This window comes from Suncus etruscus, chromosome 20 (assembly GCF_024139225.1).
Source record: "Suncus etruscus isolate mSunEtr1 chromosome 20, mSunEtr1.pri.cur, whole genome shotgun sequence".
Lineage (NCBI taxonomy): Eukaryota > Metazoa > Chordata > Mammalia > Eulipotyphla > Soricidae > Suncus > Suncus etruscus.
In genome coordinates this window covers 14,429,988-14,502,076 of record NC_064867.1, presented here as the reverse complement: position 1 = coordinate 14,502,076, position 72,089 = coordinate 14,429,988, and positions in this window count along the sequence as shown.

Below are 72,089 nucleotides of genomic sequence, written 5' to 3'. Positions count from 1 at the left end.
GTGATTTGGGGTAATTAAAGCAGTAAGTCTGGCTTCAGCAGGGCCCACCATCTCCCCCTGGGGTGGCCATCTTTGTGCTGTGTGGGCCAGTAGATTCATAATCTTTTTCACAGCTCAATTAACCTCTCTTTGAGAAAAAAGTGAGTTGCTGGTGCTGCTGAGGTTTGAACATGGAGACTTTGTGGGTGTCACTGTTTGCTTTCCAAACTCTTCCAAAAAGACCCCTCAATGCTTCTACATGTTATTGACCTAAGAGCACATGATGCTATTTAATTATAAGACTAGTTTGAAAATGGGATCTTTTACCTGCCCACAAGTTGCCTTAAGTAAGTCAAAGAGATTGATTCTTTTGAAAAACAAAAGACTAGATCATGGGTAAGAGCATGGTCAGCTTTTGTACAAATGAATGAACTGTTATGATCAATGTGATATAGCCAGGACACTCCCAATTGGCAAACCTCAGAATTTTATTTTACTTTTATTAATATCTTTATTTAAACACCTTGATTACAAAGATGATTATAGTTGGGTTTCAGTCATGAAAAAAACACTGCCTTCACCAGGGCAACATTCTCATCATCAATATCCCAAATCTCCCTCCTCCCCACTCTAAACCTGCCTGTACTCTAGACAGGCTTTTTACTTCCCTCATTCATTCACATTGTTATGATAGTTCTCAATGTACTTATTTCTCTAAATGAACTCATCACTCTGTGGTGAGCTTCATGTAGTGAGCTGGAACTTGCAGCCCTCCTCTCTTTTGTCTCTGAGAATTATTGCAAAAATGTCTTTTATTTTTCTTAAAACCCATAGATGAGTGAGACTATTCTGCATCTATCTCTTTCTAACTTATTTCACTCAGAACAATAGATTCCATGTACATCCATGTATAGGAAAATTTCATGACTTCATCTCTCCTGATGGCTGCATAATATTCAATTGTGTATATGTACCACAGTTTCTTTATCCATTCATCTGTTGAAGGGCATCTTGGTTGTTTCCAGAGTCTTGCTATTGTAAATAGCACTGCAATGAATATAGGTGTGAGGAAGGGATTATTGTATTGTATTTTGTGTTCCTCAGGTTTATCCCTGGGAGTGGTATAGCTGGATCGTATGGGAGCTCAATTTCCAATTTTTGGAAAAATCTCCATGTCACTTTCCATAAAGGTTGGACTAGACGGCATTCCCACCAGCAGTGGATAAGAGTTCCTTTCTCTCTACATCCTCACCAGCACTGCTTGTTCTCCTTCTTTGTGATGTGCACCAGTCTCTGTGGCATGAGATGGTTTAGTTGTTTTGATTTGGATCTCCCTGATGATTAGTGATGTGGAACATTTTTTCATGTGCCTTTTGACCATTTGTATTTCTTCTTTGTCAAAATGTCTGTCCATTTCTTCTTCCCATTTTTGATGGGCTTAGATGTTCTTTTCTTGTACAGTTCCATCAATGCCTGTATATTTTGGATATTAGCTCCTTGTCAGGGTATTGAAGGAAAACCCCATAATTTTAGTGTTAAAATGAACTTGAACTTTACCAAACTAGAGGCACATCATTAAAACACTAATTTTCTAGTTTCTGCAGTGAAAATGATGCCTTTTTTTTTTTTAAATGAGAGTACAGGGACCGGAGCAATAGCTCCACAGTAGGGCTTGCCTTGTATGCAACTGACCCCAGGACAAACCTCGGTTTGATTCCCAGCGTCCCATATGGTCCCCTGAGCCAGGAATGACTTCTGAGTGCAGGGCCAGGAGAGAGGAGGGGAGAGAGAGGAGAGAGAGAGAGAAAGAGAGAGAGAGAAAGAGAGAGAGAGAGAGAGAGAGAGAGAGAGAGAGAGAGAGAGAGAGAGAGAGAGAGAGAACAAGTATGAGGGGAAAATGTTGGTGCTACCTTCTTTTTTTTTTGTTTTGGATTTTGTTTTTTTGATTGTTCTGGTTTTTGGTTTTTGACCCACACCCTGTGACGCTCAGGGGTTACTCTTGGCTCTGCGCTCAGAAATCCCTCCTAGCTCAGGAACAATATGGGCTCCAGGGATCAAACCCTGTCCGTCCTGGGTCAGCTGCATGCAAACCAAATGCCTTACATCTGTGCAATCGCTCCAGTCCCTTTGATGCTACCTTCTAATTCCCCAAATGTTTTATGTCTTAATGCATAAGAAAGAAGAAGAAAACAAGATGCCCGAATTGTGTACAGAGCCTAAAGGAGCAAGTTATAATGGTCGGAGTAGGTCATTCAGCTTCCCCAGAACCCTGTAGCTTGGTTCAATCTTCCAGGGAAAATGAGTAGAAGTAGGAGTGCCTAAGAAGAAATTCCTGATACATTTTTTTCTCTCATCCTGCTTTAAAGACAAAGGTCATAGCGTTCTCATTAATGGGAATAAGTGGTGTTATCCTCGATCTTATTCAGGTGACATATTACCAAAGGGACCATTTCATGAAAAATGATATTTGCTTGGAAGAAGCAGAGATACAGAGATTGTCTGAGATATCTGAAATCTTATATTGAATAGTTGCAAAATCTTGCAATAGATTTGAATAGAAAATTGAAAGAAGAATTCCTAGAGGTAAGCATAATTAAAAAGTCTCTGTAAATAATCGTAAGTTGATGTTAATGTACATATAAAAAAGACCTAGAAAAGTGACAAATGTTGACATAGTTAGAAAATCAGCTGCATAACTATTTTTTTAAAATAAATTTAATTTGAAGATCATATAATCTGGGGGAAATTGCCAGCAATCCTAAAGAGTAAAACTGATATGCAGAAAAATTACATCTAGTGATAAATAGAAAGTTGAATTAAGCTTACCAGAAGCTGTAAGCAAACAACAAAGTATGTTGAATATTTTAAATTAAGATTGTTAAAACGTTAAAAAATTATCATTTAAAGAAATGATAAAAATCTACTCTGTTTTGTTCATCAGAAGCCCTCATTGTAAAATCTACTGCAGCAGCATAACTTTCAGCAGCCTCTCTTTCCCTAAATTAAAGAAATTTAGAGTGCAAAGTCACATATGCATTAGTTAACTTTTGATGAATTATGCTATTAGAAAGTGCTATACTGCTTGGTTGATGAAAACTACTGACCACATTTTTAAACAACCTCATTAAAACCATAGCAGAACATGACGGCAGAACCAGAGTTTTCTGACTTTTTTTTCCTAACTAGATCTATATCTATTTAAAAATTTTCAGAGACAGAAACTTAAATGTCTGTTACCTATTTCCTTATTTCACCCTATATCTTTTTCCTGCCAAGACCCTAAGAATTACTATCAATTCCTTTTTCTACTTATACACACATGTCAATTTTGTCACTTACCATCAATAAGCCACCTACAAAACTTCTGAATCCTTTTAGCGATATTTTTCAATTTTCTTTTATGTTCTTTTCTTACCTTTAACCTTTAACCTCTATTCAGGTTTGTATATCTTCACTGTTTTGAGTTATTGATTTTTACCTTTATCACTTATGTTCTCAAATATAATACTAACATTTCCTCATTAAATGTCCCTAGGAGTCCTTATTGTCTCCAAGGAGTACAAATCTTTTATAGGAAAGAAGTTTGAAATTTAATTATAGGAAACTTTTTGCCATATAGCATCCTGTCTGTTAATCTGAATTTGTGGGAAGGGAAGGGAAGGGAAGGGAAGGGAAGGGAAGGGAAGGGAAGGGAAGGGAAGGGAAGGGAAGGGAAGGGAAGGGAAGGGAAGGGAAGGGAAGGGAAGGGAAGGGAAGGGAATTTCTGCCTATCTCTCCTGGACGGGAAGAGTCTGTGATTGCTAATAAAGGGGTTGCCTCAGGGGTGTAAAGAGATTGAAAAGAAGATTCAGAGTTCAGAGATTCAGAGTGGCTGTTTAGCTAAGAAGCCACACATGGTGGCTAGGGCCTTTAATAAAGCTGCATGCCGGGTCCGGAGGGAGAGATAGAACAGCAGCGTTTGCCTTGCAAGCAGCCAATCCAGGACCAAAGGTGGTTGGTTTGAATCCTGGTGTCCCATATGGTCCCCCGTGCCTGCCAGGAGCTATTTCTGAGCAGACAGCCAGGAGTAACCCCTGAGCACCATCGGGTGCCCAAAAACCAAAAAAAAAAAAATAAATAAAGCTGCATGTCTCCTAATTTCAACTGACTGGCTGTGGGTCATTTCCTCACAGTTACCCTGAACCTCTGAGAATGACCAAGCCAAAGAAGCTGCAGGTGCCTGGGCAGGCCGAGAAAGGCCTCACCACTCCATCCACCACCATCTAGGACTCCTATTAATTTAATTAATTCCACATTTTTCCATCATTCATGCACAGACCCTATTCTCCTTACTGGATCATTTCTTAATTCCTTCATATTTGATGTTTGTATACCTGGGATGCCTGCTCCATGACACCCTTTCATACTTGATGTTTCCATTAATTTTTCACTGCATTCAACTCTTATCCTGCTTAAGCATACATTTGTTTGTATAGCATACATTTGTTTGTATACATTTCCTAGGTTCTACAAGCAAAGTTAGTCTCTCATTCTCTTTCATCTTAACTTAGAATATAGTACCTTTTAGATTCTATTTATTTTATTTTTGGTTTGGGGGCCACACCCGGTGACACTCAGGAATTACTCCTGGCAATGCCTTCAGAAATACCTCCAGGGTCAGGGGACCATATGGGACACAGGGGATCGAATGAGGTCCGTCCTGGATCAGCCCTGTGAAAGGCAAACACCATACTGCTGATCTATTGCTCCTGCCCCTACATTCTAATTATAAATAGACCTATCATATCAATATCTTGAGCATATTAGCACAGCAATTTATTTTAATTTGGCAGATTTTAGTAAAATGAATTGATATTCAGTGCTTTTAAATAGTAAAAGAGCATGTAGTGAATGTTATTTTCATTTTAGAGAACTTAATTATATTTTAAATTCTATAATTTAAGGTAAAGTGTTTCTGTGCTCTCTTTCTGTATTCTTAACTTTATGTTATCAAACTGAAGGACATGAACTGGTATCTGTGCTTCATCATTATGTGTCAGAATTAGTTAGAGATTTCACAGATTATTATCAAAAGTTGCTGTACCATTATTAATGCATAAATTATTAATTCTTCAGTATTAATGATCCATATGGTAAGGAAAATTATATTTAGCATGCCTTGAAAAGTCAAACTACAGTGCTGAAGTAGGTTAGAATGTTAGAATAAGTGAAGAGTATTAAAATATTTAGCATATCAGAGTTCATTTCCTAAAAGGAATCTTGAGACCTCAGATCTCATCAATTGATTCTAAATATAACTTCAAAATGATGTCATCTCTACTTTTTTAAGCAGTTGGAAGAAATTAAGAACTGCAAATGTTACATAGTGAAAAAAATTTAGGTGCTCATTTTACATGAACTAGATTCATTCCTGGAAATTTCTGCTGTACTAATGGCATATGAAAGAAATGTAGAACAAATTTGGAATGATTGCAAATATATTTGTTATAATATTGCATTTTAGAAATGTCTATAGTTTAAATAGGAATTGTACTTACAAGTTTATGTTCAAGAACTTCAGAACATTTTGGTGGAGCGATTTTCTTCTCAGTCTAGTATATTTTTATGCTTTTTCTGATCATGACCTTGTTTTTAATATTTTATTAAGATGATAGTTGGTTGAAAGTATGTACAGGTGGCTGGATCATTTATGATGCTTTAAATGGAATTTTTCTATTTTCTAATGTCTTGTTAAAGTGAAGAATATTCATGAAGGTTATTCACAATTAGTTTATATATAATTTAGACTAAATTATTAATATTAAATATTTTCTCTTCAAAATATATATTTGCTTATAATGAAATGATATATTTTAATACTTCAATGTAAATTATACGGTTTCTTCCCCCAATATCTCCCTTATCTGACTTTCTAATATAATGACTATTTTTAAAGACAGGAGGGTAGTATATATTAAGTGAAACCAAAAAGAAAACACAAAGTGTATATAAATATGTTCTAATACTTTATGGAGAAGTGTTTTTCACTTCTCCTGATATTCCAATCCAATGTTCATATTTTGATGTTGAATATTTGTAATTTTTTATATTTCTTGGATCAGATGCATGATATGTATAAATTTTCTCCATTTTAGTTATATGTATTTTTTGTTTCAATGTTTCATTCACTTTGTAAAAGTTGTTTAGTGTTTATTGTTTAGTTGATATAAACTCATTGCATTTTTTGCTTTTATTATTTGCCAGTGTAGTAAAATTCAAGAAGACACACCTGAAACTAATATCATGGAGAGAAACTTGATAACCCGTATTAGAAATGAAATCACTACATAATGGAGATCACTACATATATTGCAGAGGTTTAAAGGGTAATCAGAGACTACTTTGAGTAACTCTATGCCAACAAATATGAGAATCCAGAAGAAATGTATAAATTCTTGGACTCCTAATCATCCACGCTTGAATAAGAAGGATGTAGCATATATAAACACCCCCATCACCATTGAGGAAATTAAAACGGTAATCAATATACATAGGGGAGGGGTTTCCCTCCTCTGCCCGCCCCCCAGGGCCCGAGTTGCCAGGGCCAGCCATGAAGACCCGCCTGGCGTGGGGGGGGGTCCCAGTCTCCTGGACCAAGTGTTCAGTCCAGGAGATCTGTGGCCCGCTGTCCGACCAGCGACCCTAACATACCAGAAAAAAAGAGGAATGGCTTTCCTGGCATGTGCACTCTGCTGGGTCCAACTGCGAGCTCCCTCTCCAGTTTGAAAATTGAAAGGGAGGGGTTTCCCTCCTCCACCAGACCTTCTGTTTTGTTTGCTAGTAATACTATTTTTCAAAATTTACTTTTTAAGCATTATCCAAAATAAATTTCCTGATCCTAGACTGTTCCTAGGAATAGAATCAGGATGCCCAAGATTCTGATAAAACACTCAAATTGACCTTTATTGTCTAGGCTTTTATGTATTGCCTCTCCCCTCACCCCTTTGACTCTCCTACCTCCTCATACCCAAACCCTGAACCATTATCTTTCCCTTATTCAACCCTCCTTATCCTCAGTTCCTAATTGGGTAGACACCAAGACTGACCTTCTGCCCCAACACCACCATCCAGCTCCTGATTGAATGACACCCTCTCGGTCCCCAGCTCATGCCTATACAAACAACTGCAACCAACATGCCTGTTGACCCATGCTTGGTGGCCCCTCATGCCCCCATCAAACTATGGACTGTTGCATGATACCGGAATCAGCTTCAGCATAACCCCTAGTTCAAGGACAATATAGGGTTCCATAATGCCGCAAAACACGTCTCAAACTCAACTATCACCTGTTGTCTTCAAATACCCTTGTTTTCTTTCTTTCTTTTTCTTTTTAAAACATAAAAGGGTCACATGTATCTCTTTTGTATATCTCAGATGTATTCCCTTAACATCTATAACTCTTTTCGAATATCCTCATATAGTGACAATTTTGCCCACTAGATTAGTTATTTGATTGTTTGATTTTCCCCCTGTGGAATCTGTTTTATAAGCAATACTGGTAGAAGAGTAACTCTGTATAGATTTCACGTTTATACCAAGTTACGGGAAATGTTGGACTTTATTCGTTGGCTCCCAGATGCACCAACAATATCTTGTGGCATTGCTTCTCTTTTGCATAGGCACATTAAAATGGGAAAACAATACATATGCAAACAAGTTCTTATCTAATAGAGATGGGAACACAAATTTGATAAGGTAATTAGGCCTTTTACCCTGAACATTGGCATAATGATTTGGCTCAGGCCTCAGAAGAATGGGCATCGCCCACACATACCTGAACTATGGAAACAACCACAATTGTCTTTAACATTCCCAGGATCCAAGCCTCTACCAGAGAAGACCTACCACTGCTTTGGCATTGACTTACTCCAAAGAGTACTCCCAACACACAGGCAACTCAGCAACAGTCTGCATGCAGGGCAGATCGCTCTGCATTTAATGATATGCTGAAACTAGAGGATGCTCCACATCAGCCTGACATCGATGAAAGAAATGCACAGAATCCAGAGTCTTTAAATATAAAAGTCTGATACCAACTATAGCTAAAGTGTGAAAAAGTTTCACCAGGACCTTAAGAATGACTGGAGTTGGATAGACTGGTATGCCTGGAACCCAGAGTCTGTCTTATGCCAATAAACTTTTGGGGTGAGGCCTTTTTGTAATTAGGTCAAGGATTTTTTTTTCCATTTTCTCCATTTTTCTGGACCTATGCAAACATTGGCGATTGCCACTATCACACTTTTACTATATTTTTTTACTCTTATTCTTTAAGGAAAAAAATACAACTTACTGAACTTAAAAACAAATTACTGTAGTAGAATGCCTGTCTCGAATACAGGAAGGGGATGGGAAGGGGGGAGGGGGTAATGTTGCACTGGTGAAGGGTGGTATTCTGGTTATGACTGTAACCCAAATATGATCATGTTACTTAAATAAAAATATATTTAATAAAAAAATCTTAGTTTAAAAAAAACGGTAATCAAATGTCTGCCCAAAAACAAAAGCCTAGGCCCAGATGGATTCACTAGTGAATTCTTTCAAACCTTACAAGAGGAATTACTACCAATCCTAGTCAAGCTTTCATGAAATCGAAAATATGGGAACACTTTCAAATAGCTTTTATGAAGCCAACATCACCTTGATACCAAAACCAGAGATGCTGCCAAGAAAGAAAATTACAGACCAATATCCCTGATGAAAATAGATGCAAAGATCCTCATTGATATAGAGAATCACCACACATCATAATTACCAAAGTGTACAACTGTCTTTATGTTAATTCCAGTTTGCCTCTTTTGATCTAGTCTTGAGTTAGGTCATCAGCTTTAAAAAGCTAACATCATGTACAAAGATAAAATCCAAATGGATTAAAGACCTTGATGCTGCAGGCGTCTTGCTTCTCAGCAATTCTAGTGGAACAAAGTCCTTCATGTAGGAAAACAGGTAACACAGGTGACCGAATATGAAATATGAAATAATTGAGACCACACAAAATGCATTGTATGGGGACCCACATCTGCATCATATTTGATTATAGGAGAGAGACAAATATATTTTTTCAGGCAGCTGTCTTTTAAACACAACTCTAGTATGCAAGGTATTTCCAAGAGAACAAAGGGCAGAGGATCTTTAGGAGGGACAACACAATGGTACCAGATCCTAGAATCTACATATCAAATAACTACCTGATGTAAGTGAGAAAGAACCCTGCTAGAGGTAAGCTGAAACATGAAACAGAGGTGTTCTGGTTTTGCAAGAAGCTTCTAATAGCAAAGAGAAGAGAAATTGGTTTTGCTGCAAAAGTTTGCAGCCTGCCAGAAAGTAGAATTCAAGAAAGGCAGAAGCTATAGTTTACCACCATGAAGCTGAGACCAGATAAAACAAGTTGCTGGGAACTGGCTGAATTCAACCTCTGAGTTGCAAATATACTAGCCAGTGGGGAACTTTGGTGGTCTTTGGTGCTGAAATTTCTTTATGACTGCATGATAACTGAGGCCAAATTTCTGTAGTATTGCAAGGTATACAAAGTTAAATAAAAGAAAAAGAGAAATATAATGTCACAGCCATGTCAGAAATATAGCCAGTAATCCACGCAGGGGTTATGATTGACTTATCCAACTGGCCTTGTGGATGATATATTTCTTGGGGGAAATCAGGCACTTCACCACGAAAGCCAATAGACACATCTGGAGTGTGCTTCTTCCCTTATAATGGAGACATTCATGTTTCGTGCAGTGACACCTTAATAACAGATCTGATACCATAAGGTATATAGAACAACATGTAGGTAAAACACTCCATGACATTGAGACTAAAGGCATCTTCAAGGATAAAACTGCACTCTACAAGCAAGTGAATGCAAGATTAACAGATGGAAATATATTAAACTGAGAAGCTTCTGCACCTCAAAGGAAATAGTGCCCAGGATACAAGAGCCACTCACTTAGTGGAAGAAACTATTCACCCAATATCAATCAGATAAGGGGCTAATATCAAAATATACAAGGCACTAACAGAACTTTACAAGAAAATCATCTAATCCCATCAAAAAATGGGGAGAAGAAATGGATAGACAATTTGACAAAAAAGAAATACAAATGGCCAAAAGGCACATAAAAAAGTGCTCCACATCACTAATCATCAGAAAGATGCAAATCAAAACAACTATGAGGTGCCACCTTACACCACAGAGATTGGCACACATCACAAAGAATGAGAACAAGCAGTGTTGGTGGAGATGTGGAGAGAAAGAAATTCTTATCCACTGCTGGTGGGAATGCCATATAGTCCAACCTTTATGGAAAGTAATATGGAGATTCCTCCCAAAACTGGAAATTGAGCTCCCACATGATCAAGCTATGCCACTCCTAGGTTATACCCTAGAAACACAAAAATACAATACAAAAATACCTTCCTTGCACCTATATTCATTGCAGCACTATTTACCATAGTAAGACTCTGGAAACAGCCAAGATAACCTTCAACAGATGAATGGCTAAAGAAACTGTGGTACATATACACAATGGATATTATGCAGCTGTCAGGAGAGATGAAGTCATGAAATTTTCCTATACATGGATGTACATGGAATATAACATGCTGAGTGAAATAAGCCAGAGGGAGGGAGAGAGACGCAGAATAGTCTCACTTATCTATGGGTTTTAAGAAAAATAAAAGTCATTTTTGCAACAATACTGAGACAATGAGAGGAGGACTGGAACTTCCAGCTCACAAGATGGAAACAACCAAGATGCCCTTCAACATATGAATAACTAAAGAAACTGTGGTACATATACACAATGGAATAAATTTTCCCATACATGGATGTACATGGAATCTATTATGCTGAATGAAATAAGTCAGAGGAAGAGAGAAAAATGCAGAATAGTCTCACTAATCTATGGGTTTTAAGAAAAATACATTCTTGAATTAAAGAAACTGTGGTACATATACACAATGGAATAAATTTTCCCATACATGGATGTACATGGAATCTATTATGCTGAATGAAATAAGTCAGAGGAAGAGAGAAAAATGCAGAATAGTCTCACTAATCTATGGGTTTTAAGAAAAATACATTCTTGCAATAATTTTCAGAGACAAATGAGAGGAGGGCTGAAGTTCCAGCTCACTTCATGAAGCTCACCACAAAGAGTGATGAGTGTAGTTAGAGAAATAATGACATTGAGAACTATCCAAACAATGAGAATGAATGAGTGAAGTAGAAAGCCTGTCTAGAGTACAGGTGAGGATAGGGTGGAGATGAGGGAGATTTGGGACATTGGGGATAGGAATGTTGCACTGGTGAAGGCAGTGTTCTTTACATTACTGAAACCCAAGCACAATCATGTTTGTAATCAAGGTGTTTACATAGAGATATTAAAACAAAACAAACAAATAAACAAAATCATCCTAGATGGAGTCAAAGCAATAGTATAGCAAGCAGGGAGCTTGCCTTCAAAGCAGCCAACCTGGTTTTGATAACCAGCTTTTTATATGCTTCTCTAAGCCCTTATAGAAATTGTCCCTGAGCAAAGAGCTGGGAGTAAGCCCCGAGTATCTCTAGTTGTAGCCACACCTCTCAAAAATTATCTAAATGATTTTAGGTGACAATTGTACATTGTCTTGATTATATTATATTACTAGGATCGATTTAAGTAACTTATGTTATTCTTAAAATTGATTTAATACATGTTAAAATTAAGAATTTAATGAACTTACACTTTTTGTTTGTATGTGTTGATATTTCCTTTGGTCATATTCAGTGATGCTCAGGGATTTCTCCTAGCTTTACATTCTGAGGTTAGTCCTGGTGGTTTTCTGGGGATTGTACCAGAGTTGGCCCCATGCAAGGCAAGTAATCTACCTCCTGCCCAATTCTTTACAATTTTTACTTTACTTTTAGCCTGCAGTTATCTTCCTGTTTTTATTCAAAAAAATTGATTGAGTGGTGACATATCAATACTACAGTGCATTTGCCTTTCATGCACCTTCCCTGTGTTAAATCCCCAGAACTTTATGAGGCTCCACCAATAGTGACAGTTGAGTACAGATTCAGAAGTGGCTCGTGAGCATCACTGGGTGTGGCCAAATACAAATGAGAATATTTGTATTATAACTTTTATTGTAGTTTACAAAGTTTATGATGTTTACAGTTTACTTTATTTTCTAAAAATTAGATCTTTGATTTCATTTTAGTTATAAATTTGTTCATACAATGTCCAACACCCACATCATCTTCACTGCACATTTTTTTTACCACCAATGTCCTCAGCTTCTCTCCTGCTAACCCCCTCCCGCTGCTTGCCTTTATGGAAGATGTTTCTTTTCTCTCTCTTTCTCATCCTCTCTTCTCTCTCACTCTACCTTATCTTTTTTCATTTTAGGCACTGTGGTTTGCAATATTGTTACTGTTACTGAAGGGATAACATGCACAGTACTTTACCTCATTTCAGCACTCACTTCTTTTTTTTGGGGGGGGGCACACCCATTTGATGCTCAGGGGTTACTCCTGGCCAAGGCTCAGAAATTGCCCCTGGCTTGGGGGGACCATATGGGATGCCGGGGGATCGAAACGCAGTCCTGATCCTTGGCTAGCGCTTGCAAGACACCTTACCTCTAGCGCCACCTCACTGGCCCCTCAGCACTCACTTCTAAGCAATCATTTCCAACTCACATTGACATAATGATTTCTTGTCTGCTCTCATTGCACCTCCACACACTATTTGTGGCAAGTTTATCCTACTGCCTCTCTTCTATATATTTTTGGCATTAATATCATCAGATCCATTTTTATATATCATACATAAAGGCAATACTTCTATATCTATACCTTTACCTTTGATTTATTTCAGTTAGTGTGATAGTTTCCATATCCATCCATATATAAGTAAATTTAATGACCTCATTTTCCCAACACCTGCATATGATTACACTCATCTGTTCTCAGGAACTTGGATTGTTCCCAGATTCCCAGATTTTGACTGTAGTGAATAGTGCTGCGATTAATATAGGAGTGAAAATGTCTTTTGTGAATTGTGTTTTTCGTTCTAGGGAATATTCTCAAGAGTATTACTGCTGAATCAGATGGGAGCTCATTACTTAATTTTTTTTGAGGAATGTCCATATAGTTTCTAAAAAGGCTGGGCCTCCTTATATTCAGAAAAGCAATGAATGAAAGTCACTGTATTCCTTCACCCTTGAAGGCACTGGTTGGTATTTATTGTTTCGTCAAATCTGAATGAGAGTCTGGCTGAATAAATATTGGTGAGGCATTCATGTTTTTGAGATTTTTATTATATTTCACCACTGCCTCTAGGTCTACTGGATTTTCTCTGGTAAATTTGCTATATATCTTAAGGAAGCTCTTTTGTATGTGGTTTTCATTTTATCTCTTGCTGCTTTCAGTATTCTGTATCTTTTTATCATTCTGATTAAGACGTGTCTTGGAACATTTTTATTTTAGATCTCTTCTAGCAGGTGCTTTTCAATTGTCCAGGATGTGGATACCTGTGTTTTCCAGTTCAGGCAAATACTTAGCAATGATATCTTTGACTGTTGCTCCTTCAATAGGAATTGTCTTCCTGGTCATCTGGGTTCCTAATGATTTGTATGTTATTCTTTTCTATTCATATGGACATTCTCTTCTTGGTTCTTTATTTTAAGAATTTTTTTCCTTTGACTGTTGACAGTAAGTACATTGCAGCTCATCTTAGAGCTCACTGATTCTGTCCTCAGCAGCTGTTGTTCTGACTGTCAGACCTTCTAGTTAGATTTTCAATTTGCCTACCATGTTTTTCAGTTCTGTCATTTCTTTTTTTTTGGGGGGGGGGGGGTTATTGGGCCACTCCCAGTGATGCTCAGGGGCGTCACCTGGCTATGCACTCAGAAGTCGCTCCTGGCTTGAGGACAATATGGGACGCCGAGGGATCAAACCGAGGTCCGTCCTAGGCTAGCACTGGCAAGGTAGACACCTTACCTCTAGCACCACCACGCCAGCCCCCAGCTCTGTCATTTCTATTTGAAGTTTTCTTATATCTCATTTCATATTCTTCTTAGACTCATTTATTGTATGTTTTATGGTTTATTTGAGTTCTTTGTATTACCTTAACATTTAATCTAGATGTTCTTATACGAGTTTATATAGCAGGCTGATATATTGGTTGAGTCTTCAGAGCTACTATCTTTGCTTACGAGGTATGATGGGATTTTGTGCTTTCTCATTGTGATCTTTTCACAGACATGTTTGTTATATGTTATGGTATGAATCATTAAATGGAAGAAATCCTCTTTTCAGGGCACACTGACCTGCATACAAAAATTGATACTATTTCTTGGGACTTGATCTATTTATTATACCTGTTTTTCTCAGACTATTTTCCAAATTTTGGCTTTGTTAAATTAGTTGCTCTGCCATAGTTTTATGTGCTTGCATTACATAATTATTTAAATTATAAGTTAAAATAAATAATTAATTATCTATTATTAAAATAGACAAGAATTTGATTTTTCTAAATAATGGATATCATCATATACCACAGAAATAGTTCTTTAATATTTCTTTTATATATATATATATATATTTTTTATTTTGACCATATTGGCTTACATATCTTTCACAGTAGTATTTTAGGTACATATTAATATTGAATCAGGGGAATTGCCATCACCAACTTTGTCCTTCCTCCACCCCGTTCCCATCCTGCATCCCATTTTCCCCACCCTCACCCACCGGGCTGCTAGAGTAAGTGGTCCCCTTTGTGTCTAGTTTACTACATAGTGATCATTTATCTGTTTGGTCCTGGTACACTCCCTTATTTTCCCTCTATTTGAGAGGCGAAACTAGATAGTTCAAGTTATGTGGTTTTGTTTAAAGAAGAGAAAAGCAATAAAGTGGGGTAAAAATCAAATAAGCCGAAAGTGGGTGTAGTCCTTCTAGAGGATCTCAATCTCAGTTTGAGAGAGGACAGAAAAAAAGGAATACAACAATACAAAAAGAAATATTAAATAAATATTTCTATTACTATTATTTTCCCTAACATTTGAAATTGTGGTCATTTAACTGTTAGTAATCTATTTATTTTACTTAAATAAAATCTTGAACACTTTATGAATAATGCATTGTTTCAATAACCACTTGGAAAGAAATATTTATGTAGTAATTAGGTCAATTTTTGAGGAAAGATATGATCTAGAAGTATTGTAAAAGATTTTAGTTTTTATTTTTAGTGTCCTTAGAAAATTAGATGTAAGTGACTGATTGGAGAATAAGTTGTATAATTAAGAATTTATTGTCTTCTTCTATAGTGGCAGTGATGGGAATGTCCCTGAATCTTGAGGCTTTGAGTCATAATTCAGAGATGGTGAGCTTCAATGTCCTCCAAAAATCTCAGTAGTATTTTCTGTTCAAAAACTGGTAATACATATGTGAATTGAAAGTCTTAATCCCCACCTCTATTATTGTTTAGCCATATTACTCGCAAGATTTACATAAGATAAATATTAATATAATAATTAAAAACAAACCAGATTTCATGAAGATAAGGAACTAGAGGTTATAAATTTTATAGTTCTTGAGATTTCATTTTATTTTCCAGTAGATTTTCCACCATATTTTTCTTCTTTTTACTCTACTAGGTCTTCCCTGTGTCTTAAATTTTAATATAGCCGGCATAATTATGGTTGATTACATACTAAGACAATTGTTGTTATGCTGATATCTAGAGCTGGCATAGTCTTAAGATCAGAGAAATAAGAGAAGTTGTCTGAAATAAAACAAAAGAAAAACAGTTCTTCAAATATATTTTTTCTTATAATGTTGGAATAAAATATTTTCTGATTTAATGTGTTCTAGATAGATCAATAATTGGCCTTAATTCGAAGGATTATTTGGTGCTAGTATCAGGTGGTTTCCATTAGGTTACATTTCAACTGAGGCAAGACTTTATTCACATTCACAAGTGTTTGGTCAGAACTGTGAGCAACAACTTCATAAGTAGTGAAATGGATAACAGTTCTTGGAAACAAATCTCATTTTAAAATCTACTTGCACATTTAGATAGTTTAACTATCATTACACTCACCCCAGACAAAACCAAATAAGAAAAACATTCAATTTACTCTTTAATTTACTCATCAGATACTCAGAAAGATGAAGAAAGGAAACATTGGGTCAACAGAGAAAAGAATATAGAAGCATAAAAGAAGCAAAGTGAGACTACTTATCAGGAAGTCTATATTTGCTCTTTCAAGATTATGAAATAAAATGAGCACCACCTTAATTTTAAGTCTATGTGCATAGAAGTCATTTCTATAACTACAAGGCAGAACGCTTGGATTCCCATTTCTTGGTAAGTCCATCCATATGCAATTGTATACTGTGTATTAAGAAGTTAAAAAACTTTTACTATGACCATGAAAATAGAGAAGATGGTTGAAATAACTTTTGGTAAACAGTGAAGATTCCTTTTTATTTCTATGAAATGTTGAAATATAAAATAAATGCAAATAAATCCTCTACATTAATGCAAAGACTATAGTGCCAAAGTTTTATGAAATCCTTATGCCCCCACTATAATTTTCACCTTTAAAGCGAAGGAATTTCAGTTTTAATTACAGTGTGCTAGACATAGAGGTGAGATACTTTAAGTAGAATTCAGTTTGTAAATAATACAAATTTGTTTTGTTTTGTTTTGGTGCCATATTAACTGCTCCATGTTCCTACAAGTATATTTTGCACAATCCTATAAGGAAGTAAAAATCTTGCTTTCATAAACCTATAAAAATCCTACTAGTAGTGAATGGGGCCAGAATGATAGCACAGCGGTAAGGAATTTGCCTTGCATGCGGCCAATAGAGGACAGACCCTGGTTTGAATTCGGGCACCCATATGGTCTCCCAAGCCTACCAGGAGTGACTTCTGAGAGCAAAGCCAGGAGTAACCCCTGAGTGCCTGCGGGTGTGACCCCAGAAAAACAAAACAAACAAAAAGTCTACTGTAAATTTGATTATGCATAGTACCAATGGCACTTCCTTTATCTGTAACCGCTCTTAAGAGCTGCCTTCAGAAGTTATAGCTGCATTTTAAGTGCACTATACTTGTACCTTTTCTTTTCTTTTTCATTTTAATTAACTCACGATGAAATGCAAAGTTTAAACGTTGTTGACAGTTGAGTTTAAATTATACAATGTTCCAGTATTCATCCCTCCACCAATCTTGATTTCCTGTCACTTATTCTTCCAGACTGGGGTCATCTCCCTCCCCCCACTCCTCTCCTCCACAGCTTGCCACTATAGTAGACACTCCTCTCTTCTCTCTCTCTCTCTCTCTCTCTCTCTCTCTCTCTCTCTCTCTCTCTTTCTCTCTCTCTCTCTCTCTCTCTCTCTCTCTCTCCTTTAGGCATGTGGTTTTGTGATTTTCAATATTGTGGCTAAATGAGCATCTTGCATAACTCTTTGCTTCATTTCAATTCTTAATTCCTGTCCAGAATGATCATTTTTTACAACTATTATTATCATAGTGGCCCCTTCTCTCTTAACTGCTCTTCCCTCCCAACATTTATATTATCTTTGCATATTAATCTCATACTAATGGTTTTTATTTTTATATCCTACAGGTGAGTGCAGTCATTCAATGCCTGTCCCTCTCTCTCTCTGGCTTATTTCACTCAGTATATATTCTCTGCCATGGCTAAAGGAGGGCACCAGGCTCAAGAGACATTAGCTGCCTGTAACCATAAGGGAGGGCATTAGACATCTAGAGACCTTGGCTGCCTGTCCATGAGACACTTAGGGAAATGGGGAAATTAATAGGGGATGTGGCATAAATATTATTTGAGATATAACTTCTTTGAGCCTCTCATAAAAATCACTTAAATATCTATAAGAACACTCTATCATGAGCATCAGTTTATGATTAAGCTATTTATTATTAGCCTGACAAAATTATTAACAGTTTTCAAACCTAGTTTTGCTATTAGCCTAAGTATAGTCATATTAAAGCTTAATATTTCAGGCCTCAGCTTAGAATGTATCAAGGAAAAAACAATAAAATGCACTAGGCTCTGAAAACTGACTTTGCTAGCAGAAAGAATATTTTCAGACAAGGTAGTAAAGGGGCACAGAAGGCTGTACTGTTTTGGTAAAGAGCAGCTTACCCTGTGTATTTTGTTTAATACAGTGTGAGAACTAATATTTATGTCTTCAATTATGATACCTTGCCAAGAATTTAAGTATAAGTATTTTAGATTTGACATTTAATAAACAGAACGAAATTTGAAGCCCACTTCTGAATCTCTGACTCCCGTCGCCAACTCTCTGCTCCCACCTTCCAGAACTTAGTGTCTAGACCAAACAGGCCATGACAATTCTCCATGTCGTCAATATATAAATCAATTATGACTTCATTTTTTTTAACAGCTGAATAGTAGTCCATTGTGTGTAGATAAAATACAGTTTCTTTATCCACTCATCTGTTATTTGGCAATTGGTTATTTCCAGGTTTCGGCTATTGAAAAAAGTGCTGCGATGAACACAGAAATGCAGATGTCTTTTCTAAATTGTGTTTTTGGGGCCTTATGATATATTCTCAGGAGAGTTGTTACTGGGTCAAATGGAGGCTTAATTTCTAGTTTAAAGGGAAGTCCATATTGCTTTTCAAAAAAGTTGGACTAGTAAACATTGTCACCAGCAATGAATGAAAAGTTCCTTTCTCCCATATCTGCACTAGCACTAGTTGATCTTGAGATATAGAGTCATAAAACATGGTATATATACTTAATGGAGTTTATATTTAGGACTGTATACATGTAAGAGATATTATGTTATTACCCTCCATGATCTCTGCTTTTCACAGGACCAAATCTTTGTTCTCTGTTTTGCCAAATGAAATTTACAGCTACCAAACCAGTAGTTCTGATGTCTTCTAATTCAGTTTGATTTATTCTATTGCTCTAGATTCTGAAAAATCATTGTAAATAAAGTGGTACACTATTTAGGTAGAATATTGCTTTGGGGCTAGCTATAGCAGTGTAAGGCAATCCAAGCTGTCTTTCCTATTGTTCTTAATGAGGATGACTGGTAGGAAGGCAGAAAGAGTTTTTGGAATAATTAAATCTCTGCATGTGAACATATGCTAATTGAAATGATTTGCCTAAAAGCATAATTGGTCTTTGACTAAACTGTATTTTTAGAGGGAGAGAGATGAACATTATTAGAGATGCTGGAAATTACCTTGAATGCTTGGTTGTTTCAAGACTTTATTAACTGAAACATTTTCGTAGCTGTGTCAATTGGAATTTTGTCTGAAGTATCTGAATTAGGAGTATAAGAAGTTTGTTGAGGTAAATACTCGTGAATGAAAAGGAAGATGAAATAGGTGTTATGACTTTAATATAATAGTCATATAATAGGTGAATGAATATGTGAATGACTCAGACTGCGATGCAAATTTGACAATAGTCAGAACAAGATTTTCCTTAAGAGGAGTTTGGATTTAGATAAAAACTTCCAAGCTCTAGATATGATCTAGATATGATGTAGGTTTGTACAACAGGATTGCAACATAGTGCCTGTAGTGCCACAATTGAAGATTCTTATATCCATCCATCCATATTACCTTTCCTTCCTTCCTTCCTTCCTTCCTTCCTTCCTTCCTTCCTTCCTTCCTTCCTTCCTTCCTTCCTTCCTTCCTTCCTTCCTTCCTTCCTTCCTTCCTTCCTTCCTTCCGTGTTCAGAGATTATTTCTGGCTCTGCACTTAGAGACTATTCTTATCTATAATATTTGAGAGAATTTATTGTGTTTTTCCAAAGCCCAAGTCATAGTGAATACAATAAGTCTAAATTCTATTAAATAGAAAAAAATGTAAAGCACTAGATATGAATCCCAGTGGGGGGAGGATAGAATTCGTGACCCAGACACATCAGTGATCTGAGGCAGCAATCTGCACTGCACCCTTATACTCTGTCTCTGGGTTCTTGGCTCTGTTACAGAGTGGGATTGAAACCATATTTGCATGCTACTTTATGGACCATCAATCAGAGCAAGGAAAAACAAATTGACTTGGTTTTCCAAAAGAACTTCATGTTGGCAGAATGTACAATAAAAAAGGAAAAACAAATTAAAAAATTCATACTATGTTTGTGTGTGTGTTTAGTAAAGCAAAGGTTTTATTTTGGTTTTGTTCTTTTGTGCCACACCCAACAGTAATCAGAGATTATTCTGATCTGGCTCTGTACTCAATTACTCCTGGCAGGCTTGGAGGACCATATCAAATGCTAGGAAGTGAAGCTGGGTTGGCTGCATAAAAGGCAAAAACCCTTCCCACTGTATTATTGCCCCAACAGCTAGATTAAATTTTTTAATGAAAGAAATTTAGAGCAATGTGAGCAATGAGAAAGAGACATACATGTTTTTTGTTTTTTTCAGAGAGAGAATAGTCTTTCTGTAGAGTAGTAAAAGCAGAAGAGAAAATGAGAAAATGTGCAGTAGAAAACATGGGCCTCTCCCAACTGAGAAAATAAAAAGCAGAGCATGGCTTTTGCGATAAAGTTATATCTATTTTTTCCAAATTTTTGGCTGAAGTTTTCTACATATATAAAACTTAATCTTGGGAAAGCCTTGGGATAATGCCCAACTTTTAGAATCTCCTTTAGTTTTTCCTCACCAGGTTCTCTATACAGCAGCAGAAGCTTGGCAATGCATTGTTTTCCGGATGAGGTCTGAGAAAATGGTAAATTCTCAGATGATTTTTCATGTAAACAAGGTACTGCTAGGAAATAAATGAATCACAGATGGGGTGGTTATTGTCATTGGGATAAAGCTGCCTTCCTTCTTGTGTTCCAGAACTGAGATGTCTAAAATTTGTAGTCTAGATTTGCAGACACAATCCACTGCTAAAGCTATAAAATATTAAGAAGTCTTACCATAAAATGGAAATTTTCAAGAAAAGTAAGGAAAAGTTAAAGAACACATGGGAACTAGTGAATGAGTGATATGTTAGGCTGTGCTTCATCTATTTAAACCATGATGACTCAGTGAGAATAATTGAGAGTGGTCTTGTATTAACAGAGACTTTCATATACCTAAACTCAGTGAGATTAAATTTCTTCCACTCTGACAAATAGGGACTTATAGTTGAGAGGTAGAAAATTAAGACTTAGGCACTTGTTTTCATAGCTCAATATGTGTGCTTAAAAAGAAATGAGAATGTTCTGTGCATTTCTAGTTAAAGTGAAGTGCATAAAGTCTCAGAAATAGTAAAGTGGGAAAGCAAGACTCAGTCTTGGGTCTGACACCAGTTCCAGTGTTCTTTCCAGTTCTTTTCTGCAACCCGTTAATAGCTAGAATGATGTAGTGTTTGGCACACAGCAGGTGCTAGATAAATGCATGCTAGTGAATGTTAATCGACTCATTTGCTGTATCCCTGAAGGCCATGTTAACTCCATACACAAGGCTGAGAGACTGTAGTTCTGTTTTAATTAGAAAACCAAGATGATCTAAGTGCTTTAGAAAAGGCAGATAACAGTTGAAACCCAGGTTTTAAATGATTGAAACCACAGATCTATTTACACATAGATTGTCAAGATCTCTCTGTTGAATATTATAGAGCATTTTAGCAACCAAAGAGCAGTGCACAGAACTAGCATCCTGTGATGACAGCTTGAGTTGAATTTTCATCTTTTTCTAGTGAGAACACTACGTATCATTCACTTTAGCAAGCAAGTATCTTAGTTTTGATGCTCTTTTGACATAATATCCCCTCCTTCATTATTGTCTGTTCCACAACCTGGAAGTCTGAGAACCATACCAATTCATTATACATTTCAAATGCAAATTGTTTAACAGATTTACATTGATCAACAAAGTAAATTCTACTGTATACACATGTACACAACAAGATGTATGCTTACCAATATATACTTTCTGGATATATGGACGCATTTTTGGAGCCTGACTTATGAACCCATTTTTAGGCACTAAAATTTAGTGCTGAAAATGAATCTGTACAAAACCAGAAACAGTCCCAAAGTCTTTTATCAAGAAAATATGTAAGTATTAGTTCATTCTATACATGGAAAACTAGTTTATGATATAAAAGAATGAATATCCTACCTGAACAGTATCCTGAATGACTCTCAAAACAATATGCTGCAAAAAGAGTAGAGACACACAGAAAATAGTCTATTAGCTTAAAACTTGAAAATAAGCAAGTTGAGTATTTGCAGAGGAGCAGAAAAACATTTCCTTTAGTGGTAAGACTGCCTTTAAAGGATGTAAGGGAGTTATTTAGAATAATGGAACTGGACAATTGTACATTTAGGATCTTTGTGTTCTGAAATAAAGATAAATAATTGAAAATTTGAGAAAATGTAGGGTAACTGATTAGAGGTATAAAATCATGAGATGTTACAAAGTTGTCATTTAAAATTCTATCCAAAACCTGTAAAGAAAATCTACTCCATCTTTCTTCCCACTTCTTCCCCAATGCTTATGAGGTTACTTGAAGAATCTAGGACTGATAATTGTCTGGAATGAACCTCTGTTGGGTACAAACCTCATCATATCTCACTAGCCCCAGGAAACTGTCTTCAAACCACATCTGGGTTCCAGCTGTTACAGCTGGCATGAAAAATGTTTCCTGCCACCTGATTTCCTAGGGAATCATGAGGACAATTGATGGAAATTGGGAATACAGGGGAAATAGGCAGAAATGTTTGGGCATAATGGAGTAAAGGAAGGTGATGAAGAATTCTAAGCATAATAAAAGCCAGGATCGCCAGACTATAGAAACTGAAGTAAAAGAGTTAATTTAGCATAATCCCTTTTGTTGTTCAAAACCATATCAGCCTTAAAATGCTATATAAACTTGATTGGTTGCCTGATTTCAAATTTTAGTACATAAAGAACGTGGACCCTTTGTTTGGGGTCAAGAGTTGGCAAAACAATCTGAACTCTCAGTTCATGCAAATCAACTTCTTTCTCTTCTTTTTACCATGGGCTGCATTGATTCCTTGAACTTTCCATAACAAATTCCAAACTAGAACAAGTAGTTGCTCTTTGCATGAAAGGAAAATTTGTACTAAGTCCTTTTTTATTTTAAACTGAATTCTTTATTTAAACATCTTGATTAGAAACATAATTGTAGTTGGGTTTCCGTCATAACAAGAACACCCTTCTTGACCTGTGCAACCTTCCCATCTCCAATGTCCCCATCTCTTTCTTTCCAATTCCTGCCCATATTGAGACAGGGTTTCTAAATCCCTCACTCACTGACATTGTTATGATAGTTCCCAGCGTAGTTATTTCTCTAACTGCACTCACCACTTTTGTGGTGAGCTTCATAACTTCAGTCAATCCTTCCAACCCTCATCTCAGGGAATTATTTCAATGTCTTTAATTTTTCTTAAAATTCATATATGAGGGAGACTATTTTGTGTGTGTCTCTCTCTGACTTATTTCACTCAGCATAATGGATTCCATGTACATCCATGTATAGGAAAATTTCATGACTTCATCTCTCCTGACAGCTGCATAATATTCCATTGTGTATATATATACACCAAAGTTTCTTTAGTCATTCATCTGTTGAAGGGAACCTTGGTTGTTTCCAGAGTCTGGCTATTGTAAATTGTGCTGCAATGAATATAGCTGTGAGGGAAGAATTTTTGTACTGTACTTTTGTGTTCCTAAGGTATATACCTAGGAGTTATATAGCTGGATCATATGGGAGCTCAATTTCCAGTTTTTGGAGGAATCTTCATGTCACTTTCCATAAAGGATGCACTAGACGGCATTCCCACCAGCAGTGAGTAAGAGTTCCTTTCTCTCCACATCCCCACCAGCACTGCTTGTTCTAGTTCTTTGTGATGTATGTCAATCTCAGTGGCATGAGATGGTACCTCATTGTTTTGATTTGAATCTCCCTGATGATTAGTGATGTGGAGCATTTTTCATGTGCCTTTTGGCCACTTGTATTTCTTCTTTGAGAAATTGTTCATTTCTTCTCTCCATTTTTTGATGGGGTTAGATGTTTTTTTCTTATTACGTTCTGTCAATGCCTTGTATATATAAGATATTAGCCCCTTATCTGATGGGTATTGGGTGAATAGCTTCTTCCACTCTGTGGGTGGCTTTTGTATCCTAGGCGTTATTACCTTTAAGGTGCAAAAGCTTCTCAGCTTAATATAGTCCCATTTGTTTATCTCTTCTTTGAGGGTGCTATTTCTTCCTTGAAGATTCCTTTAATTTCAATGTCCTGGAGTATTTTTATCTACATGTTGTTCTATATATCTTATGTTTTCAGGTCTTATATCAAGGTCTTTAATCCATTTACATTTGACCATGATACATGTTGTTAGCTGGAGGTTTGAGTCCGTTTTTTTGCAAGTGGCTGTCTAGTTGTGCCAACATCACTTGTTGTAGAGGCTTTCGTTGCTCCATTTTGTATTTCTTGCCCCTTTATCAAATATTAATTGATTATATAACTGGAAAGTATTCTCTGAATACTCTAGTCTTTTCCACTGATCTGAGTGTCTGTCTTTATTCCAATACCATGCTGTTTTAATGACATTGCTTTGTAATAAAATTTAAAGGCAGGAAAAGTGATGCCTTTTCCCTAGGGTTGCTCTAGCTATTCGTGGGTGTTTATTGTTCCAGATGAATTTCATGAGTATTTGATACACGTCTTTGAAGAATGTTATCAGGAGGAGAAGTGAGACTGCCATTGTGGGCTCTTGTGGGCTGCAGCTTGAAGGACAATTCTGCACCTCCTTACAGGTATAGGAAGGAGAAGTGAGGGCAGATTACCAGTGCAGTGGCCGCCATTGTGAGCGCTTGTGGGCTGCAGCTTGGACAGTGATTCTGCACCTCCTCACAGGTATAGGAAGAAGAAATGAGTGCGGACTACTAGCGCAGAGGCCGCCATCGTAGGCACTTGAAGATTGCTGGCGAAGGGCAACCCTGCTCCTTCTCACAGGTATCAGAAAGGAAGAGATGAGAGGATGGGGCCATACCTCGATGACTACCATTATAATCCTTGCTTAGGTGGGCACTCCCAAGAAGGGACCAACTTCCACACCACAGGGGACAAAGTAGTGCTAAAACATGAAGCAGAACTCTTTAAGTAAACAAATGCAAAGAAATATGGGTAAACAAAGGAAGACAATAGCATCAGGGGACATGATGAGAAATTCTAGTAAGTTTTCAAGCCCACCAAAACACACAAGCCCCAAAGATGAGAACCTAAAACTGGCAATGAAAGTCATAGCAATGGAAATAAAGGAGTCACTAGTCAATGAGTTCAAGAAATCCATAGTTGAACGAATCAACCAACCCAAAGAAGAACTTTGAAAGAATATGAAAGACTCAATACAAACAGAATTAAAGGAAATAAACATGTCTTAGCAAGCCATAATAGCAGAATTACGCAGTTGGAGAATTGCATATAGGAACTTGAAGAAAAACTACAACCTAAAAATGTCAAAGAAGCTAATAAGGAAATAAGAAATATAGCACTGGAAGAAAATGTTAAGTATATAATGAAGAATGTTATTAGTATCCTTAGAGGAATTGCATTAAATCTGTACAATACCTTGGGGAGAATAACCATTTTAATAATGTTAATCCTCCCAATCCATGAGCAGGGTATATGCCTCAATTTCCTTGTGTTCTCTTTTATTTCTTAAAGCAGAGTTTTGTAGTTTTCTTTGTATAAGTCCTTCACATCTTTAGTTAAGTTGACTCCAAGATATTTGAGTTTGTGTGGCACTAATGTAAATGGGATTTTTTTTGATATCCATTTCCTCATTATCATTATTGGTCTATAAGAAGGCCATTGATTCTTGTGTGTTAATTTTGTAGCCTGCCACTTTGCTATATGAGTCTATTATTTCTAGGAGTTTTTTGGTAGAAGTTTTCTAAATACAATGTCTGTCATCTGCAAACATTGAGAGCTTTATATCTTCCATTCCTATCGGGATGCCCTTAATATATTTTCTTGCCTAATTGTTATGGCAAGAACTTCCAGCACTATGTTGAACAAGAATGGTGAGTCAGGCAGACTTGTCTTTTACCAGATTTTAGAAGAAAAGCTTTCAGTTGATCTCCATTGAGAATAATATTTGCCATTGGCTTGTGGTAGATTGCCTCTACTATTATGAGAAAAGTTCCTTTTATTCCCATCTTGATGAGAGTTTTTTTTTTATCAAGAATGGTTGTTGGACCTTATCAAATGTTTTCTCTGCATCTATTGATATGATCATATGATTATTTTTTGTAAATATGGTGTATTATGTTGATGTTATACCATTCTTGCATTCCTGGGATGAAACCTACTTAGTCTTGGTGGATGACCTTCTTGATGAGGCATTGGATCCTGTTAGCCAGAATTTTGTTGAGAATCTTTGCATTTGTGTTCATCAGAAATATTGGTCTGTAGTTTTCTTTTTTTGGTAGCAACTTTGTCTGGTTTTTGTATCAAGGTGATGTTAACTTCGTAAAATCTGTTTGGGAGTGTCCCTGATTCTTCAATTGCATGAAAGAGCCTACAGAGTATTGATAGAAGTTCTGTTTGAAAGTTTTGAAAGAGTTTGTTAGTGATTCCATCTGGTCCTGGGATTTTGTGTTTGGGAAGACTCTTGATGACCATTTTAATTTCCTCAGTAGTGATGTGTCTGTTTATATATGCAATATCATCCTGTCTTAACCTTGGAAGATTATAAGAATCCCAGAATTTATCCATTTCCTCCAGGTTTTTTTTTATGTTTAGTGGCATAGAGTTTCTCAAAGTAGTCTCTGATTACCCTTTGAATCTCTGCAATATCTATGGTGATCTCCCCCTTTCCATTCCTAATCTGGTATATTAGATTTCTCTCTCTCCATTTTTTTGTGAGTTTTGCTAGGGGTTTATTGATCTTTTTATTTTTCAAAGAAACAACTTTTGCTTTCGTTGATCTTTCGGATTGTTTTTTGGATTACAATTTCATTGATTTCTGCTCTAAGCTTTGTTATTTTCTTCTGCCTACCTATGTTAGGTTCCTTCTGTTGGTCATTTTCTAGTTCTGAAAGCTGTGTCATTAAGCTTTTTTTTATTGTAAGAATTTATTCAAGAGACAAAATTGATTAACATAATGAGGTAAGCTAACATAACATAATATAGTGACATAACATAACATATAATATAATTGATATAATAATAATACATGTAAGTCAAAGAAAGTTTCTGATTAAAAACATATTTTTTTCCATAATGGCTTACACATCTTTCACAGTAGTGTTTTAGGTACATATTAACATTGAATCAGGGGAATACCCATCACCAACTATGTCCTCCCCCCATTCCAGTTCCCTTTCTACAACCCATATAACCCACCATCACCCCCCCCAGACTGCTTTGTCTGGCTTACTACTAGTGATCTCATATCTGTTTGGTTTTGGAACCCTCATTTCCCCTTCTATTTAAGAGGCAGAGCTAGAAAAATTGAGGTATGTGGTTTTGTTTGAAGGCAAGTAAAGCAATAGAATGGGGTACAAAATAAGAGGGAAAAAAAAAGAAGTCAAAAGTCAAATATGCTGAAAATGGACTGAGTCTCTCTAGAGGCTTCCAACCTCATTAAGCTTTTTATATTGACCCCTTCTTCCTTTCTGATATATGCTTTCAAGGCTATAAATTTTTCTCTTAGCACTGCTTTTGTTGTGTCCCATAAATTCTGACAATTTGTGTCTTCATTGTCATTTGTTTCCAGGAAATTTTTGATTTCCATTTTGATTTCATCTCTAACCCACTGGTCATTCAGTTTTGGTGCTAAAGTTTTTCTTCTTTGTTTCTTTGTAGTTCACATCTAATTTCAGTGCCTTGTGCTCTGTGAAAGTTATTTGTATAATTGCTATCCTCTTGACTTTATGGAGATATATTTTATGAACCAGCATCTGGTCTATCCTGGAGAATGACCATGTGCATTGAAGAAGAATGTGTATCCAGGTTTCTGGGTTTCTGTTTATGGAGTGTCATATATATATATATATCCCACTTTCTTCCATTTCTCTTTTCAGAGTTAATACATTCTTGTTGGGTTTCAACCTGGTTGATCTATCAAGAGTTGTCAGGGCTGTGTTGAGATATACCACTATTATTGTGCTGGTATTGATGCTTTCTTTCAGGTTTGTCAAGAGTTGTATTAAATATTTTGAAGGTCCATCATTGGGCGTATATATGTTTAGGAGTGTTATTTCTTCTTGCTGTACATATGACCATCTTTGTCCCTTATAACTTTTCTGAGTCTAAAGTTTGTTTCATCTGATACTAATGTGGCCTATCCAGCCTTATTAAGGGTGTTGTTTTTTGGATGATTTTCCTCCAGTCTTTGATTTTGTGTCTATGCTTGTTTTGATTATTCAGATGTGTTTCTTGTAGGCAGCAAAACGTTGAATTTAGCTTTTTGACCCATTTTGCCACTCTGTGTCTCTTAACAGGTGCATTTAGTCCATTGATGTTGAGAAAGATAATTGTCATGGAATTTAGTGTCATCTTTGTGTAGAAGTTTGGTGTATTTGTTGGCATTTCTTTCCTTAAAGTAGAACTTTCACTTTTCTTTTAGGTCTGGTTTGAGTCTGTAAAGTTTCTGAGCAGCTGTTCATCCATGAAGCCATGTATACTTTCTTCAAACCTGAAAGTGAATCTGGCTGGGTGTAGTATTCTAGGTGAAGCATTCATTTCATTGAGTTTTGTCACTATATCCCACCACTGCCTTCTGGTTTTGAGGGTTTCTTGTAACAGCTCTGCTGTAAATCTCAAGGATGCTCCTTTGAATGTAATTTCCCTATTTGATATTGCTACTTTCAGTATTCTATCTCAATCTGTGGGATTCGTCATTGTGGCTAGGATGCGTCTTGGGGTGCTTTTTTGTGTGTCTCTTTTAGCTGGTACTCTTCATGTATGCAGGATTTGGTTGCATGCTGTCTTTAACTCTGGGAGTTTCTCAGTAATAATGTCCTTAACTGTTGTCCTTAACTGCTGATTCTTCCTGGGAATTTTCTTCCTGGGTCTCTGGGACTCCAATGATTCTTAAGCTGTTTTGTTGAATTTATCAAAGACTTCAACTTTCATCTGATCACATTCCTTGAGTATTTTTTCAATTGCCTGATCATTTGCTTTGAGGTTTTTTTTTTTTTTTTTTTCAATCTTTTCTGCTGTGTGTAGTTGTTCTGTATCTCATCCTCCGGCTCTCTTATTCTGTCCTCAGCTTCTGCTACTCTGTTGGAGAGGCTTTTTATTGAGGTGTTTATTTCTTCTACCAAGTTTTTCAGTCCTGTTATTTTAGTCTGGAGTTTTCTGATTTCTGTCTTTGTGGTCTATTCAGCTCAATCTATGCTTCCTTTAAGTTTCTGAATATCCTCTATATTTCTACTCTAACTCCTTATCTGAGAGGCTAATTAGTTGGTTGGCATTTTTCAGGTCATCAGAGCTGTCATCTTCGTTTAATATTTCTGATATTGTCTTTTGTTGTTTCCCCATTGTCATGCTTGCTGTGTGCTTCTTTTCTATGGTGGAGTTCATTTACTAGAGATGCGCTCCTTTGGGCCCAATCTGCTCAGGTTTCAGTTTCAAACCCGCAGCACTCAGGAGCCCTCAGTAGTGGCATAGGCAGTGGCGACCCGGGCTCACCCCTGTTCAGGTGTGTCCAGGGCACCTCAGTCTCAACTATCTTCAGGGATGCGGTGTGGGGGTTGGTCTCAAACCCGCAGCACTCAGGCACCCTCAGTAAAAATGGAGGCTAACTGGACTCATCCCTAGGGGTTCCGGAAAGTCCAGGGCACCTCAGTCTCAGCTTTCTTCAGGGATCCTGTGCCTGTACTAAGTCTTAACCAGGATTTCAGGTCCATCATTTTTCATTTCAAAAAATTTCATGAGAGGAGTAATAGTGAAGTAGAGAAAATTTATTTGAGTAAAGGAAGACAAAGAGAGAGAGAGATTAATGCTCAAGAAAGAATATAGGTTTCTTATAATTATAAAATGCAGTGAGAACGGGGAAATATATCCTAAAGCAAGTCCCCAGTTCATGAAGTATTGCACCCTTTCTCTGTCAAGTTATTTTATAAAGAGTTTACCCAGTTGCCATTCAACCACCTCTATCCATTGCTGACGTGGTACTCAAGAGTGATGGCTCAGAAGAGTTAATGGTCATATTGGATATTTTTAGTACATTTTTTGCTCCAAAGATGGGGCTTCTCCACAGGGGTCTAAACACTTATCTTCAGAGAGCCAGACCTTCTGAGACCTATAATTCTGCATTTCTATTTTCCCTAGCTCCTGGGATAAGTAGGTGTTTTGTTTTAAAGGCCTTTGTCCTGGTTTTGGTTACAAATATTTTGCTCCCCAATATATCTTAACAGTGGCTTGGTAAAGTTGAGAGCAGGGGAGGTAGCCTTGAAAAAGGAGAAAAAAGAAGTGCTGTTGCTTCTCTACTCAAGCTACCTTAGCCATGCAAGAATATGTGTGACATCAGATAGGAATGGTGACATCAGCTACAAGCACCTACTGGTGTTCTTCAAACTATGGCCCATCAGCCACATATTGTATTTGTTCACATTTTGTTTCTTCACTTTAAAATAAGATATACATTTTTTTCAGTTTTCACACCAAGCAGAACCAAAACCGGTGAGTATAAAAATATGTATATGTATATATTTATATATAATAGAATAAATAAATTAAATTGAATTAACAAAAAGTGAAGAAAAAATTGATGGAGGAGGGTACCTTTATATTTGGGAATAAACACCCTAAGATGCATTATTATAAAAACATTAAACATACAAAGGCAGGACCGGAGAGATAGCATGAGGTAAGGCATTTGCCTTTCATGCAGAAGGTTGGTGATTCGAATCCTGGCATCCCATATGATCCCCTGAGCCTACCTGGAGCTATTTCTGAGCATAGAGTCAGGAGTAACCCCTGAGTGCTGCCGGGTGTGACCCCAACCCCCCCAAATACAAAGGCAATATAGGCCTACCAATTAAATCTTTTGAGATATTCTTGTGGGGAGTGAAATCCAAGGTACGTTTTTATCACACACTTTTATCTTGAGTTTGAGACATTATTTGCAGCATTATGAGATTAAGTGTCCTTGAGCTGGAGGTCTTTCTGAAGCTTGAATAAAAGCTCAGGTCAAAACCAGACCACAGAGACTGTGTAGCCTGTCATTCTTACCCACAATAGCACTAGCAATACAATATGACACCATATGCTTTTGTATAGGCACAGTAAAAAAGGGGAAACCATATACACAAAAACAAGATCTTATCTTCTAGGGATAAGAACTCATACTTTTTATAATACAGGTGCTCCTCCCACCCTAAACATGTGTCATTTGGACACAACTCATTCTCCATGAGATTGGACAGTGTTTGTCCAACCCGGAGCCTCATATCCCAGGTGTAGAACTGATATAGTTCCCTGCAACAACACCAGGAACCAAACTCCACTGAGAAATTTCTAACACCACTCAGGCACCAACTTGCACCAGTTCTGATATGATATCCCAACAATGAGGAAAGGACAACTTAATCTAAGAGCAGGTTGTCCTATCACATCAACTAACGGTAAGAGGAAATCAGAAGAAATGTCATCCTTTTATCTGTGCAAAATTCAAGAGCACTAACTACAAAAGACTTACTTTGACAACCATGACTGGGCAGAACTTATGCTGGGAGCAATAAGAAAAACCCTCCCTAGGCTGTAGCCTAGGACTTATACAAAAATCAAGATCTCTAATTACAGAGGCTCGACTATTACAATAGAAACTGAGCAGAACTTTTGGAACTATAATGTAGACTCTATTCTAGGCTTCAGTCTAGGATCTGAGCAAAACCAAGACCACTTACTACAGAAGACTGATTACAACAATAATGATGGAACAGAACTTCTAGAACCATAAAGACTCTATCGTATGACCTGTGCAAATACCAAGATCTCTCACTACAATGGCCTAATTTTATCATTCACAACTGAGAGGAAAGTTTCCTTGCACCACAAAAAGACCTTGGGTTGTGGTAATGAGCAGGTACAAAGTCAGCAGTTGTTCCCATGACAGTATACTTCAAGAGAGAAGAAACCCTGAATCTCTAAGGCCAAGGAAATTCCCTTTCTTATTTCCCCAATACTTACTATGCCTATGCAAAAAAAGGGAGGGATACAAAACCTTGCCACAGCAGCACTCCTTTTTTTCTCTTCTTTGTCTTTTTTACTTTTCCTTTTTCTTCCTTTTTTTCCTTCCTTTTCTTGCCTTTTCACTCCTGTTATTTTTGGCGATTTCTTTTGCTGCTGGGTGCTCTTTATTTTTTTGGTAGTTGCTATCTTTTTTTTTATTGTTGTTGTTGTTGTTATTTTTTTTCTCTTTTTCTTTGTCTTCTTTCATTAGAACCATACAACTTGAATCATCTTGTTCTGCCTCATGAATTGAGGGGGGAGATAAAAATGAACTGTACCATGACTAAACAGCTGTATGAATATTGAGTGGAATTAAAAAATGATCAGACTTAAACATCAAACCTAAAGACAACAACAGAATTGATACCCTATCTACAACAAGCTATACACAAAGAGGAACAGTTACACTAGCATGCCGGGGGAGGGGGGCAAAGGAGGGAGATATGGGACAAACACATGCTAGGAAAAGAGATGGAGGGAGGATAACCCTGGTGGTGGGAGTGGCCCTGATTCATTGTCACTATGTACCTTAAATACTACTGTGAAAGATTTGTTTTTCAGTCTTTGGTCACAATAAAAATTATTATAAAAAATAAGATATATGTAGTATGCATAGGAATTTGTTCATAGTTTTTGTTTTTACTATAGTCTGGCCCTCCAATGATCTGAGAATCAGTGAACTGGCCCCCTGTTTTAAAAGTTTGAGGACCACTGCCAGGCATTCTTCTTGCAAAGAGCCATGGACTCAGGATGGAGCAAGGAATTGCTCTTCGTTCAGAAAAGGTAAGTGAATTTTAATCTTAGCAGAAGTATTCTAAGTTCATATCCTTCACTCACAGAAAAGAATTTTAGGAAAAGGCAAAATATTGAAACAAAATAGTTTTATTGAAAGACATTTAAAGAAAAAATGTTAGGGGAGAGAAAAGGCTTAAAATAGCTTTCAGTAAAGAATACACATAATTTCTTCAGATGGTCTTGGCATATCATTTTCAAATTAATCTGCACATTGTCTAAGTGAAATCCTGGCACTGTTCAAAATCTTTTCATATTTTTATCATGATTTAAAAAATCTCCTTTAGCTTCTTATTTTTTGAAGGAGTTTATCCATTTTTTGATAGTACCTCGGTTTCTGTATCTTCAAAGAGCTCAGGATTTGCATCTGAAATGATTGGGGTGCCTGTGGGCTTCTTCTGATCTATGCAATTTTCTTCTTATATTTTATTATTTCCTAAGAGCTCTTATTACCAGGACACCCCTATCTATCTGTCTGCAATACCAGGACTCTCTCACACATAGAAGTGTGTGATAAATGTTTTAATGGTAGATTATAACTCTTTGGATAATTTGCCATTGGCATATGATAGCCAGCTAAAGTTATTTTTTATTATAGAAAGCCTATTGTATGCTTTACATAAGCAAAAACATTATATTAACATAGGCAGATAATTTTTTTTTAAATCACTCCTTTATTTATACAATTTTGTGGTGATATTTTAGTCTGAAATAACTCCTGGTTTGCTATTTAACTTTAGTCTTTGCATATTATAATATGAAATCTAGAGTTGTTTATAAGGATCAACTTGTTGTAGGCAGATAGATGTTGGGGGAGCTATGTTTCAAGAAATAATATTACTAAGAAAAAATTACCTAGTCTTGAAATAGCCCAAAGGAATCAGGCTCATATCCCTTTAAAATGCAAATCCAGAGCTGTTTGGAGATAGAGAAACCCAAATCAGATAAAGAATTTGAAGTGCAACTCAGAGAAAGATGAAGAAGCTACAGAAAAATCTAAATGTCATGGAAATATATAAACAGGGGGGGATGGGGGGTGGGAGGAAACCTAGGAACATTGGTGGTGGGAAGGGCACACTGGTGATGGAATTAATGTTAGAACATTGTCTGCCTGAAAAAACTTGATAACATGAACAACTTTGTAAATCATTGTCTTAGTAAGTAGATGATAAACGAATATGAAGGGAACTTCTAGAGCCCATGTTTTCCTTGTGACAACACCTAAACTAATTTTGATGTATGCAGAGAACTTCAGGCCAAGATAAGTTGGAGAATATGTATACAAATTCTCTTAGAAACCAGCCTAGGTTTTTTCTACTCTGGAGAACTACATATTCTTTCTTGAAGTCATTTCTCTCATCTCTCTCTTCTTGTATCTTTTGAAGTAAATTTTATTCAAAATAAAAACTGTCTTGCTTCACTGTTTTGCCTCCTCAGGAAATTTTTTTTCTGTAAGAAAAGGTGACTTACTACTGGAACACTAGTTCTAAGGCTAGGCAAACTTTCTTTTCTTCCAAAAAGCAATACACTACTCAAGTCTGAATCTATGACTCCAAAAACTCAGGTAGTAGGACTCCCCAAGATCTTAAGTTGTTGGGACCAAATTCAGCACTGTGGAAAACAAGTGGGTATCAGGTGCAGCTGAACTACTTTATCATGAGTTTGCTCATAGCAGATGTTACCAATTCCAACCCCAAATAAGCTTTTCCCAGATGAGGAAGCACTGTTTTTTTCTGGGTTAGCATAACCATTAAAGTCTTACTACCTAGGTAATGATTTATTCAAATGGCTCCTCATGTCACCCATGTTGCCAGCAACATAATTGAATTAGTAACTCAAGTAGGAGTCCTCTTGATAATAAATTTTAAGACATCAGAAAATCAATATTGGATCTTAAAACGAGGTTCTACCCTCAGCTCTGGAATGAAAAAGTCAGCCCAAACCCCAATAGTGTGTTCTGCCTCATCCCTGAAGATAAATGAGAAGGAACAGCATAACTCTGAAAAGATTGAAGAGACCAGAAAGAGAGCACATAAATTCAAAGTCCTTGAGAGGACTCCAGCAATAGTCTCTAATTTACACAGAACACCCCAAAACCAGGCAGCTTGAACAGGCCTATATACTGTATATACTCGAGTATAAGCCGACCCCCAATTTTATCCTAAAAACTGAGAAACTCAGTGACTCGAGTATAAGCCAAGGTGAAAAATGCAGCAGCCACTGGTAAATTTCAAATATAAATATATATATATATTCAAAAAGATTACAATAATTGAGCAATCAGGTTAAATGTTTTTCAATATTTATTGCTAAGGAAAAACTGTAAACTAGGAAAAATAACTTTAAAACTTTAAATAAAGTGCAGAAAACCATAGCTTAATAGGCAATCAAGCTAAATCACAAAGGTTAAAATCTTTCAAAATTAAATTTCTCCTCATCATCTTCTGTATGTCCAAACAGAGCTTCAGCTGTATCTGATGGGAGGGCATCAGCACAGACATTGTCATCATCACTGACAATGTGGATTAAATAGTTCTGTGGGTTAAATAGTTCAGTTGCATCCAGTTCAGTTCAGCCACCTACCTCTTCAGCTCAGCTGTGACTTGCGGACTGAGCTGAAGCACTGCCCCCTCCAGTAGACGGCAGAAGACAACTGGAGATTACGTGCATGGGATTTGGATTTACGAGCACCTGTATGACCCAAGTATAAGCCGAGTTTGAGGTTTCCAGCACAAATTTTGTGCCAAAAAGCTCGGCTTATACTCAAGTATATAGGTAATAAAGGTTGAAAAGCAAACTCTGTGAACTCCACATAGGGATGCTTCAATGTTCAAGTTATACAAGTTTCCTTTTCTTCCTGGCCTGTCTTCTCTCTCTTAACTTGCAATTATTTTACTTCATTGACTGCTGAATTTGTATTCTGAAGAATAGGAAACAAACTTGAAAGACCTGGGTGAAGATCCTAGCATAGCTCTTTCTCTGTAAAAAGCATAAACTCACAACCTGACGATCACAGCTGTGGGTGGGAGGGGCCAATATTCAGGAATTGTGGATCAAGTGGGCCTTGGGTGAAGGTTAAATAAATCATTAGTTAGGTAATAAGACTTTAATGCCTGTGCTAAGTAGAAGCTTGTGCAAACTTGATTTCCCCCAGCACTTTAACAAGGTCTTGGCGGACTAAGCAGGAAGGCTATAGAATTTTCTCTCTACTGTGGCTATTTCTTCCACATTGGCAACAAATTTGTGACATAGCTAACAGTATACTAAGTCAAGACATGCTCCATGAATATATATTTGTGTGATTTTTATTACTTTTAAAATTAATATGGAGGCCTCCATCAAAATTTTACTTTACGTTTGAATGCTAGCAGTGCCAGTTTCAAGATTTTAAGGTTCCATACTCTTCTCTTAGTGACTTTGATTTTTTTTGTAAAATGTGACTCATTTACCTTTGAACATATTTATTTCCCCATTCTCCAGCATATGTTTTATTCAACTCAGTGTTTCACAATCTGTAGACAAGTACCCTCATTTCTTTATTTAAACTATATTGTAACAGGCATCTGGCAGTTTGTGTGTGGGGAATAAAGTGTATAGAATGAGAGGAGAGGATATCTCAGTCCCATTAAATCACTGCCTGGTTTGTTTCAATATTACGTACAAGGATTTTCATTTTATTTAGGGTCTTCACATTTGCTCACCTTACCCTTACCCCAAACATGATTATTTTCTGATGTCTACATCTGAAGAAAGAATTTTATTTTACCTTCATATAAAAAGAGGTATCAGGTAAATAGCATTTGACACCATCTGTTTGGAACTTAGTCATAATGTGTCAGTGCTTTTTGCTCGATGATAAAAACATGGAAAAGCTAAGTGCACATTGAAAGCAATATTGCAGTAATTTAATGCACAGGTGTCTGAAGAACTGCTGGCAAGATGGACAGGGAATTTTAAAGGCTGTATGTAACTGCCTAAGGCGTTGGGAAATTAAAGAACTTCAGAGAAAGAGGATCTTTCATGTATCTGGCTTTTCCTTTGTAAACAGGAGGTATATCAGAGTATATTTCAAAACCATCATTTGTCAAATATTTATAGGAATTTTAAAGCTAATCAAAGGGAACCAGTTTTTGTGACACCTATGTCATCTTACTGGACTATTTTTATAGTATAAGAGGAAATATGTCTATGTTGAAATGTTGCAACGATATACCCAATAACTTGGCATTAAGATGAGAGATGGTTTGGCATAATGTTTTCTGACATGGAGTCTAAAATATAACAAATATGTTTGATATATAGTACAAAATTGATTAAATTCTCTTAAACTTTATTTCTTTATAAAATTCATGTTTGTAGTAATATTTTAATTGCTTGTTTCAGTGAAACAAATCATTAAGACTGTGTTGAGTTTGGACTAGAAAGATAGTACTGAAATAAGAAACTTGCTTTGTATGTGGATTGCCCCAGTTCAGTCACAAACATATAAAGCACCCCTTCCACACACTAGGTCACTTTGGATACAGAGAGAAGAAGAGCATCTTTTACTAATCTGTATTTTACCACCCCCCCAAACAACTCAGCAAACTAAAAGTCATTTTATTAAATGATATTGTAGGAAGATTAGGTAGTTCTTTTGCTTGAATATGCTTTCAGTTTAAATAAACTGAAGCTATGAAGGCTGCTCTCTTCATAGGCTGAATGAAGGCTAATGACTGAAGTCATCTGGCTCTGCATTGTTGAATTGGAAATTCTTGGTTCTTCTGCACACAGCATGACTTCCGAGTTCCAAGAAGCAATGTTCCTAAGAGAACATGGAAGCTTTTAGGCAAATTAAGGCTTAGATCTAAATGTGGCACAGTATTTTCCCCACTATATTCTACAAGTTTTTAAAGATTATATAAAATAAAATGTTCCTGTTATACAGACACCAATTCAGAAACTTTTATTCAGTTATAATGAATGTTGGTGTTATGACATTGTACTATTAAAATCTAGCTTATACCCTAAAACTTACTAGGGTATCTAGCATTTAGGTTTGGGAAATAGAAACATATGTACCTTTCTTTTCCAGCATTGTAAAATAAAAAAGTATGAATTAAGTAAAGATATAAAAATTTATCTAGGCTTATCCTCTACAATTATGAGGCAAGACAAGTCTATAGCCTTAAATACTATTTATATAGCAAATGAAACTATATTTTAACTAAAGACAACATACCTTTGTATGTCTCAGTCTTCTCTAGCTTAAAAAGTTCAACATTGTTTTCCTGATCCTTGTATGAAAGTTATTCTATTATTTCCATTTCAGTTGATGACATTTTCATCTTTTTTCTTGCTTAGAAGCCTTAGTACTCTTCTTTTTACCATTTATGTCAAAAGTTTAAAAAGACATATGGGCTCAATCTCCAGAATAAACTCAGAATTTCAGTAATACTCACTATTCGCATTGGTATCATACTGCCATTGCCTTCCAGAATATCTGCAATCCCATGTCAATTGATCTCTCTCTCTCTCTCTCTCTCTCTCTCTCTCTCTCTCTCTCTCTCTCTCTCTCTCTCTCTCTCTCTCTCTCTCTCTCTCTCCCTCCCCCTCTCGTGACACTCAGGGGTTACTCCTGCCTATGCACTCATAAATAGCTTCTGGCTTGGGGGACCATATAGGACTTCGGGAATCGAATCCAGGTCTATTCTGGATCATCTGCGTGCAAGACAAACTCCCTACAGCTGCGCTATTACTCTGGCCCATCGATTGGTCTCTTGTTATAAATTCTTACTGCCCTAAAACTTATTTAATAACAAATAAGAACTTTTGAAAACAATAACTTAAGGTTTTGAGTTGTATTAAAAAGAAGGGGGGGTTTTATAACTAAAACTGAACTACAAACATGTTTGTAATTATAGGGCTTAAATAAAGATATAAAAATAAAACATCTGTGAAATATTTGTCTTATCAAAAATATTTCTAGATTATAAAGTATAAATTCTTTCCTTCTCTGGACCTACTCATTTTCTAATAATTTTTCTTTTTATCAGACAATTTACTCTTCAGACCCAGAGATATTTAAACTTTTGTATCTTTATCTAACTAATCCCTCTATTTGGAACATTCTTGCCCCAAATATATTCTACCAAAACATTTTTCTCCACTTTCTTTCTTTATTATTTTTTTGGAGGGCACACTCAGTGATGCTCAAGGGTTACTCCTGGCTATGCACTCTGAAATCGTTCCTGACTTGGGGGCATATGGGACACTGGGATCTAACTGAGGTCCATCTTGGGTGAGCTGCTAGCAAGGCAAACGCCCTACCACTGAGCTATTGCTCTGGCCCCTCCACTTTCTGTTTTTAAGTGTTTACCAGAATCTCATTTCCCAGTGGGTCTTATCTTGACTGTCTTATTTAGCAAATTGTTAAGTGGGAATAAGCCTATTCCCCCGCCACCTTATCCCACACCTCATTCTATTTTATATTCTACTGTTTTCATTTTTGTGTATCTCATCAGCAAATAAATATAACATTTATTCTTTTATCCTTCATAAAAATAAAATCAACCAATTTGAATATTTACTCAATCAAATCAAAGTTATTATATCAATATTTCCCAAGTGATAAGAAGGATGCCTAGAATGCAGTAATTTTTAGAGCACTATGTATTTTATGTGAATAATTTCTCGTGCTAATTTAAAGAAAGCGAGGGCTGGAGAGACAGCACTTTTGGAAGGGCACTTGCCCTGTGATTGACCTGAGTTCAATTCCTGGAATCTCATAAATAGGAGTAATTCCTGAGGAAAAATTCTGGGATAAACCCTGTGGCCCTAAAAACAAAATAAAAAATACAAAACAAATAAATAAAAAAAACTGACACAAGAGAGATCGATCCTAAGCTTCACATAATAACTCAGTTTTATAATAACTCTGTACAATGAGATGTAAAACCATTTTTGGATGGTCTTTCCTCTTTTTTCTATATTTCTCTTTCTCTCACACACATCCTACAGTATCATGTAGATATTGAAAAAATACATGGTTTAACATGTTGAACTTAAATTCCTTGCCCTTTTCCTTTCTTCTTGTTTTTGTATTGTTTTAAGATATAAATAATAAGAATATGAAAATGAGTATAAAAGGTGGAAAGAAAGAATAAGAGAATTAGATGGTATTTTGTATGACTTTTTAATAACAACTGGAATGCAGTAGAATCTATACTTCTGTAAACCAAGAAATCAACTTGAAATCTATAAATATAATCATGCTCTAACATTATTGACTTATATTGAGTATGGACAAAGAATCTAGGAATTCACTTTTCTCTATCTTCAGTGTCAATTACTTCTTTGTTTATTCGTTTTAAGTCCGAGTTATTTCAACAGTCTCTTAATTGGTTTATCTATAGTCTCAAATATATTTAAAAATATAACATAAGTCTATATAGTAAGTGAATAAACAATACTTGTTTCAAGACAAGTTGATGATAATATAGTTAAAAATCAGTTGGTTACCTATCCAGAATCTATTGATAGTTCCTTTCTTTGATTTCTTTTTCTGTTTTGTTTTTGTTTTTTTGGGGGGCCACACTCAGTGACACTCAGGGATTATTCCTGGCTATGTGCTGAGAAATTGCTTCTGGCTTGGGGACCATATGGAATGCTGGGGGATCAAACTGCAGGCTGTCCTAGGCCAGCCATGTGCAAGGCAAATGCCCTACCTCTGCACCACAGCTCCAGCCCTTAGTTTCTTTCTTTGTAATTGCAAAAATAAAATTTAAAAATCATGTTTAAGTTATATTCTACCTCTCTGTAATCAAGTGTCTAAATAAAGGTTAAAAACACTTTTTTAAACTTATTTAAAATTACATAAAGGTAATATTTCTCAAGAAATGTGTTTTCCATTTTGGTACATTCCTCCTTGTTCAGGGCTATTATGTATTGCTGATCACTTAGCAATCTAGATAACTGCAGTAAAACTTGAGTCATCTAGGAATAGCAAAAAGTGATCCAGAGTACTTATTACTTTATTAACCACTGGTATAAAAATTGAGAGTAGGCATGTGATACAATTTTATTATGTTAGATAGAAGTCTGGATGCCAGAGAGGTAGTATAGAGGTTAGAGTGCTTACCTTGCTCAGAGCCAACCCTTGTTGATCCTGACATCACATGTGATTTTCACATAAAAACAAGTCCTTTCTGTCTCAATTATGCCATATCTAAGTGGTCACTTGACAGATAACTTCCTTACATCTTGAAAATTAAACTGTCTCTAATGAATAAAACTCTTTCAATAGATCTCATAGCAAAGCAAAACCTAGCTCCTTCATTTCCAAAATCAAATAACTGAGGCCCATAATTTGGTCTTTCTTTTTACTTTACAGAACAAAAATTTTAGTTCCTTGCTGTTTAAAAACACTGTAAACAATCAATTTAATATGGTTTGTCCTTGGCATATCTGGAGAGGAAATTTTCAACCAGACAAATTACTGTTATAGAGGTAAAACCAAGTTATTTTCTAATCTAAGGGAATTGATTTAATAGCAGAGAAAAATCATTTGGGAAAAGTGGCATGCAACTTTTCTGGTTCAAACCAATATACATTGATTTGATTTCTTTGCTTAAAATAAAAATAAGCTCTCCTACAACTAACTGGTAATATTAGAGCTTTACAATTTCTACATTGAATCCTTATCTTCAATATTCCTCCCTTACATTTTTATGTTTCTTCTTCTTCTTCTTCTTCTTCTTCTTCTTCTTCTTCTTCTTCTTCTTCTTCTTCTTCTTCTTCTTCTTCTTCTTCGGTGTGTGTGGTGGCAGACTTAGCACAACTCAGGCCCTGTGCTCAGAAATCACTTCTGGCAGTCTAAGGAGACCATATTGGATGCTGGGGACTAAAGCCTGATCAGTTTCATGAAAGACAAATACCCTCCCTACCTTGCTATAGCTTGGACCACAATTTTTGTTTTAATGACAGACAACTATTTTAAGTGGGTTGGACCGGATATTGATGTAGGTGGCAGTTAAATTGCAAAATGAATCTTAATTTTTTTGAGGACATGTTCAATGCAATAAATTAAAAGAACAGGAAGATCCAGAGAAAAAGCTCTTCATATTAAAATTAGAAGAAAGAGAGAAATAATTTATCTTTCTGACTAATTTCAGAGTTTAGGTTTGTCTTTAAATTATGAGCATAGGTATATAATCTGTATAAAGAAACAAGAAAGAAAGAAAGAAAGAAAGAAAGAAAGAAAGAAAGAAAGAAAGAAAGAAAGAAAGAAAGAAAGAAAGAAAGAAAGAAAGAAAGAAAGAAAGAAAGAAAGAAAGAGAGAAAGAAAGAAAGAAAGAAAGAGAAAGAAAGAAAGAAAGAAAGAAAGAAAGAAAGAATGAAAGAAAGAAAGAAAGAAAGAAAGAAAGAAGAAAAAGAAAGGAAGGAAAAGAAAGAAAGAGAAAGAAAAAAGAAAGAAGAACAAAAGAAGAAATCAAGAAAGAAAGAGAAAGAAAGAAGAAAGAAAAAGAAAGAAAAGAAAGAGAAAGAAGAAAGAAAAAGAAAGAAAAAGAAAGAATGAAAGAAAGAAAGAAGAACAAGAGAAGAAATCAAGAAAGAAATAAATCAAGAAAGAAAGAAAGAAAGAAAGAAAGAAAGAATGAAAGAAAGAAAGAAAGAAAGAAAGAAAGAAAGAAAGAAAGAAAGAAAGATAGAAAGATAGAAAGAAAGAAGAAAACCCCATGAAGAATCAAAATTCAAGAACATCACTGTTGAGAAAATCCCAGAGCTGAAGAGTGCATGTTCTCACATCTTGGATGCCCCAAAGCTAAAACAAACCAAAGAAGAGCGCCCCAAAGTATAACCAAGTTACAATGATAAAAACCACAGTTAGAGATAGAATATTGAAAGCAGCAATATAAAAAAGGGAAGTTACATACAAAAAAATATCCTTAATTTTTTTAGCATATTTATCACAGGCACTCCTCCATGCCCGAAGGCATTGGAGGAATAAAGTAAAAAATAAACTCAATAAAATGAACATTTCACTATGAATACTTCACACAACCAGAATTGCATTTAGGCTTGAGGGAAGAATACACAGATTCATGGATAAATCACATAAAAGAACAACTGACATGTCTACTTTAAGGCAAGGCACATCCAACAAATACAATAAACTCCTACAAAAATATGACACATATCCCATGACAATAATTCCTCTCAATGTAAATAAACTAAATGCACAAGTTAGGAGACGCAGAGTGGCAAAATGGATCAGAAAGTTGAAATCAACTGTTTTCTGCTTACAAGAAACACATCTGAAGAGTAAGAGTAAATATAGAAACAAAGGCAAAAGTTAGATGACAATCATTCAAGCAAACAACTTTATAAAAAGGCTGGGGTGGCCATACTATTATTATAAATGTTACAAGAGAGAGTTATGGGCCTTTTCTAATAATCAAAATGTGTATATCATGCAGAAACTCCAAAAAATATATACACCTAATGAGGGGCCAACATAATAGTAGTGGGAGACATCAGTACTACCCTGTCACCACTTGATAGATCAACCAGGTAAAAACTTAAACAAGGATATACTATCTTTGACAAAATAAATGGAAGAGAGTGGCTTGGTAGATAGATATAGGACTTACTCCCTACCCCAGAAAGCTGGATACTTAATCTTCTCCAATGTACATAGAACATTCTCCAAGGTTAACATACCTCAATAAAATCAGCTATGCATTGTACATGTATCAACTATCTTCTCAGATCATGACGCACTAAAAATAAAAGTGAAGGGGCCAGAGTGATAATGCAGCAGTAGGGCGTTTACCTTGCACATGGCTGACAAAGAATGGACCTCAGTTTAATCCCAAGCATTTCATATGGTCTCCAAAGCCAGGAGCGATTTCTGAGTGCATCACCAGGAGTAACCCCCGAGCATCACCAGGTGTAGCCCAAAACAAAACTGAAACAAACCCAAACCAAAACAAAAATAAATAAAAATAAAAGTGAATTACAAACAGACACAGGAAAAAAATTTAACACCTGGAATAAACATTAATTCTCATTAGTGAACAACCAGTGGTTCAGAGAAGAAATCAAAGAGGAAATGAAAAATTAACAAATGAGAATGAAGGCATTAATTATTTAAATTTGTAGGACACAGCAAAGGTGATGTAAGAGGAAAATTTATGGCTCTGGAAACATTCATCAGGAAGGAAGGGCCTAAATAAGAAATGTAATGATACAGCTTAAAAATTGGAAAATGACCAACAATGTTAGTCAAATATTAGCAGACAGAATGAAATAACAAACTTTGAGCAGAAATTAAGAAAATGGAATCCCTCCCTAGTCCAAATGATTAATGAAAGTTTTTTTTAAAGAATGATAAACATAGCAAGACGCACAAAGAAATAGAAAGAAATTTAGTAAAATGAATAAGAAATAAAAATGGAGAGGCTACTGCAGATGAGTGGTCACTACAGAAATTCAGAGGGTAATCAGAGATTACTTTAGGAAACCTTCTGCCACAAAACAAGAGAACCTAGAAGAATTTGATAAATTATTGGACTTCTATAACCTCCAGTGGTGAACTAAGATGATCTAAAATATCTGAACAGCCCTATTATTATAGAAAAATAAAAAATGTTAATCAAAAGCCTTTCCAAAAGTGAAATCCCAGGCCCAGATAGATTCATTAGTGAGTTTTTCAAAACTATTGTAGAAAATTAAGGAAACACAAACAACTGGCAGTAGATTTTATGAAGCTAATATTACCCTGATATTAGAAAAAGACAAAAATATCACAAAAAAGCCACAAGCTGATATCCTTGACAAAAACAGATGCAAAGATCCTCAATAAAATACTAGCAAATAAAATCAAGAGGGTCATACACCATGACCAAATAGGCTTATTCCAGAGATTTAATATGATTTAATATATGCAAATCAATCAATATAATACACTATATCAATAAAAGAAAAATAAAAATCATATTATCATATCAAGAGATGTAGATAAAGCATGTATCTACAAGGTCCAAAGCCTATTTATGGTAAAAAAAATTTCAACAAGATGGGAAATGGGAGGAGCTTTTCTATATATAGTCAAGACCATTTACCACAAGATCATGGCAAATATTATAATCACTGGGGAGAGAATATAATCCTTTCCTCCAATGCCTGGCACAAGTTTGCCCCATATTACTACTTCTATTTAATATAATATAAAAAGTACTTGTCACAATATTCAGGCAAGAAAAAGATATCAATGTCATCCAGATATAAAAGGAAGAAGCCAACCTCCTACTGCTTGCAGATAACATATTATATATAGAAGATCTTAAAGACTCTACCGAAAAGCTTCTAAAAACAATAGGTTTGTATTGTGAAGTGTCCAGCTACAAAATGAATATGCAAAAATCCATGGCTTTTCTATATACAAATGATGAAAGAGATAAAAGAGGCATTAAAACAAACCTATTTATAATTGTGCCTCAGAAAATCAAGTACTTTGGAGTCAACTTAACTAAAGAGATGAAAGATCTATACAAAAAAATTATGAAACACTGCTTCATGAAATGAGTACACAAGGCAATGGAGACACATTCTGTGTTCCTTGCTTGGGAGGATTAACATCATTAAAATAGCAATATAAAGCATTGTACAGCTTTAATGCAATCCTTCGGTAAGATGTTTTTTTAAAAAAGAAGTGGATCAAGCACATTTGAAATTCTCTTGGAGCAATAAATGTCTATGAATAGCTAAAGCAATCCTTGGAAAAAAGATGAGATACATCACTTTTCTAAAATTTACATTGTATTACAAAGCAGTACTCATTAAAACAACATAATATTGGGGCTGGAGAGATAGCATGGAGGTAAGACGTTTGCCTTTCATGCAGGAGGTCATCGGTTCAAATCCCAGCATCCCATATAGTCCCCCGTGCCTGCCAGGAGCAATTTCTGAGCCCGGAGCCAGGAATAACCCCTGAGCACTGCCGGGTGTGACCCAAAAACCACAAAAAAAAAAAAAAAAAAAAAAAAAAAAACATAATATTGAAAGAGAGACAGATCTGAGATCAATGGAATAGACTTGAGTATTCAAAGACTGACCTTAAGTAAATGATCAATTACTCTTTTAATGATGAGCAATAAATACAAAGTAAAGCAAGAAATAGCTCTTCAGCAAGTCTTGGGAAAATTGGTCAACTATATGCAAAAATGTGAACTCAGACCTCTTCTCAATATTATGCACAAAGGTCTAATAAAATTGGATCAAGATCATTATATCAAACCTGAAACCATACACTTAAAACATAGAGGAAAACTTAGGCAAAACACTCCATGATGTTGACACTAAAGGCATATTCAAAGATGAAACACCATTGCCACTCTCCAAGCAAAAAGAAGCAAAGATAAACAAATGGTACTACATTAAATGAGGAAACAGTAACTAGGATACAAAGACCACTCCTAATGAGAGATACTATTCATTGAGTACCCATAAGATTAGGAGTTAATATCTAAGATATAACAAAGTCCTGATATAAATTAGCTGGAAACACATACACACTTACCCCATCCAAAAAATGAAAATGGGATTAAAAAATGAGCAGACATTTCCTCAAAGAAAAAAATACTGAAAACCCAAAAGCACATAAAAATATTGTTCCACATAACTACTTAACTGGGAGATGAAAATAAAAACAATAATGAGATTATCACATCACACCACACAGACTGGCACAAAACACACACACACACACACACACACACACACACACACACACACCAAACAAGAAAAATCAGTGCTGGCATGGATGCAGGGAGAAAGTTTTCTTCACTCCTGGTTGGTGGGAATGATAATTAATTAAGCCTTTTTGGAAAACGATACACATTGCTCAAAAAATTAGAAATTGAGTTCCATAGGTCCCAACAATACTCCTAGGAATATACTCTATATAAAAAAAAAAAACAGCACAGAAAAGAACTCTGCATTTTTTTGTTCACTGTAGCACTATTTTGAATAGTCAAATTCTGACTACAACCTTAAGGCTTCAGAAAAAAATGACTGGATAAACAAACTGTGGGACAACTAACAATTGAATACTATGCAGCTATTTGGAAAAATGAAGTCATGAAATATATATGGATGGATATGTTGCATATTATGCCAAATTAAATGAGTCAGAGTGTGGGGGGTAGTCATAGAATAATATTACTCTTTTGTGGTATTATAAGAAAAAAATCTAAAATAGTAATTAGATCCCAGATTAATAGAGATGAAATACAGGAGGACTCATCCATGGTAGAGTGTTTTCCACAAACAGTGGAGTAGTGCATTAATGGAAGATTGCTTAAATTAAAGGAGGACTTCAGGGAATAGTTGGGAATTCAGACAATTAGAGTTCTGATCACTCTAGACAATAACTGGCGCTGAAAGTTAATAAAGTGATAGTGTCGTATCCCTTTGTTAATAAAGTTAAAACCACATCTAAAAGGGAAAAAGAGAGACAGAGTGTACAAACCATAGTATCTAAAAGGAAAATGAGAGAAAAAGAGAGAATTTAAATGTCTTCCCTAGGGGCAGGTAGGGTGGGATGAAAACTGAGACATTGTTGGTGGGGAAAGTGAACAGTAGTATACATTCTATGACAGAAACTTAGTCATTAAGAATTTTGTAACCACAGTGCCAAAATAAAATAATAACAATTAAAAAGAAGAAAAATGAAATTTGGCTGAAAAAAGGACTCCTGCAATGTCATGTCTATTTTTCCTGTGTTATTCAAGGTATAATGACCTGAAAGCATTGATTACAAAGTTGACCTTTTGTTTCAGAAGTTATTCAGAAATAGGACATACACCGTTTAATGTATTCTTTTGTCTAAGCCTTCATGTGCTTGATTACAGTGGACAAGTGTTTTGGTTTTTCAGTTCTTGATTTTGGTCCCTTTTAGAATAGGAAATTGGCCTGTAAACTTCCTGAAGGATGTAGATGGGGGGGACCCTGAATTCCTTTGAAGGCTATTTGGCTATTCATCATGAATCCTGAAATATAGTCAATCTGTTTTAACAGCACTTTGATGACAGAAATTGTCTGTCTAGCAGTGATGTGAGAAGGGTAAGGAAAAAAGATTGCTTGAATGAAAGGAGGACTTCAGAGGACAGTTGGGAATTCAGAATTGTCTTTCAAGAGTTGTGTCCTTAGTCTTTCTCACTCTGTTCTCTCAGGCAAAAAGGTTTCTAGTGCTAGTCCTCTGCTTTTAAGCACTGACAAGGTCCCCTGTTTTTAGAAAGTTCCACAGGAAAAATAGTGTTATACTATTGTGATCAAGCAGTTTTAGACAAATTGAATATTAATTGAATATTTAATAGATATCTTTTTTCTAGATCTTTCTTCCTTGTTCTCACTCTTCCTCTTTCTGCTAGAGTCCAGACTAGAAGGATGAGACCATATAACTGGCATAAAGCTTAATACTTTAGTTCTTCTGCCATAAAGCTCCCACACTGGCCAAGCAGAGCCATCTCTCCCAAAGGAGATGAGCCCCACCCAAGGTCATGAAGAAGGGAAGGGATTTCCATCTTTCTGATGATCTTTAAAATGATTGACTATTGCCTAGGCAGGGGAACCTTTGTACTGTTCCCTTGCCCTTCCCTGATAGACTGCCTGATGTGGCCACATAGCTCAGGGTAGTGTTAAAGGAAATAGGCTGTAGAGACATAGCTTGTGGTTTTCACCATGTGGTTCTTACAAAATGGTGTTTCTCCCTGCTCAGAACCTGAGAAGCCTGCCATGTGACCTTTACAAAATGGCATCGCTCCTTGTTTATAACCCAAGTCTAACATTTTCTTTCTTTTTTCTTAAGTAAGCAGACATGTAGAAAGACTTTAACATGGATTACTTTCAAGGAATCATAAAACCTATATGTGGTCTGTAAAAAAATTCCTAGTGTCAATCCTGGCCCCAGACTGATGACACCAGACCAACAGTTGGACCTCTCAGAAGATAAAAGGAAATAATGGAGGGCACCAAGACCAAACAATTGTATGAACATTGAGTAGAAATAAAAAATGATCAGACTTAAACACCAAATCAAAGCCAACTACAATAGGAACGCTATCCAATCTACAACAGGCTAGATACAGAAGGGACCACTTATACTAGCAGTCCGAGGGGGTGGGGGGCAAAGGAGGGACAATAAGGGATGCATGCTGGGAACAAGGGTGGAGGGAGGATAATATTGGTGGTGGGAATGCCCCTGATTCAATGTCACTATGTACCTATAATACTATTGTGAAAGATTTGTAATCCACTTTGGTCAAAATAATAACTATTAATTTAAAAAAAGGAAAAATGCCCTGCAAAATCTGAATGGAAATGGGGGTCAGAGCTATAGCACAGTGGTAAGGCATTTGCCTTGCACTCGGCCAAAACAAAACAGACCCGGTTCAAATCCTAGAATCCCACATGGTCCCCAAGTCTGCCAGGAGTGACTTCTGAGTGTAGAGCCAGGGGTAACCCCTGAGCATCTCCAGTTGTGACCCAAAAACCAAAACAAAAATCTGAATTGAAATAACCTGAAGTAAAAATGCTTTTTATCCATCAGTAATACCCCAGCAATGGACTCTAGTGGTGTATAAAAGTTGGAACCAGAGAAGCTTGAAAACAGACTATAAAATCAGCTTTGTAAAAGCAAGACCTGTGTTCTCTATTCTGTAACTACTCTCTGCCTTCTACTCTGGATATGTACTTTTTCCTCATTTAATTTATCATGCACTCCATTATGACAGCTTCTATAGGCCGAATTGGGGTGTGTAACTTCTTTAATTTACTTAATATTGTTGTAAGTGGAAGAAGTATCCTAATACAAAGAACTCAATTTCCTAGTGGATTGTAATTATCTGACAGGACACCTGATTCTGTCAAATTGCCTAATGCTGTAGGTGACTTAAGTGAAATTCAGAATGAGAGGGAGTTGACCTGTCTTGTTAAAATGGGAAAGTCCCAGTGACAGGTTTGGATTGTATTTTGGAGAATCCCAGTCTAGGTATAGATGTCACTTTACTACCAGCCCCACAAGTTGGCTGTCAAGCTGTACTTGAGATCCATTTAATCTTCATGGTATGGGAATTGGTATTCACCACCCGAGTTCATGGAGAACAATAAACTCAGAACATAATGAGGAGATGTTTTTGGAAATAAAGTCAGTCCTAAGTCTTTTCCTCCTCCCTCCCTCCCTCCCTCCCTCCCTTCTTCCTTCCTTCCTTCCTCCTTCCTTCCTTCCTTCCTTCCTTCCTTCCTTCCTTCCTTCCTTCCTTCCTTCCTCCTTCCTTCCTTCCTTCCTTTCTTCCTTCCTTCCTTCCTTCCTTCCTTCCTTCCTTCCTTCCTTCCTTCCTTCCTTCCTTCCTTCCTTCCTTCTTCCTTCCTTCCTTTCTTCCTTCCTTCCTTCCTTCCTTCCTTCCTTCCTTCCTTCCTTCCTTCCTCCCTCCCTCCTTCCCTCCCTTCCTTCCTTCCTTCCTTTCTTCCTTCCTTCCTTCCTTCCTTCCTTCCTTCCTCCCTCCCTCCTTCCCTCCCTTCCTTCCTTCCTTCCTTTCTTCCTTCCTTCCTTCCTTCCTTCCTTCCTTCCTTCCTTCCTTCCTCCTTTCTTCCTTCCTTCCTTCCTTCCTTCCTTCCTTCTTCCTTCCTTCCTTCCTTCCTTCCTTCCTTCTTCCTTCCTTCCTTCCTTCCTTCCTTCCTTCCTTCCTCCTTCCTTCCTTCCTTCCTTCCTTCCTTCCTTCCTTCCTTCCTTCCTTCCTTCCTTCCTTCCTTCCTCCCTCCATCCCTTCCTCCCTTCCATTTTACATTTACTCCTTCCTTTGCTCTTTCCCATCCTTCTTCCCTCTATCCACTCTTCCTTATTTTTTCCCTCTTTATTTCCTTTGCTTCTTCCTTACTTCCTACCTTTCCCATTTTCATCCCTCTTCCTTCCCTCATCCCTTCACTACTTCCTTGCAGAAGCCCAACGAGAGAGAGAGAGAGAGAGAGAGAGAGAGAGAGAGAGAGAGAGAGAGAGAGAGAAAGCTAGAGAAAGAAGAGAGATGAAAATTCACTGGCAAGAGGCCCTAGTTCAAAGAAGATATAAAAGCTAATAAAGCAAAACAAGTAGCATCTCTCTGCCTCACGTCCATTCCCCACCCCCCAGGAGCCACCTGGCATAACTCTGGTCACTATTCTGGGCTCCCTTCAAAGTTCAAGTTTCTCCTTTTCTATGGGTGTGACAAGGGGGCTGGGTCTAGGTCCAATTGCCATATTTCTCCCAGTTGCCAATGGACTCTCTCCAACTGTCTCTTCCAACAGACATTTTACGTTTGATTTTTTTTAATATATGGAGAGTTATCGGTAGTCAGTGGAATTCATTCAGGTGATGGTCTGTAATAGTCATGGTGGCTGTCAGTTGCATTTCTCTTCTTGACAATTTATTTAGAAACTCCAAAGCCTAGAGACAGTTGTAGGGAAGAAGTGAAAGTGTTTAAGGAACAAAATTTTAACTTTGTAACTTTTTCAACTTTTTAAACCTATGCCTAACTTAAGAAAATAGAAAACCCCAATTCTTTAGGGCAAAGGGGCCACGAATTCTTTCTAGGTGCTTCTGGCTGATAGGGAACAGTTTGGGGGTTATCAGAATTTTTCGCATTCTCTTTCTATCCAGCTAAGAAGAAAATATTCTTCATTTAAAATTTTTCTTTGTCTGTTTCTCTATGTCTACGTCCCTTTTTTCTCTACAAAATAAATCTGCTTTTCTCATTTGCTCTGTGTCAGACTGTTTCACTGTGTCTAAATCTCAAGTTTGGTCATTTAAAAAGGGAATACAGGGCCCACCCTACTCCCATCCTCTGGAGACCACCATCAGACCATGTCCATGATACAATAGAGGTAATCACTGGGCAAGAGATTGCCCTACTAATTTTCAGCAAATGCCAAGGAACTGGGCAGGAGGCCTAACCCAAACCCCACAAAATCAGGGCAACAGTAATGCAGTACTGAAATAAATTAGTTGATTGCCTGACAATGCCAATATTAACAATAGTGATGGAAGAACATAATGCTCTGCATAAAAATTTCAGTCTCATCCATGTGTGATATCTGATTCCAACCAGAAAAGCCAGACATACTATTCGGAGCTGTTAGGTCTGCTCTTCTCTGCACTGCAAAAGTCATGTGGCAGGAGCTAACTCTAGTAGTCTTAGAACACATGAACTATGGCAAATAATGTGATCCATGTTAATTTTTCCCAAACAAACCATACTTGCATGTCGCAATTAACATTTTTTCAAAACTTACATGGGAAGTTATGTTTTTTACTGACTATTGAAATTATTTGAAGCAATAGCTTTTCTTACTTCAAATATTTGTTTCTAAACATGTTCTGACATACAACTAGTACATCTTCTTCCACTCAGTAATGAATACAGTAATTCTAAAAATAAAGTCCTTATAATTTTTATAACATATATTATAAAATTTAAGTACTTCTTTAAAGTGACTATGTTCATTTCTGCAATCCTAAAGGGGTCAAATTTTACCTCTGTTTGCTTCATTCTTGGGAGTTGTTTACATAGGCTAATTTATTAAACAGGAGCAAAAGGACAGCTAGAATATCCAACTTGATTAATCCTACATAGTTTCTTTGCATAAATTTTTATGAAGTTGGATATAAATAAATATATTTTAAACTCTAACTACAAGAACTGAAATAAAGGAACATTCATCAGGCTACAACTATACTGTTCAAAGATGATATTTCAGAAGAAAAATCATAGGAAGAAAATGTGCTCTGACCTAAAAAGGCTAGATATTGGTCAAAATGTCTGTTTACCACCCCTGAGGCAACAATACATTCAGAAATAGAAGAGAAGAAAATGAAAAAGTTCACCTACCTGTGTGTTAAAACTTTGCTATGTGGGGGGTATACTAGCACTGAAATCAAAACATAAGGTCCTGAGAGAGTCAAGATGCATTTACAATTCATTGTAAAGTAGTCTAGGGCATGTTCTATACAGGTAGTACAAGTCTAATACCAAGGGAGCTTAGCAAAAGAAGATGTGGAAGCTTTTAAAAGGAGTTATTTTTAATCCTAACTTCAATACTTTTTAAAGAGGGGCTGAGATAAATGTAATCCTATATGGAACAAATATTTGAGCAGGGAAGAGAAGATTTGAAATCAAGTTTCTCTTTGTTAAAAACTAAGCTAGGTCCTGGGAGTAGAGTGATATAAGCAAAATATATTTTGTATGTATACTTTCTAGTATATGATGGTATAATAAACTATAGCATATTTATTGACAATATTTAAGCTGGCTTGGTGTAATTATTTTTATTTTTCTTAGATTTATATATAAGTAAAATTTGTATTTTATGTGATGCAAGTCTAAATTATTTGATTAAACTAGGAGACAAATATTATTTGATAGAAGTAATTAAGAAGGTATAAGTGGATTGAATTGAGATCATATTTATATTTTTTAATTGCATGGAACTTATAAACTTCCTTAAATCTTATTTTGTTTGTTTTGTGGCCACACATGGTGTTGCTCTGGTTTATTCCTAGCTCTGCATTCAAGGATCAATCTGGTGGAAAATAGGACCATTTGGGGAACCACCAATCAAACCTGAGTCAGACACATGCAAGCCATTTTTCTCACCCACTATACTATCACTCTACCCCACTTAAATTTATTTTAATGAGAATTATCCTTTAAAAGCTTGATAATTATTTACTTAGATCCTATTACTATTTCACATTGCCAGCATGAATTAGATTAAAATATACATATCTTATAGTTAAAGGAAAGAATTTTTAAATTTTAATTAATTAATAGCATGATTGAGTTTCTTAATTTCTTTTATTTCAAAAATGTTTAAGTATTTCACGCAAGAGGACAGTAGACAGACATAGACAGGTCACACTCACAGTCTTTCACAGCTGAGCCCCACTGGGCTGGTGTACTTTCGCGGATTTTCCCCGCCTGGTGTCACACACAGGGAGCCAGCTTTTGCAAAGGATAGCCGGTTTTTATGCTCTGAAGTCCCTCCCTGAAAATGGCGTCTGGGCGAGCGAGGTTTCTGGAGGCTCTTTTTGCCCCACTCGCAAGAGTTTCACGCAAGAGGACAGTAGACAGACATAGACAGGTCACACTCACAGTCTTTCACAGCTGAGCCCCACTGGGCTGGTGTACTTTCGCGGATTTTCCCCGCCTGGTGTCACACACAGGGAGCCAGCTTTTGCAAAGGATAGCCGGTTTTTATGCTCTGAAGTCCCTCCCTATGATGTTTTTTTCCTTCTTTCTGGTCAGGGCAGTGGAGCAAAAAGAGGCTCAGAGGAGCACGGCCGCTCCGCTACGCTACGCGGCCGTGCACTCTTTCTAAGGAAAGAACTCCATTGCAACAAGAAGGAAAAATCACACTAAGAACGGCGCTATATCACAGAAGCAAACATTTCTCTCTGGACTGTCTTCTCTGTTGCATGCTCGGGCCTAAGATTTGACCCAGTGTGAGGCTTCATCCACGGAGGACTCCCCTCCCTTAGAGGCAAGTCAGCCCATCCAGAAAGGGAGGAGCCAGAGGAGTGTGCTGCCTACATCATATAGACAATGAATACCACCACAACACGTAGAAAAACCCAGAATACAAGTGTGACAATGGGGAAACAACGCAGGCCAGCATCAGACATAGAGAATGAAGATGACAATTCTGAGGACCAGATAATGACTGAACAACTAATCAACCTCTCAGATAAGGACTTTAGACTAGCAATATGGAAGGTGCTCAACAGACTCCAAGAAACCATGGATCGAGTTGAACAGAACACTAATAAGAACCAAGAAAATATGAAGGCAGAAATGACAAAACTCCAAACTGAAATAACATGTCAACTAACAGGACTGAAAAAGTCAGTAAACGAAGTGAATGACAAAATGGATAAGCTCTGGGACAGGGTATCAGAAGCTGAGAATAGACTTGGTGCTGTGGAAGATGAGATACATAACAATTCCATACAGCAGGAGAGATTGGACAAAAAACTTAAAGCAAATGAGCAGACAATGGAAAAATTAGTCAAAGAATGGGAACAGATGAAAATAGAAGTCTATGATAAGATCAACAGAAACAACTTAAGAATCATTGGAGTCCCAGAGACCCAGGAAGAAAATTTCCAGGAAGAATCAATGGTCAAGAACATCATTAAAGAGAAACTTCCAGAGCTAAAGAATATATGTGATCAAATCCTGCATGCCCGAAGAGTACCAACCAAAAGAGACCCCAGAAAAACCACCCCAAGACACATCCTAGTCACAATGACAAATCCCACAGATAGAGACAGAATTCTGAAAACAGCAAGATCAAAAGGGGAAATCATGTTCAAGCACGCTTCCCTGAGATTTACAGCAGACCTGTCACCAGAAACGCTCAATGCCAGAAAGCAGTGGTGGGATATTGTGACAAGACTGAATGAAATGAATGCTTCACCCAGAATACTATACCCAGCAAAACTCACTTTCCGGTTTGATGGAAGAATACATGGTTTCACAGACAAAAAACAGCTCAGAAACTTCACAGACACAAAACCAGTCTTAAGAGAAAAACTGAAAGACCTAATCTAAGACAAGACTACCCAAAAGACACACCAAATTTTGAAATAAAGATGGCGTTAAATCCCAGGACAATTCTTTCTCTCAACGTCAATGGACTAAATGCACCAGTTAAGAGACACAGAGTGGCTAAATGGATCAAAAAACTCAATCCAACCTTCTGCTGCCTACAAGAAACGCACCTGAATAGTCAGAACAAACATAGACTCAAATTAAAAGGCTGGAGAAAAGTTATCCAAGCAAACAACACCCATAAAAAAGCTGGAGTGGCCATACTAATATCAGATAATGCAAACTTTATACTCAGGAAGGTTGTAAGGGACAAAGACGGACATTTTATATTAATCAAGGGGTACGTAGAGCAGGGAGAATTCACTCTCCTAAACATATATGCACCGAATGAGGGGCCAGCAAAATATTTAATACAACTGTTGACAAATCTGAAAAATAATATCAACAACAACACAATAATTGTGGGGGACCTTAACACGGCTTTGTCAACACTGGACAGGTCAACCAGACTGAAACCCAACAAGAATATACTAGACCTGAGGAGAGAAATGGAAGAAAGAGGCCTAGTGGATATATATAGGACACTCCATCCCCAGAAACCTGGATACACATTCTTCTCCAATGTACATGGGACATTCTCCAGGATAGACTACATGCTGGCACATAAAACATACCTCCATAAGATCAAGAGGATAGAAATTTTGCAGACTACCTTCGCTGACCACAAGGCTCTGAAATTATTTGTGAACTCCAAAGGGACTCAGAAGAAACACTTTAACACCTGGAAGTTAAACAGCCTCATGCTCAATAACCAGTGGGTCCGAGATGAAATCAAGGAGGAAATAAAAAGGTTCCTGGAAACAAATGACAATAAAGACACAAACTCTCAGAACTTATGGGACACAGCAAAAGCAGTACTGAGAGGAAAATTTATAGCTTTGCAAGCACACATCAGGAAGGAAGAAGGAGCTTACCTGAGTAGCTTAATGACACAGCTAATAGAACTAGAAAATGCTCAACAAAAGGACCCAAGAATAGGAAGACAGAAGGAAATAACAAAGTTGAGAGCAGAAATCAACGAAGTGGAAACTCAAAAAACAATCCGAAAGATCAACGAAAGCAGAAGTTGGTTCTTTGAAAAAATAAACAAGATTGATAGACCACTGGCAAACCTAACAAAGAAAGAGAGAGAGAGAAACTTGATAACTCATATCAGGAATGAAAAAGGAGAGATAACTACTGATATGACAGAGATTCAAAGGGTAATCAGAAACTACTTTGAAAAACTCTACGCCACTAAAAATGAGAACCTGGAAGAAATGGATAAATTCTTGGACTCTTATAATCTTCCACGGTTGAAGGAAGAGGATGTAGCATATCTAAACACCCCCATCACCATTGATGAAATTAAAACAGTAATCAAATGTCTGCCAAAAAACAAAAGCCCAGGTCCAGATGGATTCACTAATGAATTCTATCAAACTTTCCAAGAGGAACTACTGCCAATCTTGGCAAGACTCTTTCATGAAATTGAACAAACAGAAACACTTCCAAATAGCTTTTATGAAGCCAACATCACCTTGATACCTAAACCAGACAGAGACGCTACCAAAAAAGAAAATTACAGACCAATATCACTGATGAATGCAGATGCAAAGATCCTCAACAAAATCCTGGCAAATAGGATTCAATGCCTCGTTAAGAAGATCATCCACTACGATCAAGTAGGTTTCATCCCAGGAATGCAAGGCTGGTTTAACATCCGTAAATCTATCAACATAATACACAACATCAATAACAAGAAAAATAAAAACCACATGATCATATCAATAGATGCAGAGAAAGCATTTGATACGGTCCAACACCCATTCTTGATCAAAACTCTCAGCAAGATGGGAATGGAGGGAACCTTTCTCAATATAGTGAAGGCCATCTACCACAAGCCAGTGGCAAATATTATCCTCAATGGAGAAAAACTGAAAGCCTTCCCTCTAAATTCTGGCACAAGACAAGGCTGTCCTCTCTCACCACTCCTATTCAACATAGCACTGGAAGTACTTGCTATAGCGATTAGGCAAGAAAAGGATATCAAGGGAATCCAGATAGGAAAGGAAGAAGTCAAGCTCTCACTGTTTGCAGATGACATGATACTCTACCTAGAAAACCCTAAAGACTCTATCAAAAAGCTTCTAGAAACAATAGAATCATATAGCAAGGTGGCAGGCTACAAAATTAACACACAAAAATCAATGGCCTTTCTATATACCAATAGTAATAAGGATGAAATGGACATTAAGAAAACAACCCCATTCACAATAGTACCACACAAACTCAAATATCTTGGAATCAACTTGACTAAATATGTGAAGGACCTATACAAAGAAAACTATAAAACTCTGCTCCAAGAAATAAGAGAGGACACACGGAAATGGAAACACATACCCTGCTCATGGATTGGCAGGATTAACATCATCAAAATGTCAATACTCCCCAAGGCATTATACAGATTTAATGCCATCCCTCTAAAGATACCCATGACATTCTTCAAAGAAGTGGATCAGACACTTTTGAAATTCATTTGGAACAATAAACACCCTCGAATAGCTAAAGCAATCATTGGGAAAAAGAATATGGGAGGAATTACTTTTCCCAACTTTAAACTGTACTACAAAGCAACAGTTATCAAAACAGCATGGTATTGGAATAAAGATAGGTCCTCAGATCAGTGGAATAGGCTTGAATACTCAGAAAATGTTCCCCAGAGATACAACCATCTAATTTTTGATAAAGGAGCAGGAAATCCTAAATGGAGCAGGGAAAGCCTCTTCAACAAGTGGTGTTGGCACAATTGGATAGCCACTTGCAAAAAATTAAACTTAGACCCCCAGCTAACATCATGTACAAAGGTAAAATCCAAATGGATTAAAGACCTCGATATCAGCCCCAAAACCATAAGATATATAGAACAGCACATAGGCAAAACACTCCAGGACATTACAGGCATCTTCAAGGAGGAAACTGCACTCTCCAAGCAAGTGAAAGCAGAGATTAACAGATGGGAATATATTAAGCTGAGAAGCTTCTGCACCTCAAAGGAAATAGTGCCCAGGATACAAGAGCCACCCACTGAGTGGGAGAAACTATTCACCCAATACCCATCAGATAAGGGGCTAATCTCCAAAATATACAAGGCACTGACAGAACTTTACAAGAAAAAAACATCTAACCCCATCAAAAAATGGGGAGAAGAAATGAACAGACACTTTGACAAAGAAGAAATACGCATGGCCAAAAGACACATGAAAAAATGTTCCACATCACTAATCATCAGGGAGATGCAAATCAAAACAACGATGAGATACCACCTCACACCCCAGAGAATGGCACACATCACAAAGAATGAGAATAAACAGTGTTGGCGGGGATGTGGAGAGAAAGGAACTCTTATCCACTGCTGGTGGGAATGCTGTCTAGTTCAACCTTTATGGAAAGCGATATGGAGATTCCTCCAAAAACTGGAAATCGAGCTCCCATACGATCCAGCTATACCACTCCTAGGAATATACCCTAGGAACACAAAAATGCAATACAAAAACCCCTTCCTTACACCTATATTCATTGCAGCTCTATTTACCATAGCAAGACTCTGGAAACAACCAAGATGCCCTTCAACAGACGAATGGCTAAAGAAACTGTGGTACATATACACAATGGAATATTATGCAGCTGTCAGGAGAGATGAAGTCATGAAATTTTCCTATACATGGATGTACATGGAATCTATTATGCTGAGTGAAATAAGTCAGAGAGAGAGAGAAAAACGCAGAATGGTCTCACTCATCTATGGGTTTTAAGAAAAATGAAAGACACCCTGGTAATAATAATTTTCAGACACAAAAGAGAAAAGAGTTGGAAGTTCCAGCTCACCTCAGGAAGCTCACCACAAAGAGTGATGAGTTTAGTTAGAGAAATAACTACATTTTGAACTGTCCTAATATTGAGAATGTATGAGGGAAATGTAGAGCCTGTTTAGGGTACAGGCGGGGGTTGGGTGGGGAGGAGGGAGATTTGGGACTTGGGTGATGGGAATGTTGCACTGGTGATGGGTGGTGTTCCTTTTATGACTGAAACCCAAACACAATCATGTATGTAATCAAGGTGTTTAAATAAAAAAAAATATGCATTAAAAAAAAAAATAAAAAAAAAAAAAAAAAAAAAAAAGAAAAGGATATCAAGGGAATCCAGATAGGAAAGGAAGAAGTCAAGCTCTCACTTTTTGCAGATGACATGATACTCTACTTAGAAAACCCTAAAGACTCTATCAAAAAGCTTCTAGAAACAATAGACTCATATAGCAAGGTGGCAGGCTACAAAATTAACACACAAAAATCAATGGCCTTTCTATATACCAATAGTAATAAGGATGAAATGGACATTAAGAAAACAACCCCATTCACAATAGTACCACACAAACTCAAATATCTTGGAATCAACTTGACTAAATATGTGAAGGACCTATACAAAGAAAACTATAAAACTCTGCTCCAAGAAATAAGAGAGGACACACGGAAATGGAAACACATACCCTGCTCATGGATTGGCAGGATTAACATCATCAAAATGTCAATACTCCCCAAGGCATTATACAGATTTAATGCCATCCCTCTAAAGATACCCATGACATTCTTCAAAGAAGTGGATCAGACACTCTTGAAATTCATTTGGAACAATAAACACCCTCGAATAGCTAAAGCAATCATTGGGAAAAAGAATATGGGAGGAATTACTTTTCCCAACTTTAAACTGTACTACAAAGCAACAGTTATCAAAACAGCATGGTATTGGAATAAGGATAGGTCCTCAGATCAGTGGAATAGGCTTGAATACTCAGAAAATGTTCCCCAGACATACAACCATCTAATTTTTGATAAAGGAGCAGGAAATCCTAAATGGAGCAGGGAAAGCCTCTTCAACAAGTGGTGTTGGCACAATTGGATAGCCACTTGCAAAAAATTAAACTTAGACCCCCAGCTAACATCATGTACAAAAGTAAAATCCAAATGGATTAAAGACCTCGATATCAGCCCCAAAACCATAAGATATATAGAACAGCACATAGGCAAAACACTACAGGACATTACAGGCATCTTCAAGGAGGAAACTGCACTCTCCAAGCAAGTGAAAGCAGAGATTAACAGATGGGAATATATTAAGCTGAGAAGCTTCTGCACCTCAAAGGAAATAGTGCCCAGGATACAAGAGCCACCCACTGAGTGGGAGAAACTATTCACCCAATACCCATCAGATAAGGGGCTAATCTCCAAAATATACAAGGCACTGACAGAACTTTACAAGAAAAAAACATCTAACCCCATCAAAAAATGGGGAGAAGAAATGAACAGACACTTTGACAAAGAAGAAATACGCATGGCCAAAAGACACATGAAAAAATGTTCCACATCACTAATCATCAGGGAGATGCAAATCAAAACAACGATGAGATACCACCTCACACCCCAGAGAATGGCACACATCACAAAGAACGAGAATAAACAGTGTTGGCGGGGATGTGGAGAGAAAGGAACTCTTATCCACTGCTGGTGGGAATGCTGTCTAGTTCAACCTTTATGGAAAGCGATATGGAGATTCCTCCAAAAACTGGAAATCGAGCTCCCATACGATCCAGCTATACCACTCCTAGGAATATACCCTAGGAACACAAAAATACAATACAAAAACCCCTTCCTTACACCTATATTCATTGCAGCTCTATTTACCATAGCAAGACTCTGGAAACAACCAAGATGCCCTTCAACAGACGAATGGCTAAAGAAACTGTGGTACATATACACAATGGAATATTATGCAGCTGTCAGGAGAGATGAAGTCATGAAATTTTCCTATACATGGATGTACATGGAATCTATTATGCTGAGTGAAATAAGTCAGAGAGAGAGAGAAAAACGCAGAATGGTCTCACTCATCTATGGGTTTTAAGAAAAATGAAAGACACCCTTGTAATAATAATTTTCAGACACAAAAGAGAAAAGAGCTGGAAGTTCCAGCTCACCTCAGGAAGCTCACCACAAAGAGTGATGAGTTTAGTTAGAGAAATAACTACATTTTGAACTGTCCTAATATTGAGAATGTATGAGGGAAATGTAGAGCCTGTTTAGGGTACAGGCGGGGGTTGGGTGGGGAGGAGGGAGATTTGGGACTTGGGTGATGGGAATGTTGCACTGGTGATGGGTGGTGTTCCTTTTATGACTGAAACCCAAACACAATCATGTATGTAATCAAGGTGTTTAAATAAAAAAAATTATGCATTAAAAAAAATAAATAAAAATAAAAAAAAAAGAAAAAAACATCATAATTCTTTAAAAAAATGTTTAAGTATTTGAATTTATTGTTTGCATACCCATAATATATTACTTATGGCTAGGTCTTCATTTATGCCATGTTAAAAAATTACTATGATGTATATACTATGTTATCCAGGTTCCTAATTATTTAAGATAATTATAGCAAAAATCATTACAGCAAAATTATATAAAAATATATCTTATGGGCAGGGAGTTAATTTTACAGTCTTTTGAGATATGACCATTTTGAGAAAAACATTTTCCTTTGTTTCAAAGAGTTTTTCCTTAGGGGACAAGCAAATTTTGTTTTAATATTTTTAGATGTAGTCACATTAAGTCTTATCAACTCTTCTTGACAAGTATAGTTACAAATACTTTGGATTTTAAACTCTGATCAATATCATTCCATGCACTAATTAAAAAATGAATCAGAGTAGATTAAAGTTACTCAGTATCACTAACCATAAATCTATGCACACCAATTCCACAATGAACAACCTCAATTGTTACATAAAATCCTAAAAGACAAAAACAACAAAAATAACAAATGATGGCTAGCTGTAAAGAAAGGTAAGCCTTGTGTACATTTGGTAGTAATTTAAATTGGTGTAACCACAGTGTAAAATACAATAGATATTCTTTACTATTTCCCACTCTAGAAAACTGTATGGCATTTTTTTTTTGATTTTGGGTCACACCCGGCAGAGCTCAGGGGTTACTCCTGGCTCTGTGCTCAGAAATCGCTCCTGGCATGTTCAGGGACCATATGGGATGCCGGGATTCGAACCACAGTCCTTCTGCATGCAAGGTAAACGCCTTACCTTCATGCTATCTCTCTGGCCCCAGTATGGCATTTCTTAACATAAATTAGGACTGGAGAGATTCTAGAGGGATTAAGGCACATTTCTTGCATGTGAAGCACCTTTTCAATCCCCATTTCCTGAGCATTGTTGGTTGAGACTCTTGATGCTCTAAAGCACTGAGCTCTACCAGATGTGCTCTTGGAGAAACTCAAGTACTGTTAGGATGGCAATTTAAACACTGACCTTATAGGGCCTGTATAACACTCTGTCCTCAAGTCCTTAAATTAAACCAATAACCTGATTGCGAATCTAGGTGTCTCAGACCTGACCATGACTTAAGGTACTCCCCAACATGACAAACAAAAATCAAATGAATCAACCAGAAAAATGGAAGTTATGCCATGGAAATATTAGTCAGAGAGATGGGCAGTGTGTAAGGTACTCGCTTTGCAAGCAGCTGACCAAATTTGATCTCCAAAACCCAGCTGAGTGTGCCAGGAGTGATCCCTGAGTGCAGAGCCAGAGCAGAATAAGACCTAAACATAGAAAATGTGACCTCCCCAACAAAGTCAGAAAATACAATTCTTCATGATCTAGCCAATACTATGTATGTGAATTTGTTTAGAAAAATAGATATATTGGGATTAGGGGACACTCCATGTCGGAGGCTTACTCCCTAGCTTGGGGAGTGCTGGGAGGCTTGGCAGCCCCCCAGCCATTCCCCTATTTCTCCCCTACTTTAGGCCCAGGTGGACTCTATTGTGGTCCTCAGGTTTTTCCTCTTTCTCTCCCGATACTAAGGGGGGGACACATGGGGTGGATGGTGAGCCGATGAAAAACTGGTGTATGTCAGGACATTATGTCATGACATTCATTGGTATTTTATTGCTCATTGGTCTCCATTTCAAAAACCACGCGGGGGCATACCATATATATTTAAAATAAAAATGGGAGGATGGACACTCAGGTTGGGAAGAGACCAGTTTGAGTGGGGGTACCATATATTTTCAAAATAAAAATGAGAGGATGAACTCTGAGGCTGGGAAGAGGCCAGTACTCTTTACCTACCTGCTTACTCTCAGCAGCCTATTGGTCTCTTCCTTCTTTCATTGTGTAACTGTGGTTGCTACCATACTAGGTTTCTGATTAGTTCCCATAAACAGTGACAATTGAGTCCACTGTCTTAAGTTAAATTGTTTATTTTCCCCACTTTTTATCTTTTCTCCTCTTTGTGAACTGTTTAATAAGGTATTTTGGTGCGGGACACCATATGGGACACAGGGATCAAACCGAGGTCCATCCTGGGTCAGCCATGTGCAAGGCAAATGCTCTCTGTGCTATCTCTCTGACCCCTTATTAGTGTAGTAATTTCTTTAACTGCCATCACCACTCTTGTGGTAAGATTCATATCTTGGACAGGCCCTTCCAGCACTCATCTAGTCTATTGTCTCTGGGAATAAATTCCGCTGAGTGAGACTACTCTGTGTCTCTCTTCCTCTGACTCATTTCACTCATAAAAATAATTTCCATGTCCATCATGCATAGGCAAATTTAATGACTTAATTTTTTTCTTGAGAGTTTCATAGTTTTCCATTGTGTATATGTACCACAGTTTCTTCAGTCATTCATCTGTTGAAGGGCATCTTGGTTGTTTCCAGAGTCTGGCTATTGTAAATATCACTGCAGTGAACATAGGTGTGCAGAGGGCATCTTTATATTTTGTTTCTGTGTGCTTAGTTATATCCCTAGGAGTGGTATAGCTGGTCATATGGGAGCTCAATTTCCAGTTTTTGGAGGAATTTCCATATCATTTTCCATAAAGGCTGGATGAGATGGCATTCCCATTAGCAGTGAATGAGAGTTCTTTCTTTCCACATCCTCACCAGCACGGATTGTTCTTGTTTTTTGTGATGTGTGTCAGTCTCTATGGTGTGAGATGGTACCTCATTGTTGTTTTGATTTGCATCTCCCTGATAGTGATGTGTAGCATTTTTTTCATGAGCCTTTTGGCCACCTGTATTTATCTTTTGAGGAAGTATCTGCTCATTTCTTCTCCCCATTTTACCATGGTTTTATATTTTATTTCTTGTTAAGTTATGTCAGTCACTACTTGTATATTTTAGATATTAGACCCTTATCTGATGGGTATTGAGTGAATCATTTCTCTCATTTTGTGGGTGGCCTCTGTGTCCTAAAGTGACATTGATTTCAATGTAAAATATTGGCATAACCTTTTTTTTTTTTTTTTTTTTTTGGTTTTTGGGCCACACCCAGCGGTGCTCCTGGCTGTCTGCTCAGAAATAGCTCCTGGCAGGCACGGGGGACAATATGGGACACCGGGATTCGAACCAACCACCTTTGGTCCTGCTGCTTGCAAGGCAAACACTGCTGTGCTATCTCTCCGAGCCCAGCCTTTTTGTTTTTAATTTGAATGTGACTTTCCAAAAAACTATCCTAAATTAAGAAATTCTCATTTTAATCTGTAGGCCAATAATTTATTTTTAAAAAGATAAACAAGTCTATTCAGTGTAAAATTTATCATATTAATGAAATACCATCAAAATTTATATGAATAATTCGTAATATATGCTAAATTTGAAATTTAGTTGGTAGCAGCAAGCATACTAAACAGTAACTCTGTGTCTTCTAAGTTTCCAGTGATGCTCAGGGCTTTCTCCTGGACTCTATACTCTTGAATCACTCCTGATAATACTTAGAGGGAATCAGAGGTGGTTCAAGGAATTAAATTGGAGGTGGCCATATGCAAAGCAAATGCCTTCCCCCAAGTTTTATGTCCCAGTCCCTGGATTCATAAAATTTAGACTGGATCACAGTTATTCTCCAAAGAAATAATCAGAGTTCTTAAATGGTACAATATTTGTAAAATGAATCCAATTAAAAATTAATAACTAATAGGTAATGGCTATCTAATTCATTTTTTATTTTAGAGATTCAGATTAGGAATTTGCAAATACCCCTTTTTCTAAAATTTTAATATTTAGTTATGTCATTTTTAACACCACCAAAGTACCTGAATCTCTTTGACCCTTATTCCTAATTATTTCACACCTGCCATTTTTCCGTCTCCACTCTGTTTTCTTCTCACTGTATTCTGGGGCCAAGAACACTTTATGCAATCAGCATTTAAGCCATTGCATTCCCTCATGCAGTTATTCTAAATATGCAAATACTCATAGGGCAAGCATACTAATAAAAGTAACACAAAGGCTCTTTATCTCATAGTTTACTTATTTTTGTAATTTTTTTATTGAGAGCTATGTGAATTACAAGTCTTTCACAGTTATATGTAAGGTGCATAGTGACAATGGTGGGCAATTCCCCACCACCAGTACTGACTTCCCTTCACCCCTATTCCCTTTATGCATCTCATACTACCCCCTTTACTCCTTGGACTGCTAGTGAAATCGGTTCTCCTTGTATATAACTTGTTGTAGATATTGATTCTATTGTCATTGACTTTGGGTTTGGTATTTAGGCCTGATCATTATTTATTTTCACTCAATGTTCATGGGACTGTTTGCTCCTGGTACCATCCACTTTCTTTCCCCTCCCTTAATTTATGAGGCAGAATAAAATTATTCAAGTTCTGTGGTTCTGTTGAGAAAAGAAAACCTGGGAGGAATCCATGTAGGAGCTATCAATATCAATTTGAAAGAAGAAAACATGGGGAAAAGAGAAAAATAGAAGAAGAAGCAATGACTGAATAACCAACTTCCACAATAAATAACTATTAAAGAACAACACTAAAAATAAAAAAAGGAAGAGAGGGTGTGGCGAGTTTTTTTGTTTTTTGTTTGTTTGTTTTTGCATAGGCACAGTAAGTATTGGAAAAATTTGAAAGGGAATTCTCTTGGCCTAGGAGATACAGGGTTTCTCCACCCTTGACACATACTGCCATGGGAACAACTACATTATCGAACAACTCATTATCAAACCCCAAAGCCTTTTTATGATGCCAGGAAACGTTCTGCTTAATTGTGGCTGACAAAAATAAGTCCTCTAAAATTAGAGATCTTGGTATTTACTCAGATCATTAGACAAAGTCTGAGGCACCATACTCAGCTTGCATCATGAAAACCTGACAATCCCTTTACCCCTTAATCCAATCCTCGATATCCCCAGCATGCATGTTATAACACTTTACTCTCAGTTCTTAACCCATTAGGCATCAAGACCAACCTCCTACACCAATGAACCAGTACCCAGTTCCCAAGTGAAGAGACAACCATTCAAACTCACACCTCGTTCCCGGCAAGAAAATACAACCAACACCCCAACTGACTCATGCAGTGTGGCCCTGCTAATCACCTCTCCCTACTGTGGACTGTGGCTTAATACTGGATTAGCTCCAAAAGGACTCCCATTGCAAGAACTCTACCCAAGACCTCCCTGCGTGGAGCCCACACCTCACGAGGAAATCTCAAAAGACAATGGAGAAGCCTATAATATCATCATAAATATAGACCTATATAACACTACCTCTTATACTGTTTCTCCCCAAATAGGATAGAATCTTTCTTCATGGTTCTACAAGTTTTGCTCCATCACAGTTGTAGTTAGTTTTCTGTAATTAGTGATTTTTTTTTCTGCACAGATTTTAGGACAAAGCCTAAGATATAGCCTTTCCTCATGATTCCAGAAGTTTTGCTCTGTTGTAAGTGTCAAAGTCAGACATCTGGAATTAGAAATCTTGGTTTTTGTTCAAATCCTAGGCTGAAGCCTAGGCTAAAGTATTTCTTATTGGACCCAGGAAATGTTCTGCACAGCTGTGGTTGTCAAACTTATTCTTCTGTAATTAGATCTTGATTTTTGCTCATATCAAGGACTTAGTGTCTTATGATTTCATTTTATCATTAGGTGGTGAGATAGAGCAAACTACTCTTAGATCTAGTTGTTGCTGTTTCCCCGTCATCAGGACGTTGTATCATCCTGGCGCACGTTGGTGCCAGAATATTAGGTGCTCTTTGGCGGGTGTTTAATTTCTGGTGCTGTTTCAGGGAACTGTGTTGGTTCTATGGTTGGGATTTGGAGTTGAAGGTTGGAGGATTGCTGTCCAAAGTTGAGTTCCCATGACAAATGTACAGTTTGGGAGGTACCCCCTGTATTACAAAATTCCTGAGTTCTTATCCCTAGTAAGAGCTTGTTTCTATACAATAGATGTTACCTGCTTTTCTGTTTCTTGTTTTGGAGTTAACTTTATATTAAGGGTATCTAATCTATCTAATATTTGATGTTTGCCAACATTATTCTATATGGAAAAAACTGAAAGAATTTTGACTAAAGAAGGGCACTAGTCAAGGATGTCTCCACTCTTTTTCAACATAGTATTGGAAGTCTTAGCAATAACAATAAGACAAGAGAAGAAAATAAAAAATAATTAAATTGGAAAAGAGAAGTCATGTTATCTCTATTTGCAGATGACATGATGTTACATATTGAAGACTATAAAGAATCCACTAGAAAGCTCCTAGAAACAATAACTCTTGGGCCAGAGTGGTAGCACAGCAGTAGGGCGTTTGCCTTGAACACTGCTGACCCAGGACAGACTAGGGTTCATTCAATTCTTGGTATCCTATATGGTCACCTGAGCCAGGAGCAATATTTGAGCACAGAGATGAGAGTAACCCCTGGGTGCAGCCAGGTGTGCCTACCCCTCAAAAAAAAAAAAAAAGAAAAGAAAAAAGAAACAGTAAACCAACACAGCAAAGTGGGGCCAGCTACAAAGTCAATACACAAAAGACAGTTGTATTTCTTTACCCAAGTTATGACTCAAAAGAGAAAGAGATCAAATAGTTTATCCCATTTAAAATAGTGTCCAAAACTATATTGTACCCAGGGATCAACCTAACAAGAGAGATAAGAGACCTATATCAAGAAAACTTCAAAAGACTTCAGAAAGAATTGAAGAAGACCTAAGGAAATGAATGAACATTCCATGCTCATTGACTGGAAGAATCAATATCATCAAAATGACCATCTTATCTAAACTATTACATAGATTCTATGATATCTCTATTTAAATTCAGGCAACATGAGACCCATATTTTAACAATCTAAAATTTAAGTGGGCCTCATATATTGGCAGGCTTAGGATGGCAAGGACAATGCTATGGGATTTACTTGGGGAACATTGGTGAAAGGAGGTCAGCACTGGAGTTGGGATTGGCCCAATTCTTTGTATTCTGAAACACAACTATGTAGGAGTTATAAATCACTTTTTTTTTCTTAAGGTGTTGTTAGAGGTGTGACCCTAATAAGATGAGTCTGAGCTCTTAAGAACTGGTTGAATTAAGATAAATAAGTAACTTAGGTATAGCTTAGGAAAGAGAGGAAGGGATAGCAAAAGATAAGAGAGAGGAGAAAAGAAATGTATGTAAATACAGTAAAAATAATTTAAGTGGGTCAAATAAAAGAAATTGGGCCTGTGCGTCAGAATTGGGGGTTTTCCCAGTATCTAGGCACCTTATCAGTGATGGGGTTGGGCCTTGCTAAATGAAGTTTTCAGGGTCAGATAATGACTGGAACAGTTTAGGATACACGTAGGTTTTGCATCTCGGGTAATAAGCAATGTGGTAATGAGGCCTACTTATGTAGGTGGCTACCCTATGTAGTATTGTCTGCTGCATTTTATGTATAGAAGATCTTTTCCTAAAGAGAAACTAACAGTGTGGGTTTTATTTGACCTAGATTGAATTATTGATGATGAAGAAGAAGAGGAAGAAGAAAGGTGAGAAGGAAAGAGGTAAAGAGAAGAGAGAAATAACGAGAGAGAAAGAAAATGTTAATTTGCCAAAAGGTGATCATTGAGTAGGTCCTGTATTATAATTCTATCACAATGGTTTCAAATAAAACAACAACAACAACGACAACAACTATTTTCTGGAGTTGCAAGTTGTGCTGTTTTAAGCACAAAAAAAGAGGAGTGGGGAGAGATCATAGTGGATACAGGCAATTTTCTTGTTTGTAGCAACTGGGTTTGATTCCTGTCATACTATATGGTCACCCACACATGGTCAGGAATATTTTTCAATGCAGATTCAGGAGTAACCCAAGAGCATTGCTGGGTATGGGCCATCAGAAAGAAAAAAAGAGAAGGAAGACTGTGATCAGCATATTTGATACCCAAGTAATTCCCAGTGCAATTACCATTCATAACTTTCAGTAAAGACCTTTTTAAATCATAAAGTTATATAAACAATATAAAGTCAGAATTTTGCAAATAATGTAGGCAAGTAAGAATATTAAACTTCTTTTGTAAGTAACTTTCAGTAATCTGATTTTATCATAAAATCAGTCTACATATTCAGGATAAAAATAGAAGTTTTACTTTTTTTTCCTGTGTCTCTTACTTATATAATTTTGAAGATTATCCTTGCTAATTCTGCATATAGACTTGCTGGTCTCTGATGAAAACTATACTGTTCCATTGGTATGGTAAAATGAAACATAACAAAATATTTAATAAAGAATTACAGATCTTGGTTAGAAAAAGTTTTAGGCAATCAGAAAATCTTGAAATTGCAATGTATTTTTTGTTGTATAGATATACATGGATTTGCAAAATACAAATATCAGATGCTCCCTTACTCCCAAATGCTCTTAGCCCAGAACATCATCTTTTGGGATGTGCTTGAAATCAATCAACCTTACTTTTTGGCTTATTGGTATAACATTTCTCTCTTTATATTGTACTATACACTGACTTTGAACAATGAGGATGGATCAGTTCTGACCTGGGAAGTTAGAAAATGATGCAAGTTTTAAGGACAATGGAAGAAAGAGAGAGAAAAGGAAAGAGAAAGAGAGGTAAAGGGAGGAGATACAATACATGGAATCTCTGTTTTCTTATGAACAACTTTATATTGTAGATGGAGTTGTAATATGATTGGTAAATTTGGCAATTTTACCAATGTGTAACATTTTAACAATTGGCCTGGATTCAAGTTTGGCTCTGTTGGACAAGTAAAATCCTATAGCATTGTAAACCTTACTTCTTTGTATACTTTTCCAAAATTTTGATACCTCAGCTAGGGCTATATTAGAGGCACTGGTTGCAAATTGCAGAAATTTCCCTAATAATGACATTTCTGGGAAAAAACAGAGAGACACATATTATAGGTGCAGCCTTGGTTTCAGAAATCCTGTGGGTAAAACCATAACATAGGCCCTGTACTGACAGCATGTTCATGTGAAGTTGGTCTTGGGAGAGAAGCACAAGACCGTGGATTGTCTCCTAACATGGAAGGAACTAGAATATGCTAAGGCAAGTTCAAAGGTTTGTTTCTATATATAAGTGCTGTTTTTTCCAGGAGGGGGTACTCAGAATAAGAGATAAAACAGGTTCACATGTGAAGTATACCCTACACACCTTCTCAAAAGGAAGAAGTCAAAATGGGCTGAGATTGCAAGGATCTATCTTATAGGACCATATCATAACCCTACTTTAATTTTGTTTAAAGCAAATGAAGGAACTCTGCTGGAACTCAGATGCCAGCACCCCTATCTGCCTGTCTTCAGTGCTGTGCTCCATTTTCGGCCTGATTTCATCCTGTGTGTGGCTCATCTGCAGACAGCTTGCATTCCCTGGAGCCTTCACTGGAGGTGAGTTTACACGCCCAGAAAGGGTGGAGCCAGAGGAGCAAGGCCACTCCACTTCACTTCATGGCCATGCACATCATTTAGCCAATGAATACAATCACAACATGTAGAAAACCCCACAACACAAGTGTGACAATGGGGAAACAACACAGGCCAGCACCAGACATAGAGAATGACAATGGCAAACTGATGACTTGAACATGACCAACCAACTAGTCAGTCTCTCAGAAAGAAGTTTAGAGTGACAATATGGAAGATGTTCAAAGAACTCAAAGAAAGTATAGAAGAGAACACTAATAAAAAAAACAAGAGAATATGAAGATAGAAATCAGAAAACTCCAAACTGAAATTTCAGGTCAAATAACAGGTTAGAAAAACTCAGTAGATGAATTGAAGAAAAATATGGTTGAGCTTTCCCACAGGTTAACAGCAGCTCAGGATAGAATTAGTACACTGGAAGATGAGATGAATAACAATTCCATAGAGCAGAAGAAATTGGAAAAAGGCCTTAAAGCAAATGATCAAACAATGGAAAAATTACTCAAAGAATGGGAACAGATGAAAATAGAAGTCTATGATAAGATCAACAAAAACAACTTAAGAATCATTGGAGTCCCAGAGACCCAGGAAGAAAATCTCCAGGAAGAATCAATGGTCAAGAACATCATT